This window comes from Solanum dulcamara, chromosome 7, assembly GCF_947179165.1.
Source record: "Solanum dulcamara chromosome 7, daSolDulc1.2, whole genome shotgun sequence".
NCBI classification, from domain to species: domain Eukaryota; kingdom Viridiplantae; phylum Streptophyta; class Magnoliopsida; order Solanales; family Solanaceae; genus Solanum; species Solanum dulcamara.
The window spans coordinates 54,491,020-54,563,108 of record NC_077243.1 but is presented as its reverse complement, the minus strand read 5'-3'; the positions used below and the strand labels follow the sequence as shown (position 1 = coordinate 54,563,108).

General features: G+C 33.9%; 2 protein-coding genes and 1 long non-coding RNA gene across 18 annotated transcripts; 2 read left to right on the top strand and 1 right to left on the bottom strand.

The window, feature by feature from the left end:
• Positions 1-23,485: 23,485 nt before the first annotated feature.
• LOC129895290 (uncharacterized) lies at positions 23,486-39,376 on the top strand. 16 transcript variants are annotated; one of them, XR_008767737.1, is made up of 5 exons: positions 23,486-23,861; positions 25,653-25,723; positions 28,106-28,182; positions 35,697-35,743; positions 37,267-39,376. XR_008767737.1 is itself a non-coding variant. In XM_055970984.1 (3 exons), exons 1-3 carry the CDS (start codon positions 23,683-23,685, stop codon positions 39,129-39,131), a joined length of 285 nt encoding a protein of 94 aa, XP_055826959.1. In that variant the 5' UTR covers positions 23,486-23,682; the 3' UTR covers positions 39,132-39,376. The 16 variants fall into 16 exon arrangements, 2 of the variants coding, with proteins under 2 accessions (XP_055826959.1, XP_055826958.1); XR_008767749.1 differs by lacking the exon at positions 35,697-35,743 and having other exon boundaries at positions 39,097-39,376; XR_008767747.1 differs by lacking the exon at positions 35,697-35,743 and having other exon boundaries at positions 39,076-39,376.
• Positions 39,377-41,603: 2,227 nt separating this feature from the next.
• On the top strand, positions 41,604-44,516 carry LOC129895687 (uncharacterized). Its single transcript, XR_008767822.1, has 3 exons — positions 41,604-42,003; positions 43,825-43,879; positions 44,302-44,516. It is a non-coding gene; the product is annotated as an uncharacterized LOC129895687 (long non-coding RNA).
• A 5,671-nt stretch (positions 44,517-50,187) lies between these two features.
• On the bottom strand, positions 50,188-56,340 carry LOC129895313 (probable glycosyltransferase At5g03795). Its single transcript, XM_055971010.1, has 3 exons — positions 55,894-56,340; positions 51,501-52,071; positions 50,188-50,782 (listed from the first exon to the last, which is right to left on the bottom strand). Exons 1-3 carry the CDS (start codon positions 56,255-56,257, stop codon positions 50,299-50,301), a joined length of 1,419 nt encoding a protein of 472 aa, XP_055826985.1. The 5' UTR covers positions 56,258-56,340; the 3' UTR covers positions 50,188-50,298.
• Between the last annotated feature and the right edge of the window lie 15,749 nt (positions 56,341-72,089).

Genomic DNA, 72,089 nt, shown 5'->3' with positions numbered 1-72,089 from the left:
CCTCTATCCAATATAATTGACAAAGGAACACCATAAAGTTTCACAAGTTCACAAATGTACAACTTAGCATAGTCTTCGGCACCATAAGAAGTTTTGACCGGTAGAAAATGCGCCGATTTGGTCATTCGGTCCACAATGACCCAAATAGAATCATGTTGTCTTCTAGTATGAGGAAAACCCGTGATAAAGTCCATATTCACATATTCCCACTTCCATGTAGGAATTTTGATTTCTTGAGCTAGACCTCCAGGCCTTTGATGTTCAACTTTCACTTGTTGGCAATTAGGACACTTAGCCACAAACTCCGCTATGTCCTTCTTCATGCCCTTCCATCAATACACCTCCCTCATGTCATGATACATCTTGGTAGATCCCGGATGAATTGAATACCGAGAACTATTGGCCTCATTTAATATCAACTCTCTTATTCTATCAACATTTGGAACACACAACCGACCTTGATAATATAGTACCCCATCTTCTCCTAGGGAGAAAGCCTCAAAGGACTTTTCGTCAACTGACTTCTTCAATTAGAACAAAGTTGGATCATTGTCTTGCTCGGCCTTGACTTCTGCCGCAAGAGACGATTCTAAAATATTATGTATAAGAACGCCTGCATCATAGAAATCAACCAAATGCACACTTAAAGTGATAATCTATGGACCTGTTTGACCAATTCCCTTTTACCTTCCTCAACATGTGCGACACAACACATAGACAACCGACTAAGAGCATCATCTACAATATTTGCCTTACCCGGAAGGTAGAATACGTTCATGTCATAGTCTTTTAGGAGTTCAATCCATCTTCTTTGCCTAAGGTTTAAGTCATTTTGACTAAACACATATTGAAAGCTTCTATGATCGGTAAACAAATCAATATACACCCAATAAAGATAATGGCGCCAAATTTTCAATGCAAACACAACCACCGCAAGTTCAAGATCATGGGTTGGATAGTTTCTTTCATTTACTTTAAGTTGCCTAGAGGCATAGGCTATAACCTTACTGTGTTACATAAAGACACAACCCAAACCAACACGTGAAGCATCACAATAAACAACAAAACCATCTGAACCTTCGGGCAATATCAAAATAGGAGCTGACGTAAGACGATATTTCAATATTTGAAAACTTTTCTCACATTCGTATGACCATTAAAATATTTCCTTCTTTTGTGTCAACTTAGTTAAAGGCGAAGCAATAGATAAGAACCCTTCAACAAACCTTCTGTAGTATCCCGCTATGCCCAAAAAGCTTCTAATATCGGAAGGAGATAATGGTCTAGGCCAATTTTTAACTGCCTCCATTTTGTTTAGATCCACTTTATTCCCATCATCGGACACCACATGGCCAAGAAATTCAACCTCTCTTAGCCAAAATTCGTATTTACTAAATTTAGCGAATAGTTTCTTTTCCCTCAATGTTTGCAACACAATCCTCAAGTGACCCATATAATATTCCTCATTCCAAGAGTAAATCAAGATATAATCAATAAACACCACTACAAACATATCCAAATATGGCTTGAAAATGCGATTCATCAAATCCGTGAATATATCTGGAGAATTTTTCAACCCAAACGACATTACTACAAATTCAAAATGACCATACCTTAACCAAAAGGTCATCTTCGGAATATCACACTCCCTTACCCTCAATTGATGATAACCGAAATAGAGGTCAATCTTAGAAAAAAAGCTTGGTCCTTGTAATTGATCAAACAATTCATCTATCCTTGGGATTGGATATTTGTTCTTTATGGTGACCTTTTTCAATTGCTGGTAGTCTATACATATTCGGAGTGACCCGTCTTTCTTCCTAACAAATAACACCGGAGCAGCCCAAGGTGAAATACTTGGTCTTATAAAACCCTTATCCAATAAATCCTTCAATTGTTCTTTCAATTCCTTAAGTTCTGATGGATCCATACAGTAAGAAGGAATAGAGATAGGTTGGGTATCAGGAAAAAGATCTATTCCAAAGTCAATCTCCCTTTTGGGAGGAATAGCGGGCAGATTATCGAGAAACACATCGGAGAACTCATTAACTATAGGGCCGACTCAAGAGTAGGAGTTTTAGAATTATTTTCCCTAACTAGCATAATATGATAAATGCACCCTTTGGAAATAATTTTCTGGGCCGTAATACATGAGATGAATCGACCCTTAACTACTGAATCATTTCCCTTCCATTCAAGAATAGGCTCATTAGGGAAGTGAAACTTAACCACACGAGTTCTACAACATATAGATGTATAAGAAGCATGTAACTAATCCATACCAAGAATGATGTCGAAATCAATCATATCAAGTTCAAAAAGGTCACATGGAATAACTTTGTGTAAGACCAATACGAGACAATTTCTATAAGCTCTCTTAGCTAATACCGAACCACCAATGGGAGTATAAACTGATAAAGGTTCTATTAATACTTTGGGGCACACATCAAACCTTATAGCAATGTAAGGAGTAACAAAAGACAAGTTGACACCTAGATCAAGCAATGCATATACATCAAAGTTAAAGACTAGTAACATACCCGTGACCACATCAGGAGACTCATCAACCACTTGCCTAGCATGAAGAGCATAGAATCAGTTGTTGCGTTGGCCATCCTTAGGTTGAGCTTGGGCGCCTTGTTGCACTTGGCCTCCGATAGGACGACCATCTCTACCCTTGTTGGCTACAACAGGGCACTTGGATCTTTTATGTCCCATTTTTCCACTTCCATAGCAAGCATCCATTTCTATTAAGCATCTATTTCTATTAAGCATCTTCCTCCAGACGTTTTCCAGACTTTGCACACCTTGGAATAGAAGGGTAACTAGCATTTGCACCTTCTTCTCCTTGAGCTTTAGAGTATGGCACCCTATCCTTAGCAAACTTCTTCCCTGAGCTTTGGCCTTCATGAGAGCGTCCATTGCTACCAACGGTCCTAGTATTAGAGAACCTACCTTCATATTGGGCCCTCTTAGAATACCTCATCCTTATTTCCTTGAGCTTTTCTCCTTTAATGTATTCGGCAAAATTCATGAGCCGAAATAAGTCCATCTCCTTAACAAGCATAGCGGTGTGACATTCCTTAGCAACCAAGTAGGACACCCCCGATATGAATTTACTCATTCAGGCATATGGATCGGCAACCATTAAAGGAGCATACTTGGATAGCTTAGTAAACTTGAGGGCATAGTCCCTCATCCCCATATTGCCTTGTTAAAGATTTATGAACTCCAACACTTTAGCCTCCCTTAACTCAAGAGGGAAAAAAGTGATCAAGGAAAGCAAGTTTGAAGCTTCCCATTTGACAGGACCTTCATCCATCCTCTCCAACTTACAGTGAGTGTACCATAGTTTAGCAATATATTTGAGTTGGTAAGATACCAACTCCTTTTTTTCTTTTGAAGTCACCCCCATAATACTCACTATCTTGTAGACCTCATCAATAAACTCTTGAGGATCCTCATCAATCTTTAAGCCATGAAATTCCATAGGATTTCTTCGTGAAAAGTCTCTTACTCTTGAGGCTAGAGTAGGAACATTAGGAGGATCCATGACACCTTGTTTGGTCACTACTCTGGCTAGCATAGTGATGGAGGTTCAGAACTCTGCATTAGTCACTTGGTCTGGTAGAGGACCATTATCTTGAGGATCTGAGGGAGCTTGGGCTTCATTAACATTCTGTCCCCTTGGAAATAGTGGTCTTCTTGGAGCTATTCTTCTGAAAATCGCAAAGAAAGACTATTAGGGAAAAAACGTCTTAACGTAAGCTCCATAGCACAACATGAATCATGAAAAAGGTGAGAATTCCTAAACGCCTCATAGCCTCCTACTCATAAGTGTGGCGCGCTTCACAGCCATGAATAAGACTCTACTTGACATGGCATCTTGGACACCCTAGGACACACAGAAAACCTTGTACTCTGATACCAAGTTTGTTACGACCCGACCTAGGGCCTAGTCATAACACAGTGATCAAAACCCCGAACGGCTCCAACCAAGACTCTTGTACATTCATAAGCATACATAAGGAAAAATATAAAAGCAAAAGCATCATAAGAGAGTCTAAAACCATGAATAGAAATCTAAAAATGTCTTATGACAATATAGACTCAAACATATGTCCAGCTAGATGCCTCTAAACATGAGTATGGGCGGGGGCTAAGACATGTTCGTAGCTCACCCTCAATATAAAATGTAAGCAAAGTCTTTGAAAAGAACAAAAAAAAATAACCAACTTGAAACTAGTCCTCGGTCAATGAGGACTCACTACAACACCTTCGGATAGGAATGCTTACTAGTTACGTAGACGATTAGGATCTTCAACCTCAACCCCTACATTATGAGACAATGTAGGCAAAAAGTATGGATTAGTATATTAGAATATACTAACTATGAGGGCGTGAAATGCAACATAAATCATGGAATACAAAGGTCAAGTAAATCACATGATAAGATGGAATATGTAAAGTCATGAGAAAATCATATTGACCAAAGCATTTTAAAACATAAATTCAAATTCATAATATACTTAAGACATCATACATATGTGGGATAGGAACCATAACCAACAATAAGACCATGCGAGCTATAACATGGAATCTGATTATCCCCACATCGAGAAAGGGGAGGCTACTTTGCCAAGGTAGACTCTTAATCATGAACATGTGCTATTTGTGAATCTACTAGCTAGGCGAAAAGGCAATCCTACGGTGGCACGTAATTATGAGATAAGAGACTTTATATAAGGACCCCTTGCTTTGAGCCCCCACTTCAAGTCCACATTTGGTGCTAAGTCAAATCTCACGGAATACATACATACCATGAAATCATAATATCATATATCATAGTAGTGATCTTAGGCTTGAAATCATAGAGTAGCTTATTTTCATAACATACTTGTAATTTGAGAATTATCCTTTCATCATTACAATCATAATTGCATTATTCATATCGTTAGGCCTTAGGTCACCACATAGGGCCCAAAGTCACCTTACTTCATAACTTGCATGAAATTTCATAATTTGAGCCATACTTATAATTTATGATCTAATGGAAATACATAGTCATAATTCATACTTTGAAAATTCATGACCATTGCTTGAACTTGAAATTAGGCTATGACATGAATGCATGATCAATTGATTTGAAAATCATGAAATTAACTTGAAGATATGCATGATCATAAACTTTATATCAGTCCATACATAATTCATATAGATAATATCCTTTAAAAGTATAAATCAAAATACTCATAATTTACATCATTAACCCTAAAAATCAAAATAGGAGAATTTATGAAAAAGCTCTTCAATTTAATTCAATAACCATCAATTTATATCAAAATAGACTCATGATCATACTTTAAATCAAAATCCATGCAATTGGAATAGAGATCCCAAAACTTATAAAATATCATACTTTAATTTAATAGAAAACTTTGAGAAATTGATTGGGATTCATGGATGAAAAGATCCATGAATCAATACCCACACACCTTAAGTGAGAACACCAATTAATTTGGAAGAACTTGAGAGTTTGGTTGGAGAAATTGAGTGAATTTGCTTGAAGTCTTCAATGGAAAATCTTGAGAGCCTTTTTGTAGAGAGAGAAATAATTGACAGATGAATTGTAGAAGAATGAATAGAATTAGAGGTTTAGGTTAATTTATAGAGTTTGAATTAGGTCCTAAAAACATCTAGGTTCATTAACTAATAATTTGGAAAAATTCTAAAATACCCTTAAAAAAAAACTTAATTTGGCCAGAATTGCTTCCTAGGTCTGCGATGCAGTTCTGTCGCGGATTACTCTATTTTGTGGATTATTTGAAAATCTTTCTTCCGATATACGGGTCCTAAAAATCTACCGAGACCATTCTCCCACAGGTTTTAACCCCCTGATCGATATTCCGAACTTAGATTATTCTAAAAAGATTAAGAATAATGTGTTACATAAGCAGCTTATTTCTAAGGCATTCTTAAGGTATTTTGTGGGTATTTTTGAGGGATGTTACAGAAATTCCATGTTATAGCTCACATGGTCTTAAATTTCAGCTAAGGTTAATATCCCACATATGTATATGTTATGTCTACAAGTTTTTAGTAATTTTTTATGATGCAATGGCCTTGTGAAATATTTTATGATGTTTTCAAGTTTTATCTCGTGATGTTCATATTGATTATGTATAATTTTTATTGATCATGCATATTTCTCACATAGTTAGTACATTTTATTTACTAACACATACTTTTGCCTATATTATATCATAATGTAGGGTCTGACGATCACTCACATTTTGTTCATGGATAGTTATTGAGTTACTTTCCCTTGTTAGTGAGTTCTCATGTTTCGAGGATGCGATATGTATGGTTTTCCTTCATGTTCCATTATGACTTTTACTTTTTATGTTGGTGAGCTAAGAACTTTTCCTATGCCCTCGTTTGGCGATTCAGGATCAGGTTAGGTTCAAGCTTGGAGTTTTGAATTAATTATATGAAAGTGGATGTCGATCCACAGTATTTTCACGATGATGAGATGACATGATATTATTCGGCAACTGTTATCATCATAGATTCGTCTTGTCATGCTGCCCATTTATCCTCTATGGAGAGGACTTATCCTATCATGGACTCTTTCCCCTTTGATACATATCTGCGGTTCGAGATACAGGAAATGAACTTCTTAGCTGGGTTATCCATATTGACTATTTGTAGATTACTACTGATTTGCCCCTACGAAACTCATTCGCAATTCAAGGATCGAGCGCTGGACTTCATAGATGGGTTGTTAATATTGGTTACTTATAGTCTATCCAGAGTTCGAGGCTCGATATATGCTTTTCTGGCTCAGGACTCACTATTTCAAATTCTTAGCATTTTTAACAATTCTATGTACCTGTCACACTTATGGGGGTCTTCTCGAGTTTTTATTTAAACTTACACACAAATGTACCTTCTGGGCTTATGAGAGTATATTTAGGTTTAGTTAGTTGTATTTAGTCCTTTTAGTTTCTTACACTGGTGTGCATCTCCTTTATTTTCTATCTCATTCTGTTACTTTGTCAGATTCTATCTTTTCTTAGTATTTTTACCTTTCAAGATCTATCGGCCTATGATGCCTACTGGGTACATGTTATTTTGGTTTTCATACAACACTCTGCATCTGTTTTTGTGATGCAAGTTTGAGCATGAATTTCTAGCGCTGACTCGTACCAGTTGTAATTTTCTTAGAGGAATGGGTGAGCATTTGGCATTTTTTGATCTTCTTGTCTCCATCTGTACATATTTGACTAATCTTTTGCTTTTGGGGACAGTCTTATTTTCGTGGTTCACTTTTGGGACTTGTATCAATATTTTGTAGTAGCTCTGTACTAGGAACTTTCAAGTTCTGGGAGGATCATATACTTTGATGTATATATTTATTCAATGTTCTTCCAATATTCATGATATTGTAACTATTGCTTTATTTCAGTTTAGTTTCTACCCTTATTCTCATTACGTGTTGTTACGAGATATGGGTTGTCTCCCCTATTGATGAGTTATGGTAGATACAATTATGACTCGAGAGGTTGGGTCATGATAAGTTGGTATTAGATCCATGTTCAACAATCTCACATGTACAGATCTAATGTCTAGTAGAGTCATGCGGATTAGTGTAAAGATGTCCGGAACATATCTTATGGACGCTACAGGATGTCGTTAAGAATATGTCCTTTTTTGTATCACTTTTATGCATTCTATCTTGTTGGTTTCGTAAATCTCACTTGTTCTACTCTTTTTACAGGATGACTCACATGCGCAATACTACGGCCAAGGGTGATTCACCTGGGAACACTGATAAAGATTCATCTAAGAGTAGAGGCCGACTCTGAGGTTGAGGACTATAGAACTAGCCTATTAGAGAGAGCAGACTCTGGAGCAGGAGGCGGAGCCTCATATGGATCCAATTCACCACCGGCCAATGGGACTGGGGACAACCCAGCCACCACCCATACCAGTTATAGCTCCCAAGCTATAGAAGGCTATTATATAATATTTTACAATTCTAGGCATATGAAGCAGTAGGCCCCATCTACTATCGCAGTCTTGCCAGTTCAATAGGGACAGAATGTAGCACCATCTTTAGAGATTCAGCGGCTACTAGCCACATCCACTGATCAACATATTATATCTAGTGAGAACATGTCTTTGTGCAAGCAGAAGATACTTGGGGAATTCTAGAGATTTTCCTCGCCTAGATTTTTTAGACCTATAGGGGAGGATTCCCAAGATTTCCTTATGACATGCTAGGAGAAACTTTAGTCCTTGGGTATTATGGATTCCATAGGAGCCAACTTTACCACTCACCAATTATGTGGGCCCGCTAAGGAGTGGTGGCACTCATATCTATAGACCTGGACAGCTGGTTCACCACAGGTATCATAGGATGAGTTTTTGGATCCCTTTTTAGCCAGGTACATACCATATAGTGTTAGTAATAGACTTCGTGATTAGTTCTCTAGGTTGGAGAAGGGATCCATGACCATCACAAAGTATGAGGTGATATTCCATGAGTTGTCTTGCCATTCCACTATGGTATTTCCCACTAAGGAGGAAAGAGTCCATTATTTTATGTGTGAGCTCAAATTTTAGTTGAGGATCTAGAGAGAGCCTATGTCGTCAATAGTGTAATCATTTCTGGATGTTGTAGATCACACCGGCACTATAGAGCATATTCATTGTGAGGCCCATGAGGGTAGTGACAAAAGGGTTCACCACTAGGGAAGCTGTAGTGGGTCCCGATCTAAGAATATAGACTCCTATTCAGGTGACATTACCCTCTTTAGAGGATATCTAAAAACATATAAGTGGTTCTAGCACAAGCCCAGAGTTGAGGGGATCAGAACCAGGGTCTACAATCTATGGTAGATAATTTAATCTGAGTCGTCGCTCCTACTGTTGCTATGATTCTGGTTACCTACACTACTGATCTCAAGATGGTCTACGTCATAGGATAGTAGCTCCTGGTCCTACTGCAGCTAGGCTTATTTCATTAGTACCCCCTATAGATAGAGGTGGTGGTCAAGATCAGGATTATCGGGGTGGACGACATGGTGCTAGAGGTGGAGCATAGGGAAGTAGTTCAGGGGGTAGGTTAGATGCACCAGGTTGGGGTGTGGAGGGCTATTTCTATGTAACCCCAGTAAGGGCATAAATTGAGGCATCTGAAGATGTTATTACAAGTACGTTTTTATTATACCATCAGCCTGCCACCATTTTATTTAGTCCAAGCTCCATATTTTTGTATGTATCTATTTATTATCCTCCCCAATTAGGCATGAGTTCTGGGTCTTTGACAGAGCTAGTTCATGTTTCAACCCCAGTGGGTGAGTCCTTAGTAATGGATTAGGTATTGCGATCTTGCTTAGTGACTATCTAAGGTTATGATAATAGAGTTGATCTTGAAATATGAGCGTCTTTATGACAAGTTCTCAAAATGTGAGTTTTGGCTTGATTTTGTAGCATTCTTAGGGAATGTGGTATCCAAGGATTGCATCAGAGTAGATCTAGCAAAGATTAAGGCTATTCGAGATTGGGCCAGACCTACCTATATTTCTGAGACTCGCAGCTTTGTTGGCAGGTTACTATCATCGATTTGTTGAGGGCTTATCTAACATTGCAGCTCCATTGACTTAGTTGATTCACCAAGATGTTCCATTTGAGTTGTCTGAGGAGTATGAGTTGACCTTTTAGAAGCACAAGGAGATACTTACCACCGCTCCTATATTGACTCTTCCAATTGAGGGCAAGGGATTCACTGTGTATTGTGATACATCTGATGGCATTTTGGGTTATGTGTTGATGCAGCATGGCTAGGTAATATAATATGCATTGAGGCAGCTTAAGTTATACAAGCGTAACTACCTTATTTATTACTTGGAGTTGGTGGCGGTAATCTTTGTGCTTAAGATTTGGAGGCACTACCTATATGGAGTTCATTGCAAAAAATCTACATTGATCACATGAGCCTTCAGTATATTATGAGCTAGAGGGACCTTCATTAGAGGTAGAATCATTGGATTGAGATCTTGAAGGACTACGACTTCTCTATTTTGTACCATCTGGGTAAGGGAAATGTAGTAGTGGACTAAATATAGTAGTGAACGCCTTCAGTCAGGCAATGAGTAAGTGTAACCTATCCTTCTTTTCTACCATAGAGCGACCTTTGGCTTTGGACATCCAATCCTTAGAAAATAGGATGATTCCACTTGATATTTCAGATTCCATGCGTGTGCTAGTTTATATGGGAGTTCATTCCTCTCTATTAGATAGGATTCATGGTCGATGGTTCAAAGATGATGAGTTGGTAGCCCTTTGAGATCGAGTTTTGGGAGGTGATGCCGGTCAGGCTACCTTACATGTAGAATGGGTTTTGAGATTTGATAGTTGCTTATGTTCTCCAAGAGTTGAAGATTTGATTTAGTTTATCCTTAGAAAGGCCCGTGATTTTAGATACTATAATCATTCGGGCACTGCTAAGATGTATCGTGACTTGCGGCAGCATTACTGGTAGAGCGGTATAAGGAGAAATATTATAGACTATGTGTCGCGTTGCTTGAGTTATCAGTAGGTGAAAGCCAAGATTTTGAGGCCTGCCAGTGAGTTTAAGAGATTACCCATTCTTGAGTAGAAATGGAAGCGTATCACCATGGACTTCATTGTGGGGTTGCCTCACACTTCAAGAGGTGTTGATAGTATTTGGGTCATCATTGATCGATTGACCAAGTCAACATACTTTCTCCCTGTTTATACTTCTTACATTGGTGAGAGGTTGGCCCATATCTATATTCAAGAGGTGGTTTGTCTTCATGGTGTACCTGTATCTATTATCTCAGATAGGCTCACAGTTCATATCTAGCTTTAGGAGGACTTTTCAGGAGGAGTTAGGCCTCTATGTCAATCTTAGCACAGCTTTTTACCTGCAGACTGATGATCGACTAGACTGCACTATTTAGGTCCTTGAGGATAGGTTGCGGGCCTGTGTTTTGGACTTTGGGGGTCAGTAGGACCAGTTTTTTCCTTTGGCAGAGTTTGCGTACAATAGCAGCTACCACTCTAATATTTATATGTCCCTGTTTAAGGCCTTATATGGTATGCATTGTTGCTCTCTGGTTGGTTAATTTGAATCTACAGAGCCTAGGTCACGTGGTACAGACTTGATGTAGGAGGTATTAGATCATGTGAGGGTGATTCTGGATAGGCTTAGGACATCTTAGAGTAGATACTAGAGTTATGTGGATTATAGGCGTCAGCCATTAAGATTTTTCATTGGTGACAGAGAATTCCTCCAAGTATTGCCCAGGAAGGGCGTGATAAGATTTGGGAAGGTGGGCAAGCTTAGCCAAAATATATTATCCCTTTTGATATTTTGAGGACAGTTAGTGATATTGCATATGACTTAGCCTTTCCTCTAGTATTCACTTCAATCCATCTAGTTTTCCATGTTTCATTATTGCACCAATATTTTCTAGATGAGTCCTATGTGCTCCAACATGATTTAGTTGAGTTAGATGATCATCTGACCTTTATTGAGGAGCCAGTTACCATATTAGCCATATATGTGAGGCAGTTGCGATCCAGATCCATTCTTGTGGTTAAGGTCCATTGGAGGCATCGTCCAGTCGAGGAGGCTACTTGGGAGACTGTGTGTAAGACCCCACAAGTAGAAAAGTCAAAATGAAAGAAAATTCCATGAAAAGGGACTGTCCCTAACTTTATGACTTGGCCTACGAGCCGTAAGGACTTCTACGGGTTGTATAAGCAGCTCGTTGGAATGATATTAGGGTTGGAAAATTAACAAAGTTTGGAACTGAGTTTATGAGTCAAGATGACGACTTGTAGGAATGGTGATGAATCATAGAGTAAGTCGAAAGTCTGATCTTTGATTTTGCAAAATTGACAAACCTCAGTACTTTTGAAATGACTCAACAGGATGAGTTACGAGTTGTAGAATGGACTCATAGAATTGGGTCCTGAGTTTTGAGTTTTGACTAAGTAAAGGGGAAATTGATGAGTTGTATGTATGACTAGTAGAAGAGTCGACGACTCATAAGGACAAGTTGTATGGACCAAGTTTCATTACAATAGCCTTATATTTCAGAGAACTACTTTGACGACTCGTGTTAACGACCCATAGGACAAATGATGAGTCGTACAAGCCATCTGTAGTGTCGTAAAGGGGTGATTTTTAATTTTGCATAGATTTAAGACCAATTATTAGAGTGGGAATGTATTTGGAGATGTTTTAAGGTCAAAAGATTCCTCTAGTATAAAGTCGAGTTAAAAGCTTCCTTACCGATTGAGTTTTGGTGAAAGATTTTACTTTTGTCAACTTCAAGTGATCATATCTCCTATAATATAAGCATTAGGTTCACATTACCTATCAACTTAAAGGTCTTTGAATCCTCTTTCCAACTTCACTAATTTTGTCTCATTTAGAGTTCGGATGAAAAAGTTATGACGATTTTACTAAAAACTATCAAGTTACGACTCGTAGGAAATATTACAACTTGAGTTACGACCCCGTGGAAACAAGTGACGAGCCATAGAAATAGTTATGACCCATAAACATTTGTCGTAAACAAATATCAGAGGCTCATTTTTTTAGACTTTTTTTCAAGGTTTGACAGAACGAAAGGGGTCTACGACTCGTAATGTTTTTGACGACTTGTATGGTTGCTTCATAGGGTCCTTCGAACAGATTTTTATGAGGGTTTTGTTTGGTATTTTTCCTATAAGTTCATCAATGTATTTGGACATTTTTGGGACTAGGTTATCAACTATTGATTACCTTAAGTATTCCTAAACTCTCATTCTTTTATTAACTCTCAAAAATCACAAGTCTTCTCTCCCAAGGGCTCCTCTCAAAGGTCTTCTGCCACACTTAAGCTAGGGTCTCAAGCTCAACATGGTTTCTGTTCAATTTGTTAGTGGATTCAATCAAGGTATGTGGGGATTGATTCATGGGTTCCTTTAACCCATGAAGTCCTAAGGTTTTTTCAAAGTTTCTTTCAATTTCAATTGATTATGAACCCTAGTTTTGATGAATTGCATTGGGCTGATTTAATTCCATTTTTAGATGTTATCAATGATCATTATATGCATGTTTTCATATGAATTGCATTATTTTAAGTCAAATTATGAATAACCATGCATGAAACTATTTCCAATTTTAGATTATGAAGCCAAAGATGATTTTCATGAATAGATTACGAGTTCAATGATCTTCAAGTAAAGTTTTCATGATTTAAAGTTGAGATTATGATTTTTATGATGAAAGTTATAATGATCATCAAAGTTAATATCAAAGAAGTTATTATGGTGTGATAAGTCTATCTATTATGTATGCATATTTTACCCTAAGTTTCAAGTATAAGATATGACCTTGAGTTCCAAGTTATATTCAATGAAATCTTTATGAATATTTGACAAGGTCTAAAAATGAGTTTAAAGGTGCTTTTTGCAAAGAAGTTTTGTGAATGATGATTCTATAATGTTCAAGCAAGGTAATGATAGGGTGACTTAAGGCACTAAAGATGTTTTACGAATAAAGATATGTGATGATGAAAGGTTTACACTCATATTACATGAGATAAAGTTAAGGAGATATTCTATGATTATGTTCTTACGAAGAGTGGATGGGTAGTAGATATGTCCCCTCCCACATGATGATTGAGTTTATGTTTTATGGTTTTTTTATTTCGTTGAGAGTTTAACTTGCACTTAGTGGACCTTGAAATAGGTATTCTCTCCCATATTAAAGGCAAGAGGCCCGTAGAAAGATCCTATTATCCAATAACTATGTGCGATCATAGGATAAAGGATCACAGTAGAAGAGGCTTGATTTCTTAGAGGATCACTCGTAGAAGAGGATTGATTCCTTAGAAGGTCGCTCGTAGTTGAGGATCGATCCTTCATGTAGCTTAGTGGATCCACTTAGGCATATAGGAGTCTACCTTGGCAAGTAGTCTCCCCCTTTCCTGTGATGTATAGGTAAACATTGAGACTCTATGTTATAGCTCACATGGTTTATATCAGTTAATGGTCTCTCTCACCAAGTTACAAGGTCCTTCTCTCGATGTTTAAGGTATTTCATACTATGACTACTAATATCTTTCATATGTTCATGATCTCTTATAAGGTTAAAGGTCCTATCTCACAAGTTATAGACATGAAGTAAGTTTTATGATATGCATTGACTAAGAATTTCTTATTTTTAAAGATTTCTTTTAAGATATACTCATGCTCATTATGATTGGTCATGCATATTATGGCATATTGATTATTTTCTCTTACTTGTTGATGCATATCTCACATACTTAGTACATTCAAAGTACTAATGCATACTCTTTTTCCTACATGATATCACCATGTAGGGACCGGTGTTCCTCCTCCTCCACGTGGTTAGTTGGATCATTTGAAGGACACTTTTGGTAAGTTCCCATTGATTCGAGGTCAATACTCCTCCCCTTTCTAGCTTATGTTATGTTGAGGCATTAAGACACCTATTTTGGTACTTCATGATTTGTTTATTTGAGGGTGAACTAGAGACATATCTTAGCCCCTGCCAAGTCTATTAGTAGAGGTATGTTTGGACATAAATGTATGGTGATCTAAAGTTGTTGATGACTCCTATTTTATGATTTTCTCCCTTAGTCCCACTTTCTCCCTTTTTTCCGCTTGATATTTATTGTCATTACTGATGAAAGGCTAAATGAATAAAAGAGGCTTGGGTGAGGTACCTCCGGGTTCCTCATTCGCTATAACACGTCTAGGCCCTAGGCTTGGGTCATGACAAACTTGGTATCAGAGTTTGAGGTTTTGAAATAGTCCTTAGAGTCCAACATACCGCATTAAGCAGAGTCTTGTTCATTGGTGTGAAGTGCGCCACATCCATGAATAAGAGTCTATGAAATATCTTAGGAAAGGTTTCACTTCTTTCATGATCGATGTCGTGCGATAGATTTGTGCCTTAAGGTTCTTTTCTTAATGATTGGTCTTTACGATTTTCAAAAAATGCCTCCAAGAAGACAAGTCCTTCAAGCTAAGAATCCTTTTGTTGATCAAGTTACCCATGCTGATTTTTAGACCGCCTTCACCATGCTAGCCCAAGTTGTGGATAACAAAAGGGTTATTTCTCCTCCTAATGCACCCACTCCGGCTTCGAGGGTAAGAGATTTTATAAGAATGAACCCTCCTAAATTCCATGGTTCAAAAGTTGATGAGGATCCCCAAGAGTTCATCGATGAAGTCTATAATATAGTAGTATGGGGGTCACTTCAGAAGAGAAAGTAGGGTTGGCGCCCTACCAACTCATGGGTGTTGCTCAAGTTTGGTATACTCAATGGAAGTATGAGAAGGAGGGTGGGGATCCTATTGGTTGGGAAGCATTTATAGTTGTTTCCCTTGATCTCTTTTCCCATTGGAGTTGAGAGAGGCCAAGATACAAGAGTTTATCAATCTCAAGTGATTTGATAGGGTCCTTCGAACAGATTTTGACGACTCGTATGGCTGCTTCATAGGGTCCTTCGAACAGATTTTTATGAGGGGTTTGTTGGTCTTTTCCCTATAAGTTCATCAATGTATTTGGACATTTTTGGGACTAGGTTCTCAACTATTGATTACCTTAAGTATTCCTAAACTCTCATTCTTTTATTAACTCTCAAAAATATCAAGTCTTCTCTCCCAAGGGCTCCTCTCAAAGGTCTTCTTCCACACTTAAGCTAGGGTCTCAAGATCAATATGGTTTCTCTTCAATTTGTTAGTGGATTCAATCAAGGTATGTGGGGATTGATTCATGGGTTCCTTTCACCCGTGAAGTCCCAAGGTTTTCTCATAGTTTCTTTCAATTTCAATTGATTATGAACCCTAGTTTTGATTAATTGCATTGGGCTAATTTAATTCCATTTTTAGATGTTATCAATGATCATTATATGCATATATTTATATGAATTGCATGATTTTAAGTTAAATTATGAATGAGCAAGCGTGAATCTATTTCTAAGTTTAGATTATGAAGTCAAAGATGATTTTCAGGAATATATTACGAGTTCAATGATCTTCAAGTAAAGTTTTCATAATTTAAAGTTGAGATTATAATTTTTATGATGAAAAATGATAATCAAAGTTAAGATCAAAGAAGTTATTATGGTGTGATAAGTCCATCTATCAGGTATGCATATTTTACCCTAAGCTCAAGTATAAGCTATGATCTCTCACCAAGTTACAAGGTCCTTCTCTCGATGTTTAAGGTATTTCATACTATGACTACTAATATCTTTCATATGTTCATGATCTCTTATAAGGTTAAAGGTCCTATCTCACAAGTTATAGACATAAAGTAAGTTTTATGATATGCATTGACCAAGAATTTCTTATTTTTAAAGATTTCTTTTAAGCTATACTCATGCTCATTATAACTTTTCATGCATCTTATGGCATATTGTCACGACCCAACCCCGTGGGCAATGACGGGTACCGGAACTGGACACTCACGTATACCTCTGCTAACTATAAGTAAACCTGCCTCCTATTTGAATTATAACGTACCATTGCTAAATCAGCCCTTGGTCACTAAGTCGACCCTCGCTAAAGTGACCAGGGTGTTGCTAAATTAAGGGGTCACCTTGGACGGGTGTCGCTAAAGCGACAAAGGACTCACTAAAGCTACCCATCACTTTTGTGACATAAGTCTCGCTTTAGCGAGGCCCGACTCTTGGTAGTGGTCGCTTTTGTGATGCCTGGGGATTTATTTGATACCCGAATTTTAGTTATTTTCTCCAACTTCAAACATAGTTATCTCTCTCATTTTAGCTCAGAATTAGGTGATGCAAAGGACAATTTATAGGTATTTATTGGGAGAAATATAGGAGTATTCGGGAGTTAGCGGAAAGGCTTCATTTGAGGAAAATTCAGAAAAATACATGCTCCATTATGTATTTTAAGCTTGAATTGGGATATTATTGCATGATCTTTTTCTTGCTAATACAATCCTTGAATTATGTTCCATTTTGGAACACAAGTTTAGGGAGGTAAATAGGACCTTTTCACGAAGTAAATTTCATAATTACCATAGTGATATTAGTAATTTTAATGTCAAAATGACTGTATTGTTGTTGTGATTCTATTTTTGATAGCATGGCAGCATTTGGAGGCCATTCAAAAAGGAAATGCTATGGTACCTTGATTTGAAGCGCGCGTGATCAACCTACAGGTAGGCTACGGCTTTCCTCTTCTTAGACTGAGTTTGATTACATGATTGGATAGAGATTACTTAGAATTTGGGTTTGTTGGGTGATTGAGCATACCTGTTAGGGAAGAAATCCTATTTCAGGCCTTTTTTCACGTAGTACCAAGTACTTATTAGCAGACTGTTGTTATAGATGCAATCATCCATACCTTGTGGCCTTGATAATTACTATTTTCTGATTATATTGAGCATGTTTTCCTTAGGTGAGGCTTAGACTAGTTTTTTCCATGGACTTGCGATAGTTGGAGCCTTTAGGCCTTATTTTTACCCGGATGTTTATTCAGACGGCATGGCTCCCTATAGACTGGAAAAGCAAACTTGATTGCGGTAGTTTGAGCCTTAGATTAGTCATTGCCTCAGTTTGATGACTTCTACCCTCCCTCCCTCATTATATGGCTCGTTCGTAGATGATTTGAGCTTTGGGCTTTATTTGGTGATTAGGATTGGGTTAGGGTCAAGCTTGGAGTGTTGAATTGATTTCTGAGAGTGGATGTCGATCCTTGGTGGTTTCATGATGAAGAGATGACATGATATTTTTTGGAAGCCACTATCGTTGCATATTCAAGGTCTGGTTATACTGCCCTGTTATCCTCTACAGAGATTACTTATCTGATCACGGACTCTTGCCCCTTTGAGACATATCCGCAGTTTGAGGTCAGGGCATTGGACTTCTTAGATGGGCTGTCATATTGACTATTTAGATACTACTAGTAATTTTCCCTTTCGAAACTCATCTGCAGTTCGAGGTCCGGGTGCTGGACTTCTTAGCTGGGTTGTTAATAGTGGTTACTTTGAGGCTATCCACAATTCGAGATTTGAGCTACACTTTTTTGGCTAAGGACTCACCATTTCAAATTATTAATAGTTTTAGCAATTTTAGGTACCTGTCAAACCTATGGGGGGTCTGCTCGGGTTTTTCTTTAAACTTGCGCACAAGTGTACCTTCTGGGCTAAAAGGGGTCCAGTTAGGTTTAGTCAGTTGTATTTAGTTCTTTTAGTTCCTTACACTCGTGTGCATCTCCTTTATTTTCTATCTCATTCAGTTACTTTCTAAAATTATATCTTTTCTTATTGCTTTTATCTTTGAAACTCTGTCGGCCTATGATGCTTACTGGGTACCTATTGTTTTTGGTAGTCATACTACACTCTGTATTTTTTTATGATGCAGGTCCAAGAACAAGTTACAAGCGCTGACTCCAGCCAGTTGCAGTTTACTTCAGAGGATTGGGTGAGTATTTTGCGCTTTTTGATTCCTATCTCTATCTATACATATTTGACTAGTCTTTTGCTTTTTGAGACAGTCTTATTTTCATTGTCCACTTTTGGGACTGGTATCAGTATTTCTTAGTAGCTCTGTACTTGTGACTTCCAGGGTCAGGGAGGGATCTTATATTTTGATGTATATATTTATTATTTATGCTTTTTCTATTCATAATATTTCAGTTATTATTTTATTTTATTTAGTTTCTACCCTTATTCCCATTACGTATTGTTCAGGGATACGAGTTGGCGACTTACCTATAGGTGGATTATGGTAGGTGCCATCATGACTCGAGAGATCGAGTCGTGACAAGAGGAGATGGCTTGAGTTTCTCAAAGACTATGATATGAGCATTCTCTACCACCCAGGTAAAGCTAATTGTTTTGTTGATTCTCTTAGCAGGTTTTCCATGTGGCGTACTCATGTAGAGGAAGAAAAGAGGGAGTTGTCTAAGGAAGTGTATAGACTTGCACGCTTGGGAGTTCGTCTAGTGGACTCAAATGAGAGTGGTGTCATTATTCAGAATGGGATTGAATCATTACTAGTGGTAGAAGTGAAGGATAATCAAGACCAAGATCCCATTCTACTTCAGTTAAACAAAGATGTTCACAAGTAAAAAGTAATCGCTTTTGCTCAAGGGAGGAGATAGTGTGTTGAGATATCAAAGTAGATTGTGTGTGCCAAATGTCGATGGTCTAAGAGACAGAATCATGGCAGAGGCACATAGCTCTAGATATTCAATTCATCCAGATTGCACCAAGATGTATCATGACTTGAGAGAAGTCTACTGGTGGAATGGTATGAAGAGATATATTGCACTTTTTTTCTAAGTACCCAAATTGTCAAAAAGTCCAAGTTGAACATCGAAGGCCCTGTGGTTTGACTTAGAATATAGAACCTCTAGAGTGGAAATCGAAGATGATAAACGTGAATTTCATTATAGGCTTACCGCGATCTCACCGACATCATGATTTGATTTAGGCGATTGTAGACTACATAACTAAATCAGCCCACTTCTTGCCGGTTAAGACTACGAATTTAGTAGAGGAGTATGCTAGATTGTACATTCGTGAGATAGTCCAACTTTATGGATTTCCTTTATCTATCATCTCAGACAGAGGTGCTTAATTCACTGGTTAGGTTTGGAAGTCATTTCAGGAAGGTCTAGGCTCGAAGGTAAACCTTAGTAGCATTTTCCATCCTCAATCAGATGGTCAAGCAGAGCGTACAATTCAAATTCTTGATGATATGTTGAGAGCTTGCGCTATTGACATCAAAGGTAACTGGGATGATCACTTGCCTCTTATAGAGTTTGCTTACAATAATAGTTATCACTTAAATATTTAGATGTCTCCTTATGAGGCTCTTTATGAGAGGAGATATAAATCACCAATTGGTTGGTTCGAAGTTGGTGAAGCTGAGTTGATAAGGCTAGACTTAGTTTATCGAGTTATGGAGAAGGTGATGATTATCCAAGAGAGGTTGAAAATTGCGCAAAGTCATCAAAAGTCCTACACTAATGTTAGGATAAAAGTCTTAGAATTTGAGGTGAATGATTGGGTATATTTGAAAGTTTCACCCATGAAGGGTGTTATGAGGTTTGGGAAGAAAGAAAAGCTTAGTTTCTGTTACATTGGTCCTTACCAGATTATTAAGAGAGTTGGTAATGTAGCTTATGAGTTAGAGCTACCATTAGAGTTAAGAGTCATATATCCTGTGTTCTGCATATCTATGCTTAAGAAGTGTTTGAGAGACCCTTTGCTTACTGTTCCTACAGAAAACATTAGTGTGAAAGATAGTTTATCTTATGAGGAGGTTCTGGTTCAAATTCTTGATCGTCAAGTTCACAAGTTGAGGACTAAAGATATCACTTCAGTCAAAATTTTGTAGAGGAATCAGTTTGTACAAGAGACTACATGGGAAGCCGAAGAAGATATGAAAGTTTGATACCCTCACCTATTCACTCTTTTTAGTGTTGATAATGAAGGTAAAACTCATTTTCCTATCTCAACATTTGTGTGTTTTCGAGTGTTTAAGTATTTCAATTCTTCCATTAGCTTCGTTCCTAATGAAAACTCTTAGATTGGACATCATTAGAGGATGAATGATCTCAAGAGGAAGATATCGTAACACCATAAAATATCCTAACTTCGATCAGTCCTAAGAACCTAGAAGAAGAAGTTGAGTGTTGGCAAAGCAGTGACTTTCATGAACACCACCTACGGTCTATGCAAATTACCATGAATTATAGGTGGATCCATGGAGGGGAGTCCTAAAGAATGTTCATTGGCCTGAATTTCATGGACCATTCCATGGTCCGTATAAATCCTCATGGATCATGGAAGGGAGTCCTGAAGACCCATCCTTGTTCATCTTCTATGATTATCTTTTACGACTCGCCCAAGGGTCTACAGACTGTAGAGGATTCTGTATACCTAGCCCCCTGGAGCCCTTCCCAGTTCACCTTCCATGACCGTTTCATGACCCGTCGAAGGGTCTATGGAGCGTACAAGGTTTTGTAGACCCACCCTGAAGGGACCCTTTCCATGTACCTCCACAAAGAGGGTCTACGACCCATCATAGGGTTTATGACCCATAGAAGGGCCCATATACCCAACTTGACAATTTCCAATGAGCTCAAAATTGAGCACCCAATTTTAACGAAGGGTCTTTTACGGCCCATAGAAAGTTCTATGGTCCGTAGGACAATCCGTTAACGGCCTAGATCAGTTTTTAATGAGGGGTAGTTTGGTCTTTTCCCACTCTTTCCAAATCAAAACTTTGATGTTTTGGGACAAAGTTAAGTCATTATAAATACTGTATGTTCCTTTTTTCCTCATTAACAATTCAAACTCTTGAAGCGCGATTGGAGAGGAGAAAAGGCTAAGGTTGAACCATGGTCAGTGAGTTCTTCGATTTTCGCCAAGAACATCATTCTTCCAGGTATATAAGACTATTTATAGCGTTGGAATTAGTTTGTCCTCAAACCCTATATCTTGATTCAATTATTATTAGTTAGAGCTTGAGATTTAATCATATTATATGGAGTATTCGAGTGAGTTGATGTTGTTTGTTGAGTTCTCTGCATATTTATTTCTATTGCGATTATTCCCATAATTCGAATCCTTGAAATTGTTGTTCATTCCTACATTTGCTTGAACCCTAGTTGATCTGAGTATTTGCAACTATTTCTTACTATGCATTATTTTGAGTTAAAGAATGATGCACTTTTATATCTTGATTTGAGAAGAGAGTTTTGAGTAAATTATATTACTAGATATTATGAAGCATTTCACTAGTGATTTTATGCATGATTTACCAACTTTAAATGACTTAGATTATTATGCATTACTTTGATAATGAGTTTTAAGAAAACATAAGTAGTTCCAAAATGCATACTTGTTTTGAAAAGGAGTATTTAAAGAGATTGAGCAACGAGTTTGAGCTTATCAAAGTAAAGTCCAATGAGACTAAATGAGATATATTTTGAATTATTTTACTCATCTGAGTATTTGAGCATTATTGCATATTTTGGGAGTAGTATTGAACACTGATTCGGATAAGAGTTTAGATAACTCAAACTCCATAAACTACGTAGCCAGCGTATGATAGGACTATGTCAATGGTTTGGGTGACTTCTCACTTCAGTCCCTAATATAGACTTTTATATGGATCCATGAGTTGAGCTTACGTCCCTTATTCTGGCAAGGTAGTCGATAGTTATGTCAATATGAGCAGTACGTTGTATCATCACAAGTCTCATAGTGATGGTTGAAGGTGACACTCAATTTTGATCGACCTATAATTCATTTTGGATTGTTATTTAATTGAATGTGTATTTTAAACTTTTTATTTATTTATTGTATGCTTAAGCTTACATTTAGTATAATATTCAAAAATTTATTATTGTTATTATTATTATATATAATATTATTTATTAATTTCATTGGTTACTAATTTAGAATATTTATTTTTTCATAATTTATAATTTAATGTTATTTATTTATTTCATTAGTTACTAATTTAGAATATTGATTTTTTATAATTTATAATTTTTACTATTTATTTAGTATATTATTATTATTATTTTAATTATTATTATTACTATGATTATGATTATATAAATGATATTTAACTATTTTAATTCATTCTTAATTTGAAATAATTATTTTTCATACTTTTTGGAAAGATAATATATCTATAATATACAACATAAATATATGCCTTAAAGAAGAAATCGAGTTGTTTTGGAGACATACCTACTTAATCTTTTTTTCTTCTAAATCCATTAATCCTTTTGTTATAGACTTCAAGTAAATTTGCTACTTATTTTGTTGGACTTATGGGGACCCCCAATAAATATTTTATTTTTAACTTTTAGATTTTAACATGTTGCATTCCAATAATTTGAGTAGGACAACCGGACTTTTGGACTAGTGCTCAGTAAAATAAAGTAATAAAACAAAATTCTCCATGTAGAAGAGAATCTCTTTTCAGTAAGAGTAATCTCAAATCTTACTACCTAGCTACCTACCTTTTGTTGACACTAAATTTTGGCTTAATATTTTTAAAATTAATTATTTTGAGTTTTATTCGTTAATAGTTCAAAGGTGCACTTTGTTACAATTTTAATTCTATTTTATCAATAATTGTCCTTATTTCTCAAAAAAGGTTTATGATTTTTATCAATTTATTTTATTTAGTTTCAATTATAGTTATTTTTTATCACATTTCATTAATTTGTATTTTTACATTTCGTTTGTTATATTTTTTTTATATTCATTTTAGTATTTTTAGCATAGTCTAGGAATATATTGAAATATAGATAAATATTAAATTACTCATATATTTAATTAGCTCATTATTTATGGTCCATAATTTGTAAAGTGAATAGTTTTTGAATTTTTTTTATAATCCTTTTAAATGGGTAGTGTAAGAGAGGAAACCCTAATTTTTTGTTATTCTTTTTCTTTCTCCTTACAACACAAAGCTGCCACCCACAACTTTTTCCTCTCCATCTTACCCAAACACAACTCATACCCATTTTCACCCTTTCTTCTCAATTTTCCTTCACCCATCAGCACTCCAAACAACCAAATCCACTGTCACTTCCTTTCCTTGCCAAGTTCCTCCATTAATGGAGAACTCCGAGCTCCCTCTTCTCTGGAAAAATCCCAGATCTGCAGTGAGTTTCAACTTGAAGCAACCAATAGAAGCAGCTCAAACTCGGCAAAGTCAAGCTAAACAACAAGGCTTCTATGGCGAAACTCCAAGCTCCAACCACGAGATAACACCATCGATCTCCCTTCAGCTTTGGTAAATAAATAATCCCTCTTTTTCTTCGTTTTTCTTTTCATATCTCGCCGAAGGAGTTCAAACCCCAGCTACTGTTATTTCTATTTTCATGATCTCCAGTTACTATTCATTAAACTTGGCTCATTATCTTGTTTAGAGCATGTTTGTTTGATATTTTATTGAGTGTGTTGTGTTATTTTGCTTTCTTATTTTAGTTGTTTTCTTTTACAAACTATTACAGACCTTTACCGGTAATATTTTGCTTCCCCATAACTGTTTCGTCATTTATATTTTTGTTTATAGTGAATTTAATCATTTTTCCATTATTTAAATTATTATATTATTACAATAGGAGATAAGACATTGTCAGTACATTGTTGTTATTATTATAATTATTTGCTTCACTTGTCCATTTTATTCTTACTCATATATGACGGCTTGTTGCTTGTCGTTTTCATATAATTTCTAAGAATTTCAATTTCCATTAGTTAAGTTGTCATTATTTAGTATTTATTATTCTTCTGTTATGTTATTATCACTTTGGGTGTTGCCCTTAGTTTACATTACACTTATTAGTTTCACACGATTTTTAATTTAAATTGGCCAATAAAATAATCTCCTCGTCGATTTTTGAGGCCTCCACATTTTAAAACACAGAAAATTTAATTTAAGTTTACATTATATATTATATTTTATCAGTTAAAAATAGTTGATGAAGAAATTATCATCGATTCCAAGGCCTCCCATTTTCATAAGATGAGTTTTATTTTTGAGTTCATTATTATTAATAGTAGTAGTATTGTTATCCATTCTTTTTTTTTATACATCTGTAGTTATTTTAATATTATTATCCATGTTTGTTAGCTTTTAACATGTTGGTACTATTTTTTATTTATTTATTGTTATCCCATGCTTCTAAGATAAAATTTTATTATTATTGTTGTTGTTGTTGTTGTTGTTGTTATTATTATCCCTTACTAACACTTTTATTAAGTGTCTTTACAGGTACCCAGAGTTTCTCCCCTAGAAAGCTATTCGAATTATGTTCGAATAATATTTTTAATTTACTATTGTGTATATTATTGACGTTATGCAAAATTTAGGCCGTAAATACTTACATAAATAAATTTATTTGATTTAACAACTTAATCAGTTAATTTACATTTTTAGACAATATTAAAAAATCTTTTTCCTTTAAATAATAATTTATTCTCTCATTGACATTGTAAGTTTAAAATGTTATTTGAAAATACTTTTTTTCTATAAAAAGAAGTATTTTACTTTTTACCCATTACAAAAGGTGTTTTTTTTCATATGGTAAAAGAGTTCTTTTTTTAATAAAGAACAATTCTCTTAATATTGCATAAAAGCTACTTTTTTATACATTTATATCGTCTTTCTCATATTTTCATACACATAGTTGACAATAATATACATTATTTGCTTGATACATACTCTTTTGTACATTTATTTTTATACAATTTTAGTAGATATGTCTTTACATATATATGTGTTATACTTGCAAAGAATAATTTTATCCTTTTCCTCTTTAATAAATTAAGTCTAGTTGGGTATCATATTTTGTGGATTTTGAAGGACGCCTAACACCTTACCTTCGGAATAATGTTAATCCTTATTTAGAATCTAAATTGGTTTTTCGCAGATTCAAATGTGAGTCATACATGTCATACATAAAATAGGTTTCCTTATTTTCCTTAATAAATTAGGTAGCGACTCTATACAATAATTAATCTTTTTAGAGTCTATAAGTTGTGCTTTATTTAACCTCGGTTAAATTTTGGGGCATAACAGTTTGGCGACTCTGCTGGAGAATACAATCCAGGTTTTAACCATGATAGACTCAATTTTTTCAATTGAGGGAGGTATTTCTATTCATATTTTTCACACTTCAATTTTTAAAATTTTTTTTTTATTCTTTTCATACACTGTGAATTATGTATTTAGTACTTAAATTTTTGTTCATTATTTATGCATAAATTCTTTACATTATTACAAATCTTTTTAATTCTTTGTTTATTTGTAGACTGTAATTGTATATTTGTTGACACTCTATTTATTTGTCATTTTATTTCTGTCGATTCTTGATTGTATATTATCACATACTGAACATGCGATGAGTGTCTTGCACTTTACTAAACTTTTTCAAAACTCCTCAATTTTAGAGTCGGCGTGTTTAGATTACTATTCATCTTTTCACAGTTGTTTGAATATTCTTAATCGATACTTGAGCCGGATGAATTTCTATTTTTTATTTGTTATATTTTTGTTGATGCATGTTTTTCCATATTCTATATTTTATCTTATATTTACTGCACATTCTTTAGTTGCACATATATACTTTACATATTATTTTCAGTCTCATTCACTTTGTTCAATGATTTTGATTAACCTATGTTGTGCTTGAATTTTTTTTTTCAATACGACCATCTTGTAGAGTCATATCATTTTTAATTTTTTTACATCTATTGTGGTCTTTATGATCATTCTTTTTGAACTTTATCATCTAGTTAAAGAACTATTAACATTGCCCTGTATATTCTTTATATTTTAGAAATACATTGGTTCAGAGCTAAACTCTAACTCATAGACTCACCTCTTTTAAACATAATCACTAATCCATAGTAATCATACAAAACATGCATAGGTATGTTTATGTTTGAACTGCGTTTTGACCTGATTCTTTTCTTGACAAGATACATAGGCAACCCTACATAAGGGTTCAGCCTTTAATTATTTCAAAATAATTTCTTCAGAAATTTAAAAACTTGGGGCAATTTATTTTTTTGGAAACAGTTCAAACACTGTAATGTTCCTCTAGGTAATTTTTGAATCTAAGCTTTTATTCCATCGTTTAGAGTGTTTTTATAGCGACCCCAAATCATTTATGACTTGTTGGCACTGACTGTTTCGTCACTTGGCCGTTCATTTGGTTTTAGGCCCATTTTCCTACTTTGGAGTTTTTATAACTTAAAAAGTTGACTTTGGCCATCTTCAGAAAATGACCTCAGAACAAAATTCTAACAGTTCCATCAGCTTCAAAATGACCAAATTAGGCTAGTAGCATGGTCGACATGAGTACCAAGGCAATCTGTGCGAGTTTAGGACCTTTGGCCTATAGTTGACTTTGGTCAACATTCCTGCAAAATGTGCTCGGATGAAAATTCTGACAGCATTGGTCTAGAATGACTCTTTGTTCGCTTTTCGAGGCTTCCGGTCTAATTTCGAAACCCATTGTGGAATTTGGCTCAAAATGGCCCTGGGTGTGGGACCCCATTTCAGTCGTAATGACCTCGTATAGAAATTTTAACTATGCCATTGAATTTAAAATGTCAAATTTGTTAGGGTAGCATATCTCCTTTGAACTTGGTAAAAAACTCAGCTTTTAGCTAATATCTGGTGAAGAAAAATTGCTCTCTGTGATCGCAGGCCTTTGGCCACATTTGTGGAGGTCCTGGAAGTTGTTCTCTGCGATCACGAAGCCTTGGCTGCGTTCGCGGAGGCTTGAGTCTTTGGTCTCCTGATCCTGGGCCTCTGGCCGTATTCGCGAAGGTCAAGTTTCTTGGCCTCCATGTTCGCGGATCATTATAGCCCCATTCGCTAAGGCCAATGTCCTGGTCTTTTAATAAAGACCAAGGACGAATTTCAGATTGTATTCCAAAGTTCAAACATAGATATCTCCTCCATCTTAAGCTCAAGTTAAGTGATTCCAAGGTCCAATTTCAAGAGAATATCATGGGAAATCTAGTGGTGAGCTCATAAATGCGAGGGGAAGCTTAGTGTGAGGTAAGAACTCATTTTTAGCCACTACTCTAGTGATTTTTGGAGTGAATAATTGTTGAACTTTGGGGAATTGTAACTTGGCCAATTTAACTCTGCTTTTAGTGATTTTTGAGGCTAGATTATGGATTTTTTTGTAAGGAACACCTTAGTATAATTTGTTTATTTTGGGAGAGTTTCGTTCTTGAGTTATAGATGATTAAAGAAGCTACCATTGTCTTTTTTAGGTCAAATTTTGTAAATTTTAGTTGCATGTTTGTCTTGCGTAGTTTTCCATCCTGAATTGTGTTATAATTTTGATTTTTGAGCTTGAGGTGTTGTTTAGAACCTATTTTGGGGGTCAATTCCAAAATTTTGAATGCGGGTTTCACATTTCCCATTTTAGACCCCGATATTGGTCTATCTCCGAATTTGATAATTTTAAAGTCATAATGATTGTATTAACATTGTGATTCTATTGTTGATAGTGTGGCAGCATTTGGAGGCCACTCATAAGGGAAAAACTCTGGTTTCATGAGTTGGAGCATGCCTGGTCAGTTTTTTGGTAGGCTACGATTTTATCCTCATAAGACTAAGCATGTTTAGAAAATTGTACTTTGATTTGTATGAGTTTGGAGGGGTTTGGGTGTCGAGCTTGTAAATTCCTAGAATCCATGTCCTAGGCCTTATTTTGGGTAATTATTAGACTGTGTAAACATAACTGCTGTGGTTGTTGGTTGTTTCTATCCTGGATGATGGTTGTCCCTGTGGTTGTGTCTTTTGAAGCATGTTTGTCCTTAGTCTAGGCATAGATAGTGTTGCCTTAAACTTGCGTGGTTTTAGTGCTGTAGGGCCTTAGATCTTCTCCGATGTCATTTCGAATGGTTAGCTCCCTGTAGACTGATATAACAGACTTGAGTCTAATAGTCTGAGCCTTAGCTAGGTAGTAACTCAGCTTGTGACCTTACCTCCATAATGTCATGTTCTCCTATCAGCCTTGTATCATTCGATTCTTGATTTTTTGGAAGTTTCTTGGGGATTCTCATTATATTAGGTGTGGGCTAGAGCGATGCAATGATGACACTCAATTTGGAGTACTCCCTGTGACGCACAGTTGGTCGCTGATTCTAATTCAGTCTGATCCCTTAGCTACAAATACCTGGTTGAAGTCCTTCTAGCTTACTTGTGTTCGACTCCTAGCTACAAATACCCTGTCAAAGTTCGTGGTTCATCTTACCTGTATCCAGGCTTCCTAGCTACAGATACCCAATTAAATTCCACGGTCTAGCTTACCCGTGCTCGACCTTTGGCTACAGTTAACTGGTTAAAGTCCGTGGTCTAGCTTGCACATGGTTAAATTTCTGGTTCCCTGACAAATCTTTGGTTAAGTCTTCGTCTACTCTTAGTTGTGGGTTGAGGTGTTAGAGTTTGGAAATGGTTTTGTTCAAGTCTGGAAAATGGTTATACTATTGAAACCTGTTTGGTTTTATTCATTTTTTTGAGCTATTCTTGTATCTGTTGGGCTTATGGGAGTCTGTACAGGTGGTTACTCTTTATTTATGCACAAGCGTACCCGTCAAGTTTATAGGAGCCCGGTGGAGTTAGTTAGATTCCTTCTCTTCATTTGCTAGTACGCTCGTGTACATACCCACTTATACTTCTTGTCCTATCTTTGGTTGTGATTACTTACTCGCATTTCAGTTTACTTTTGCTTATCTTGCTCAGTCGGTCTATGATGCTTACTGGGTACCTGTTGTTTTGGTACTCATACTACACTCTGTATTTATTTTCGTGATGCAAGTTCGAGCACTAGCTACTGATTTTGATTCGAACCAGTTGCGATTGTGATCGGAGGCAAGGGTGAGCATATAGAGTCCTAGATTTACCTGTCTCCTTTTGTATATACATTTTGTCTGTCTTTTTCTTTTTGAGATAACTTTATTTCCATTGTCCACTTTTTGGACTTGTACTCTTTTACTAGAAGCTCTATATAGGTGACTTCCAGGTTCTGGGAGGGATTCTTTTTGATTTGTATATATTTAGTTGCTTCCGCCCATTAATGTATGCTCCTGTTATTTTCCTTACTGTTTTAGATTAGATTGCTGGTTTTCTACCCTGATATCCTATTATTTGCTTACTAGTAGGTCATAGTAGGTGTCATCATGAACTGAGAAATCGGATCATGACAAATACGCTCTCCAAAGTTCTACTAAGAGCACAAATCAACTATTCTCTCAAATTCAAATCACTCTGACATCAGTGTCAATATTGGTCTTACATTCAAATCATCTCTTCGAGTTTGTCAATATTTAGTAAATATCTTAATTTTTTGTCTTACATTTATTCTAAAGATGAATTTTTTTCTACACATATATTTTCTATTGTATTTTCACTAACTATACGTAAGCAGTCCTTTTTGGGTTTAGTATTCCTCATTAGAAAAGAGAAAAAAAAGTTTGTACATATATTTAGTTTGTATCTTTACGAACCAAGCGAATCTAATTCTCATCTCGATGAGATACGTAGGAAATCCTTCTTGGGTTCGGTACTCTTTACCCAAAAAAAATATTGTTTGCTTGCTTAGAATCTTATACTATAGTCACCTGAACTATGCAGACCTGATTTTTGTTTTCTACAAGATACGTAGGCAACCGTCATTTGGGTTCGGTCCCATTTTTTTCAAAAAAAGAAACAAATGAATCAAATTCTGAACTTGGTTGGTACCAACATAGCTAGGAATGTGCATGACGAAGAAATATTTGGTATAATAGAGAGGATCAACTTCATGGTAAACCATATATTCTTTTGGTACCTCTTAATTGCGCCTTAGTGACACTTAAGAGAATTCTCTTGTATACATCTAATTCCAGAACGAAATCTACCTCATTGTTTCATGTGTATTTGTGTGGCGAGCCTTAGATTAATTAATTATATTACAACGTTGATCTAGAACTTGGCCTAAATGTCTATTGAGGCAGAATTATGAGTAATGTTTGATTTGAAAAATGATTGTAGGCCTTCTTTGACCCGTTTGTTCCTTTCAAAGCCTACCAAATGACATTAATCCTTAGCATGTCCCACTTTGAGCCTAAGCCTTTTCTTTGGACAACCACATTTTAGCCTATATGCTTTCTGAGTGCTTATATGCACTATCTATCTCTTGATCTAACCTTTTTGAGCGAACTGAAGATGTGTGTGTTACAAAAAAAGATTCAAGGTTCAAAGTTGACAAAGACAAAATTTAAAAAGTCCTACAAAGTTTAGGATGCAAATGACTTCAAAAAAAACAAAGTTAAAAATTTTCCACAAGTTCAAGCAGGCAAAATTGCAACAAAAGAAGAAAAATACTCCAAACAAACAAGAGAAACTTCAAAAAATAATGAGAAGGAAAAAGCTCAAACAAGTTAAGCTTTAACAAAAGTCCAAAAGTATACAGGAAATGGACAACAATGAGGATCAAGCGTTGAATGCATAAAAACTTTGAAAGCACAAATTCAGTGCAATGCTCAAGAAGGAATTAAGTCACTTTTATCCCAAATGACTATCCTACCATTTCCTAAGCCTACATTAAAAGCCAATAACAAGCCCTACAAGATTTTATTTCAAATGTTCTCACATTAGTGGAGATTTACATGAAGGCCAAGCTTATAGTATCACAATTGCATGCATGAATATCTTTCTGAGCATGAGCGTACTTTCCAAAATGTCCTAAAATTAAAATATTCAAATATGTGAAAATTATGACTTTCTTTGTGGTGAGGGCATTTGAAACATGAGGGACAGATATTGTTCGAAAGTTTGTTTTGAAACAAGACGAACAAATCGTGCCGACACTCAAGTATATTTGAGGTACCACTTGAAAATATAGGAATTACTTTGATGTTGATCTCAGTTAGCTGAGAAAAGATGGTGGAATTCTTATGCACAATACTAATTATTGGTACCAATTGAAGTCAATGTGTGATTTTGTATTTTTTGACTTTTCAACATTTCTTACAAAAACAAACACAAAAAAATGGAAATAAAAAAAATAATTCATATTTTTTGCCTTCAGATACGGCTATTTTAAATTCAAATACATGCGTTCACCTTCTAATACGGGTATTTCAATACATTTTACAGATACCCACCTTCTAATACGGGTATATCAATACATTCCACAGGCACTCACCTTCTAATACGGGTATTTCAATACACTCCACAGGCACCCACCTTCTAATACGGGTATTTAAGTACATTTTATAGGCACTCACCTTCTAATATGGGTATTTCAATACATCTCATAAGTGTCCACCTTCTAATACGGGTATTTCAGTATATTTTACAGGCACCCACCTTCTAATACGGATATTTCAATACATTCCACAGGGTCCACCTTCTAATATGGGTATTTCAGTATATTTTACAGGCACCCACCTTGTAATACGAGTATTTCAATATACTCCACAGGCACCCACCTTCTAATATCGGTATTTCAATACATTCCACAGACGCCCACCTTTTAATACGATATTTCAATACATTTTACAGGCACCACCTTCTAATACGGTTATTTTAATACATTCCACAGATGTCTACCTTCTAATACGGGTATTTTAGTATATTTTATTGGCACTCACCTTCTAATGTGAGTATTTCCGTATATATTTACATGCACTTACCTTCTAATGCGGGTATTTTAGTACATTTTTACATGCACCTACCTTTTAACGCATGTATCCACACTCTAGTGAGTGTTTTTCAATAAATTTTATAAGCACCCATCGTTTAATATGGGTACTTTACCTTTTAAGTACATTTTACAGCCTTTTACATTAAATGCTTGCCTCGCTAATCGGAGGCCATTTACTGTGACGACCCCCTCTCTAGGCCCATATATTCAGGTATTGTATCTTCCTGGGTCAAGTAGTTCATCCCTTCCTTCACCCTATAGGGCTTCGTGGGAATTGAATCCAAAACCTCAGGCTCATTTACATCCACTCTCAGGGGATCACCTTTCACTAGTTGAGCTGCATGTCACGCCTCGGAAGGGTACCTTAGGCGTGGTCGGCACTCGAAGACCATTGCTTGTCCGCAAGTGAACCACCTGGTTCAATCACACATCCATTCATTCATTCACTCAGCGGAAGACTCAATACAATTTAAAAGGTATTCAAGTGGTCTAACCAAATCAACATTTCAAGGAGAATAATGTATTTAAAACAAACCTCAAATCAACTCTATATCATAAGGATAGTTTTGAAAACCAAAACATTACTCGACACTATCATCTATCTGTCTATGAAGCCTCTAATACTATCCAGAAGGTGCCAATGACAAGTCCATAGTTACCCAAAAAGGAATACTCAAAGAAAATATAACTAATCCAGAGTGACTCCGGATGCAAGGAGGACACACCAAATCTGAGAATGGGAGTGATCATTAATGATGCACCTTTTGAGGATATTTAACACTTGTATCTGCATCATCAAATGATGCAGGCCAAATGGCGTCAGTAAGTGGAATGTATGAGTATGTAAAATGGCAGGAAAGAGAAACATTCAACAAATACTTATCTCAAGCTCATCAATCAATTCAAAGGATATGCAAAAATTTAGATTTTAGCAAATGTTTCTCAAATCGACTCAATCATCTACAATCTCTATCTAATAATCTTATCATGCAAGATCATATTCTAATTGAGAGTTTTTCTAACCGACAACCATCACTTATGAGTCGGTGATGTACAACAAAGCGGTGTCGTTGCCACACCCATCCAATATCTTGCCAGAGTAAATCCCGAATCACTATCATTGGATCCATAATCAATGAAAGTCAATCATTTTAGGACTTAAGAGGTTTAACCCTCCATCTTATGCTAGAGACATAGTTTATGGGAATTGAGTTATAATTACACTCTTATCCATATCAGTGCTCAATACTCCTTCCAAGACTCAATATGCTCATAAGACTCAAATTAATCAGTTTATACAAATCAATCCATCTAGTCACATTGGAATCTAATCAACTCAATCATCACTTCTTTCACTTATACATTCTTTTCAAGACTCATTCATGACTCATCAGAACTCCAATCAACAATCATTATTACTTCTACTATCCAATTCAAGTTCGACTCATGCTCATTCAACATTCACCAATCAAACTTTTAGACTCAATCATTATGTAATACATTAAAAGTTAATACTCAAATAGGTTTTAAGTGTTTAATTCATGAACACTATCAATCATGTGAATTTATGCAAAAATATTCTAGGATTTAAAGAGATCTTTAAAAGATTCGTTCGTAGAAGACCTATGTCACTTACTACTCAACTAATCATATACTTAGGGGCATATGGAAGAACTTAAACCATGTTTTAGTTAGCCTTACATACATGTACACGAAGATCAATTAAGAACTCAAAGACCCTTCTTAAAGAACTTGAACCTTGGCATTTCTCCTCTTCTCAAATCCTTGCTCTCAGATAATCTATGTGTTAATGAGAGGGTTATGCATTTACGGTACTATTAAAGGACTTAATTTAGTCCTAAATGTTATACCCCATACTTTTGTATCTTGAAACGTATTCTTAAGCTTTTTAAGATTCTTAAGCTTCTTAAGCTTTTTAAGTTTCGTGAAAGGTTCGTAAGCTTCTTAGAAGTTATCATGTGAGCTGGATAATCTATAACGCTATCAAACAACTCTAAGGAAGGGAGAATGTGACAACCCATAGTAGGGAAGATTGGAAATATGGTTATAAGAATTCGAAAGGAGTTGGAGGCCAAGTAATGAGTCATAGGACTCAACTTACTTACGTAAGATACCAACTTAAAAATCTTACATTTTGAAGCTACTTGAGTCATACCAAGCTTATGTAGCAAGAATTACGTAGGTTCGTAAAATAAGACTAGATTACAAATCCATGAGGAGGAAAAGAAAGTGACACATGGCAGAAGCTGAAAGTGCCATGTGGTAGAAGTTGAAGTAAGGGGTGGACCCCCACCTACCAGGTGGCAGCACATGGTTGGAGGAGGGGGTGCATTAGCCAATAAGGGGTTGACATGTTTCACCCCTAAGGTGGCATATATATATATATATATATATATATATATATATATATATATATATATATATATATATATATATATATATATATATATATATATATATATATATATATATTATGACTTTTAGCTTCATCCTTATCCTTTAGTTTCATCCTTATCAAAAAAACAAGTTCAAGGAAAGAGGAGAAGAAAAACATTAAGCTAGAGAGGGAGAGAGCCACGGATTTGGGAGGAAAAAAAGGTAAGTTCTCCAATTTTATTTCGTAAATTAATTATTTAGGGTATATCATGAGGGTATGAAGGTGTTATTAATGTAAATTTATGGTTTGTAGCAGCACCAAAAGGACAACAAACAGCCACTAAGTTCAGCCACGCTAAAAGAGCTTTCGAGGCGAGTTTTGGCGAGTTTTAGGCAAGGTAAGGCTTTCCATTTCAAGTTGGAGTTTATGATGTTGTTATAAGGTATATTACATGTCTTAAATGATGTTGGAAGTGGAAAAATTATATAAGGATGCTTGACGTTAGAAATAAACTAAATGAAAGTCGTTACAGTTAAATCGAAGTCGAGTAGTGTATTGTGATTGTGGTGTTGTGGTTGCATCTGGGTTGGTTGTGTGTTTCAGGGATGGAAAGTGTGCTAAAAATGGTGTGGGTGCTTCTAGTTTCAGCCACACGACCCTCTGTTTCGTATGGTTAAAGGTTTTACGAAATAAAGATTAAAAACTCTATTTTGGTATCGTAGTTTTGAGCGAGTTGGTTGGAGTTTGTATTGTGTAATGTTGAACTGATTTACTTGTATATATTCTTTTGGTTGTTTTTGGTTGGATTTAGTAATTAAGGATGTAATTGGAAGTTTGGATAGGGCAAGTTATAGAGGAGATGTTGTCCGATTTTCGGTAACTTCGAAACTAGTAATAAACTAGTCGAGGGAAATGGATAAGGAAATGATTCTTATGGATACTTGGCTGTAGATTTTGAAGTTGGAAAGTGGAAGGTTATTAATCTTAGTATTTCTTTCATGTTAAATAGGCTCAAAAGACGACGAGGCGAATGTGGTGAAGGGTAATCCATAAGAGGTATGTGAAGCTACCTTCTTTCTCTTGGCATGTTTTTGGCATAAGTATGTAAAGCTACCCTTATTATCTCTTGATATGTCTTTGACATAAGTTATGATGTTATAATAAAATGTTTATGGTACCGAGTCCCTTGATGGGCCAGTTATGGTATATGTGTATAAGGATCGGGCCGAATGTTCCTCGGCATATATTACTATTTAAGGATCGGGCCGTATGTTCCTCGGCACATATGTATATGATGACTACATGAGGGAAAGTAGAGAGTATGTAAAGCTGTCCCTTCTTTCTTTTGGCATTTCTTACAATTAAGTAAGGATTAATATGAGCTTTGGAGGTAATTCTATTCATAAGTCTCGAGGGTGATTCATGATTCCTGTTCTTAGAGATTCTCCGATAGTTAATGTCCTTGAATTTTATAAGTTATTTTGTATCATCCTGATTTATGCCTATGATTTTTAAGGCTCTTTTGATATGATCAATAGTGATATTTGAGGGATGATTGATATGACTATCGCCCTGATTTTCAAATGACAATTCGTCTTTACTACTTCATTGAGTCTTTGACAATGTTTTAAATTGTAAGAACTCAAAGACCCTTCTTAAAGAACTTGAACCCTGGCATTTCTCCTCTTCTCAAATCCTTGCTCTCAGATAATCTATGTGTTAATGAGAGGGTTATGCATTTACGGTACTATTAAAGGACTTAATTTAGTCCTAAATGTTATACCCCATACTTTTGTATCTTGAAACGTGTTCTTAAGCTTTTTAAGATTCTTAAGCTTCTTAAGCTTTTTAAGTTTCGTGAAAGGTTCGTAAGCTTCTTAGAAGTTATCATGTGAGCTGGATAATCTATAACGCTATCAAACAACTCTAAGGAAGGGAGAATGTGACAACCCATAGTAGGGAAGATTGGAAATATGGTTATAAGAATTCGAAAGGAGTTGGAGGCCAAGTAATGAGTCATAGGACTCAACTTACTTACGTAAGATACCAACTTAAAAATCTTACATTTTGAAGCTACTTGAGTCATACCAAGCTTATGTAGCAAGAATTACGTAGGTTCGTAAAATAAGACTAGATTACAAATCCATGAGGAGGAAAAGAAAGTGACACATGGCAGAAGCTGAAAGTGCCATGTGGTAGAAGTTGAAGTAAGGGGTGGACCCCCACCTACCAGGTGGCAGCACATGGTTGGAGGAGGGGGGTGCATTAGCCAATAAGGGGTTGACATGTTTCACCCCTAAGGTGGCATATATATATATATATATATATATATATATATATATATATATATATATATATTATGACTTTTAGATTCATCCTTATCCTTTAGTTTCATCCTTATCAAAAAAAACAAGTTCAAGGAAAGAGGAGAAGAAAAACATTAAGCTAGAGAGGGAGAGAGCCACGGATTTGGGAGGAAAAAAAGGTAAGTTCTCCAATTTTATTTCGTAAATTAATTATTTAGGGTATATCATGAGGGTATGAAGGTGTTATTAATGTAAATTTATGGTTTGTAGCAGCACCAAAAGGACAACAAACAGCCACTAAGTTCAGCCACGCTAAAAGAGCTTTCGAGGCGAGTTTTGGCGAGTTTTAGGCAAGGTAAGGCTTTCCATTTCAAGTTGGAGTTTATGATGTTGTTATAAGGTATATTACATGTCTTAAATGATGTTGGAAGTGGAAAAATTATATAAGGATGCTTGACGTTAGAAATAAACTAAATGAAAGTCGTTACAGTTAAATCGAAGTCGAGTAGTGTATTGTGATTGTGGTGTTGTGGTTGCATCTGGGTTGGTTGTGTGTTTCAGGGATGGAAAGTGTGCTAAAAATGGTGTGGGTGCTTCTAGTTTCAGCCACACGACCCTCTGTTTCGTATGGTTAAAGGTTTTACGAAATAAAGATTAAAAACTCTATTTTGGTATCGTAGTTTTGAGCGAGTTGGTTGGAGTTTGTATTGTGTAATGTTGAACTGATTTACTTGTATATATTCTTTTGGTTGTTTTTGGTTGGATTTAGTAATTAAGGATGTAATTGGAAGTTTGGATAGGGCAAGTTATAGAGGAGATGTTGTCCGATTTTCGGTAACTTCGAAACTAGTAATAAACTAGTCGAGGGAAATGGATAAGGAAATGATTCTTATGGATACTTGGCTGTAGATTTTGAAGTTGGAAAGTGGAAGGTTATTAATCTTAGTATTTCTTTCATGTTAAATAGGCTCAAAAGACGACGAGGCGAATGTGGTGAAGGGTAATCCATAAGAGGTATGTGAAGCTACCTTCTTTCTCTTGGCATGTTTTTGGCATAAGTATGTAAAGCTACCCTTATTATCTCTTGATATGTCTTTGACATAAGTTATGATGTTATAATAAAATGTTTATGGTACCGAGTCCCTTGATGGGCCAGTTATGGTATATGTGTATAAGGATCGGGCCGAATGTTCCTCGACATATATTACTATTTAAGGATCGGGTCGTATGTTCCTCGGCACATATGTATATGATGACTACATAAGGGAAAGTAGAGAGTATGTAAAGCTGTCCCTTCTTTCTTTTGGCATGTCTTACAATTAAGTAAGGATTAATATGAGCTTTGGAGGTAATTCTATTCATAAGTCTCGAGGGTGATTCATGATTCCTGTTCTTAGAGATTCTCCGATAGTTAATGTCCTTGAATTTTATAAGTTATTTTGTATCATCCTGATTTATGCCTATGATTTCTAAGGCTCTTTTGATATGATCAATAGTGATATTTGAGGGATGATTGATATGACTATCGCCCTGATTTTCAAATGACAATTCGTCTTTACTACTTCATTGAGTCTTTGACAATGTTTTAAATTGTATTTAGTTTCTCACTACTCCACTCGTGGATGCCTCAATGCTTCTTCCACTGAGCCCAGGCCAGGATATATTATCAAGCGTACTTCTCTGCATTGTTCATCGTGCCCCGACGTAAGGGGGAAGGTATGACATGTACATGGGTTGTGATGTATGTTGTGCCATATACACATATGTTGATGTCTAATGATATGATATGATATGGCCATCTGATATAATATGATCTATTACAGAGATGTTCCCTACTCTGGAGTATGTTGTATTGTGGCACCAGTGACAGGAGGACGGCCACATTTTATTCACCGAGTCCCCTAATGGGGCCGGATATGACTTATGTTTTTCTGCATGCATTATTTGTGTTTGTGATAAGCATTTTGACATTTTGGATATTTTGCTCATTGTCTGCACATTCTATTATAGTTATGACTTTATTTATTACAGTCCATGCTTTACATATTCAGTATATTTTCTGTACTGACCCTTTTTCCTTAGGGATGAGTTACATGCCTGCAGGTACAGACGCTCGATTTGCCGATCCGTTTGCCTAGGACATCCACTCTGTTGTTTGACAGTGCTTCTTTATTCGGAGCCTCTATTTTGATACTAACTTTTCTATTGCATATTTGTACATGTTGTTCAGGGGTACGATGGGGCCCTGTCTCGTCATATGATTAGGCTACCATTCTGTAGAGGTCTGTAGATGTGTGTTATAGGTTTTGTATATGTTCTAGGCTTTTGTATTCCATGACGGCCTTATCAGCTTTTGTGTGCTATATAGTACTTGATTTCTATATCTATTTATTCTGCTAATATGCTAATTTGGGCTAAGGGTACATATGGGTGTCTGAATCGGGCATGAGTCGCGGCCTACGAGGTTAGATCGTGACACTAAAACGTCAGGATTTTAGTCTAAGAAAGGTGGGGAAAAGACCAACATAACCTTGTTAAAAATCCTAAAACAGTCGCCTACGAGTCATCATTACGACTTGTAAAAACTTCTACGGGTCATCATGTTCAGTCGTGGAAGTGGGCTAAAAACTATTGAGGTCTACGACTTGTGTCTACGAGTCATTAAGGATTCTATGAGTTGTAGACTCAACTCATCCTGCAGATTTCTGAATTTCCTGAGACACTGAGTATCTGAACTTTTCATACGAGTCTTTATTACGACTCGTAGACTCTTTGATGGTTCGTCAACTTGACCCGTAGGAGTGATATTTAGGGTCTAGAATTTGGCTAAGTGTTAGGTGTTTCTACGACTCATGATCCTATCTATGGTTCATCTTGTCAACTCGTAACCAAAGTACTGAGACTTGTATTTTCAAAACTTAAGCAAAGACTCTCTACGACTCGTTCCTACGCGTTGTCAACATCCTTACGAGTCATAAGGTAGCTCGTAATTCTTCTTCACACTTGATCAAATTCCTCCTCTTCATTCCCAACACCACGAGTCCATCCTACGATCCGTAGAATCTTCTACGAGTCGTAGGTTGACTCATAGCAACTGGTACAGTCCATTTTCCTCGACTTTTCTCATTGTCATCAAGCCTAGTTTAGGTTAGGACAACACGGGGTGTTACATTTACGTTACATGCTTACCCCGCCAGTCGAAGGCCCTTTACATTACATTTATTTATACTAAATGCTTTCTACCATTATCACAAAAGAAAACAGTGTCATCACAATTCAACACTAGGGCAAATTTTGAGAGTAAATCAAAATTTACTGCAACTTTGCATTTAGAACTACACATGGCCTGATTCTCGTAAAACCAGAGATATGTAGGCGACTTAAAACCAAAGTTCTGGCCATAACAATTTTCACAATCCCATATCATTCTACCTACTCACACCACGACCTTCTCGCAAGTCGGACAAAATAGGCTACTTAGTCAATGTCTTTGCCCGACAATTCAACCTTCATCATCGAACAAAGAAGGGCAATTGTTGACATCCAATTTTGACCGATCTGTAACCCATTTTGAATTATTTTTTAATTAAATGTGTATTTTAAACTTTTTATTTATTTATTGTATGTTTAAGCTTACATTTAGTATAATATTCAAAATTTTATTATTGTTATTATTATTATAAATATTATTATTTATTTATTTCATTGGTTACTAATTTAGAATATTGATTTTTTCATAATTTATAATTTTTAGTATTTATTTAGTATATTATTATTATTATTATTATTATAAATGATATTTATCTATTTTATTTCATTCATAATTTGGAATAATGATTTTTCATACTTTTTGGAGAGATAATATACAGCATATATATATGCCTTAAAGAATAAATCGAGTTGTTTTGGAGACATACCTACTTAATATTTTTTTCCTTCTAAATCAATTTGCTTTCTATGATGTATTTCACAATTCACATTAGTTTAATCCTTTTATTGTAGACTTCAAGTCAATTTGCTACTTATTTTGTTGGACTTATGGGGACCCCTACCAATATTTTATTTTTAATTTTTAGATTTTAATATGTTGCATTCTAATAATTTGAGTAGAACAATAGGACTTTTGGACTAGTGCTCAATAAAATAAAGTAGTAAAACAAAAACCTCCATGTAGAAGAGAATCTCTTTTCAGCAAGAGTAATCTCAAATCTTACTACCGAGCTACCTACCTTTTGTTGACACCAAATATTGGCCTAATATTTTTAAAATTAATTATTTTGAGTTTTTATTCGTTAATAGCTCAAAAGTGCACTTTCTTATAATTTTAATTCAATTTTATCGATAATTATCCTTATTTCTCAAAAATGGTTTAGGATTTTATCAGTTTATTTTATTTAGTTTCAATCATAGTTATTTTTCTCACATTTCATCAATTTGCATTTTTATCTGGCGTTTGTTATATTTGTTCATATTCATTTTACTATTTTTAGCATAGTCCAGAAATACATTGAAACACAAATAAATATTAAATTACTCATATATTTAATTAGCTTATGATTTAGGGTCCATAATTTTGTAAAGTGAGTAATTTTTTAAATTTTTTTATATTCCTTTTAAATGGGTGGTGTAAGAGAGCAAACCCTAATTTTTTGCTATTCTTTTTCTTTCTCCTTACAACACAAAGCTACCACCTTCAACGTTTTCCTCTCCATCTTCCCCAAACACATCCCATTCCCATTTTCACCCTTTCTTGTCCATTTTCCTTCACCCATCAGCACTCCAAACAACCAAATCCACTTTCACTCCCTTTCCTTGCCGAGTTCCTCCATTAATGGAGAACTCCGAGCTCCCTCTTTTCCAGCGAAACCCAAGATCTGCAGTGAGTTTCAACTTGAAGCAACCAACGACAATAGCTCGAACTCGGCAAAGTAAGGAGAAACAACAAGGCTTCTATGGCGAAACTCCAATCTCCAACCACGAGAAAACACCATCGATCTCCCTTCAACTTTGGTAAATAAATAATCCCTCTTTTGCTTAGTTTTTCTTTTCATATCTCGCCGAAGGATTTCAAACTCTGGCCACTGTTATTTCTAATTTCATAATCTCCAGTTACTATTCATTAAACTTGGCTCATTATCTTGTTTAGAGCATGTTTGTTTGATATTTTATTGAGTGTGTTGTGTTATTTTGCTTCCTTATTTTAGCTGTTTTCATTTACAAACTATTAAAGACCTTCACTGGTAATATTTTTCTTCCCCCGTAACTGTTTCGTCATTTATATTTTTGTTTATAGTGAATTGGATCATTTTACCATTATTTATATTATTATATTCTTACCATAGGAGATAAGACATTGGCAGTACATGTTATTATTATAATTATTTGCTTCACTTATCCATATTATTTTTACTCATATATGACGGCTTGTTCCTTGTCGTTTTCATATAATTTCTAAGAATTTCAATTTTCATTAGTTAAGTTGTCATTATTTAGTATTTATTATCCTTATGTTATGTTATTATTATCACTTTGGGTGTTGCCATTAGTTTACATTACCCTTGTTAGTTTCACACGATTTTTAATTTAAATTGGCTAATGAAAAAAATCTCCCCGTCGAATTTTGAGGTCTCCCTATTTTAAAAGACGAAAAATTTAGTTTAAGTTTACATTATATATTATATTTTACAAGTTAAAAATGGTTGATGAAGAAATTATTGTCTATTTACAAGGCCTCCCATTTTCATAAGACGGTTTCATTTTTGAGTTCATTATTATTAGTAGTAGTAGTATTGTTAGCCATTCTTTTTATTTATATACATCTGTAGTTATTTTAATATTATTATCCGTGTTTGTTAACTTTTAACATGTTGGTACTATTTTTATTTATTTATTGTTATCCCATGTTTTTAAGATTGGATTTTATTTTAGTTATTATTATTATTATTATTATCATTATTATTATTATTATTATTCATATTTATCCTTTACTAATACTTCTATTAAGTGTCTTCACAGGAACCCAGAGTTTCTCCCCGAGAAAGCTATTCGAATTAGGTTTGAATAATATTTTTAATTGACTATTGTGTATATTATTGACGTTAGAAAACACTTAGGCTGTAAATACTTACATAAAGAAATTTAATTGATTTAACTATTTAATCAGTTAATTTATATTTTTAGACAATATTTTCATACACATAGTTGACAATAATATATATTATTTACTTGATACATACTCTTATGTACATATATTTTTATACAATTTTAGTACATATTTATTTACATATATATATGTGTTATATTTGCAAATAATAATTTTATCCTCTTCCTTTTTGATAAATTAAGTCTATTCGGGTGCCACATTTTGTGGATTTTGAAGGATGTCTAACACCTTCCCTTCGGAATAATGTAAACACTTATTTAGAATCTAAACTGGTTTTTCGCAAATTGAAATGTGAGTCATACATATCATACAACAAATAGGTTTTTTATTTTCCTTAATAAATTAGGTGGCGACTATATAAAATAATTAATCCTTTTAGAGTTGATAAATTGTGCTAAATTTAACCTATATTAAATTTTGAGGCATAACAAGAGAAAATCCCCGCTAAAAGAAAATTGTATATTATTTTGAGTTGCATTATTCATCTTATTTTATTGTAAAGTTGTGAAGTTCTCATTACACTTGCATGCTACTTACTAGTCATATATTTTCAATATTCATTTCAGTTGAGTATTCAGTGAGTATATTTCCTTTTAGCTATTTTATATACAATACATATCATGTATTGACTTCTTTTGACATTGCATAATTTTATGATGCAAATAAAGGTGTTAGAGATCATCAAGAGGAGCATCATTGATGAACACATTCATCCAGGTTTTGGTGAGACCTCCTTGATTTCGGAGAAACTCCTTTTAGTTTTATTCAGTCATTATTTATTAGTCCTTTTTGAGATAGAAGTGGGACTATCCCAGTACTTATCTTAGTACTTACAGACTTCATAGATAGAGTATAGATTTGCTTCTGTGTCTCAAAGATTATGTTTAAATAATCCTTTATATTCATAGTATTTGAGACTTATTTATGAAAAGTAATATTTATATTCTTTTGCATGCCGCATCAGAGTTAAACTATTGTAATTGAGTTGAGTCTTCTGCTGAGTAGCTACCCATGACAAGGGTTCTCTTGGGACTACAAAAAATTTTCAAGTGCCGGCCACGCCTAGGATATAGACTCAAGGCATGACAGTTGTATCAAAAATTATATTTTTTTTTGCCTTACGTTGTTCTTTGATGATTTTTCAGGATAATAAGCTTCCAAATGAGTGATCATATCATGAAATGGATATATAGAGGTGATTAAGAATTAAAGTAAGAGTTTTAGGCCAAAGGGAGCTTGTTAAAATATATTTAATTTGAAAGTTTTATTTTGAGAAAGTATTTGAAGTGTTCTAGTATGTGTTATGACTTGGGATGACCATATCTCTCAATATATGATGATTTAAAGAGACGATTACTTATCAAATTAAAGGTCTATGAGTTTCATTCCACCCAATTAAATCGTTCGCCAATACAACTTCATAATAGAGAGATATTCATATTTTCGTAAATACTGCACAACATGCATGTCAAGGTGGGCCCAAGTCAGTGGAATGGATATATATTGATATTTTCATATTAAAAACCATTTTATCTCAAAAATAAACTTCATCCCAAGACTAAAAAAGAGATTCTAAGTTCTCCTTAAATCAAATACTCCTTAGGATTTGATAATTAGAGCTTAAGTGCTTCACAAAATTATTCTACACATTGAGTTCATCGCTTTGACATAGTTTCCTCCGTGTTTCATTTGGTGCTTCTCTGTCTTGGTTTCCATAATAGATTTTCAAGTGAATTGGTGGTATATGATAGTAGCTATAAGTTACTTTGAAAAGGTAAGCGATATAAAAAATACAATCAAGTAAACACATATACAAATCATATTTCCCTAATGGTGAACTGTATAATAATCCATTCATAATGATAACCTTGCCTAGTCGAGATGGACATCTCGATGGTGTAGTAACTGAATAAACATCTACCCACTATACATGTTTGTGATGGTGTACTAAACTATAGCTGCAACTATTATTGTATCTACCCACCGATATTATCCAATTGATAGTGTAACATAAAGTTATAATCATTATCACTTACCGAGTCAACCGATCTCATATTGAATATCTAAAAAATATAGCACATATGCAAGTTGACTCTAAGATTGCCGTCTTAGTGTATAGCTTAAACAAGAGCATGTATAATTTTATTTCTAAATAATCTACTAACATTTTAAGGATTCTCATATATACGTTTATATCATGCCCATAAGGTGGTTCCTTTGCACGTTCGGATAATTATACAATTGTACTTATATTATTAACTTATCGTGTCGATGATCACAAATAGTTCTTAATTCTTTGGCCTTACTCACATAAAAACATAAAAAATATATTCAAAAATACTTCATAATGAAAACATTCATAGGACCAGCTCACAGTGCCCAAGAGAAGGGGTCTCCAAACTCTATTTTACAACTACGACAATAATTATATATATATATATATATACACTCATTTGCATTGCATTCATATATCTTAAACATATTCATAACTATAGACTTTCACCATGTATTTTCAGCCTTTTAATAGATTCATAGCTCAATATGAGTTTAAAACGTAGGAATACTATTCCTATCAATGACATAGATTCATTCTTGAAAATGAAGCTTTAATCTAAATTGATGGTTGCAAACATTAATTGAACTCTCTAATTTTACTTTTGCTTGTGAAAGAAAAGTGAAGTTGGGTAAGGTTTCAATAGGGAGGACTTGCGATTTAATAAAAGGATTAGAACTAGAGATAGTCTAAATCCTATTAAATTCTCCTCTATGGACTTGATCTAAAAATAGTTTATGCTCACTCAAGCTGTCATGACCCGAATCCGAGTGTGATGGCACTCATCTCAACCCACTGAGATAAGTCAGCCTAATACCCAACGAAAAGTAGATGCGGAAGAAAACGAGATAAATCAAAATTTAACTTAATCGAAAATACGTAAAATAAACTCAAATCCCCAAGATTGGTTGTCACGTATACAAGCCACTAATGTATTGCCGAAGTACGAAAAAAAATACAGTCACAATGTCTTCGTCTCTAGAATAGGACTAAAACATAATAAAATAGTAAGAGGTGTCCGCTAGATGGATGTAACAGCTACTTCAACACTCGGACCGATAGCCTCGGATGTAGAAGAAAATAGTAGGAGATCAAATAGGCCCGAGCTCACAACCTACACAAGTGTAGAAGCAAGGGGTGAGTACCAAATAATACGGTATTCAGCAAGTGGATAACTAAAACTAAGCAAAGTTTAATAGATACAAGTAATCCTATCCTCCCAACCGAACCTCCTTAATTACAACCTACATAAAATCATCCCAACTCTACACTTGTACAATAACAGTAGTAATATAGTCCACAAATACTCATCAATAGTCTCGTCAATGAATCATACCAAGTCAAGTTCAGCACACACAGAGCAATATGGGGGTAAACACAAATTCACAATATCAGAAAGGTGCAATGCAATGAAATAATGCATGTCTGTCCTATCGGTGCACATCCACTGAATCACAGTCCAAAACCCATGGGGGACATTTCTGTCTATGTATCCTGCCACGGAACATGTGGTCCGTCCCCTCAATATATATATATATCTTGCCACTGAGCGTGTGGTCCGACCCCTTTATTTTATTATACCTGTCATGGAGCGTGTGGCCCGACTTCTTTGTCTCATAATACCTGCCACGAAGCGTGTGGCCCAACCTCTTTTTGTTTCATATCATTTTCAATCTCAACACAATATGTCAGAAACAATGAAATTAATTCATGTTGATATAATTCACGATAATAAAATGACCACACCAATAATTATTTTCTATCTCACATCAACATAGTAATTTCACCTGTTCAAAATAAATCCATAATCACAACATATCAATTCTACCAATTCATGTCATTAGATCACCATTTTATACCCCTCATCTCTATTTTTAAGGCCAATCATACAGTCAATAACCCAGTCCAATTCTCATTACTCTCCAGTACCATAACACGGAAATACAAACATCCACAAGCTTAAACTGAGGTTTAGAAATTTACTTGCCTTAATTAATCAAGCAATCACTTTGGGGCTTGAGCCTTCCCTTTTCGTTAGGCCTCCAAATCAACGTAATCTAGTCAAATAAATAATCACAATAAGATTTCGAAACTAACAACACCCTTATTACCATATGTCTAGCCTAAACCCAAAAATTTAAGCAAATCTATAATCAAGTTCCAAATCTTGATGCCAAATAATATGTCAACTCTCATATTTTTCGAATTTCAAGCCTAGGGATAAATTTTAATTTCTCCAATATCATAATTTTAATGGTGTTCATATAATACAATACACCTAATATTTAATTAGCTATACAAATATATCAAAACTTGAATTATAAGTTGATGAAATAACTTGAATCAAAACTAAATTAACCATAAGAATGTGCACAAATAAGACCACGGAAAGAAAAATGTGTAAAGATTTGTCAATTTATAATTTGTCCATCATTGCACCATCATTATCCCTCAAAATTTCTTAAAGATAAATTCCCTATACTACATCCACTAAACTTAAAAAAAGAAAATTAATAGAAAGTACATAGCACAAACAAAAACATTTTCAAGGGGTCACCGCCTCCAAATCCCTCCATTCTCATCTTAGTTCTAACATAATTAATATAATACTAATGATATAACCTCCACCTATAAACAAAATACAAGAAGGTGTGGTTTACCTGATGCAAATTGGTCAGTAATTTTTGGTCATCGCCGAAGTCATTGTTGTCGTTCTCTCGTTATCACAGTCATCTTCGAGGGCTATTAGTTTTTTTTCTTTTAAATATACATTAGGGCAAATATTAGGAACCACTAATTAAATAAATGTTAACTCCCACTAGTTTATTCATATACATGGTTCAAGTGAAAAGGATATTTAATAAATTATTAATTCATTCCACAAATTACATTAATTATCTAAAATTACCCTTCAACTAAATAACCGAAGTTACCGAAAGGTCCAAAAATTTATAATTAATTTTTTTTTTTGGAAAAAGTATTTTATGAAAGAGAAATGACTCATTCTCAAAATGACCAAACAGGTCATTACACAAGCTAATATTTTTGGTGGTTTGTCTGGCAAGGTTTTGGGATTCAGAAGAATCCAAGACAAACATATTCATTGCCGAGAGAACTTTGAATACAATTAAGTCAAATGCTACCCATGTTGTGATTGATTCTAATTTAGTTAGTCAACACTTTCAAGTTAATATCCCCATCGAATGCACACCCTAGTCCTTTTCAATCTTAAGAAATCAACTCTTTTGTTACATTGTTATCTTAAAGAAATCAACTCCCCCCATTTTATATTTGTTATTTTTGCAATGTGCTTGTTGGTATGAATTGAACAAATAGTAGATAATCTCCTTTTTCGCTCTCTTTTTGAGAACGTCAGTCAAAATTAAAATGACCATAACTTTTAACTTTGATCTCGGATTGATGAGTGGTTGTGGCATTGGAAAGAAGATTCAAAGAAATTTAATTTGGTGGGTAATGAGACATCTAACTCTTCATATCATAATATATCTTCCCATTTAAATTTGATCCACATAGAAACTTATATTGAAACTCAATCGGTAAAGAAGTTTTCAACTTAACTTTGTGCTAGAAAATTTGTATGGTCTTAATTCATCTCCAAACCTCTTTTCACACTAATGAATTAACTTTAGCACCTATATATAATTAAAAATTATTAGGTTTGGATCTATACGCATATGAGAAATCGTTCATATGTTAGATTAGAATTTGTGGGATGTTACAAAACAATAAGCTCTTCTTCTCTTCTTTAAAAAGACGCTGAACAGACTTTCTTCTATTGATCAGTGAATTCCTTTTCTCAAAAGCTTTAATAATATCATTAATAGAAAATAGTTTGTCATCTAATTCCTGAGAAATTTGACTTTGTTTTCAAGTGAAACTTAATTCGATTTGAAGCAATTCTTCAATACAAATTATGTTAAACTTCCTTTGTTGTTATCAAATACACTATTCTTGTTCCTGATACGGTTATTATATTAGTAAAAATTAAATTTAGCCATGAACTTTGTTGTTGATCCGTCGCTTTTTCACTCATAGCAAACAATAGCGACGTTTTTTATGTTTAGGTACAATATTTGTCACGTTGCTAAATTTAATTTTTTTTAGTAGTGATTACAGATATGCGTTTCACATAACTAACACTAATTGTGCGTAGGGTTTTTTTTGGGGGGAAATTTTCGCATATAGTCACTCAAAAATACCTTAATTATGCTCTATAGCTATAGTTTGCTAATTATAATTCGTAGTTATAGTTATAGCAGTGTTTGTGTAATTCGCTCAACATTTGTATACGCTTGTATAATTCGCTATACAATTCGCATTTTTGGTATAACGTTTGTATACTTCACTATACAATTCATGCACAACATTTGTATAATTCGCTATACAATTTGTAGTGTTTGTATATTTCGTTATACAATTCGATTCGCGCACAATATTTGTGTAAATCGCGCGAATTATACAAAGCTCAAACTATAATTGCAGCTAGATGTTTGCCGTGAACCATAATTGATTCAAATTATAGTTATGTTAACTAATTAACTAGTATATGTTTGCTTATCTGCATAATTTTTCCTTTTTTTTATCTCCTAAAAAGTGGATCGGACCCAAAATTAGTGTGTGGACGCTCGTTATTTGAGGCACATAAAAAAGTTTTTCACATTAGCTAAATGTTCTTTTTCAACTGGCCTCAAATGTACTTGTTTTTTTTTTTTTTTTTTTTTTTTTTTAGTATGATGATGAGATATAAAGTATGGGGAAGTATACAGAGAGGCTTCCTAACCATTTATAGCTCCAAATTTATGTGAGGCTAGCAGCTAATATAGAGCATGGATGACTTTATTATATGAATTTACTCAAGGCAGTTGGGAAGTGACATAGATATATGAATGTACTTGTTATTATAGCTAAAAATGGAACATATATAAATAGCACTAGAACAATTCTCAAGATATTTTATTGACAAAGATATAAAATATTAAACAATATCGATGTATCACGTGGTATGTGTCGAAAAGATGAAAAATTATTGATTTTGTCCTCCTAGAATTACAAGTGCTTTAGGATATAGTCAGTAGATTTGTCGCAAATGGCTTCGTCGAATCCACAACTCATACATAACCATACGAAAAACATCAAAATCTTTGGAAAAAGAGTTCCACTGAAAATGCTTTTGCACCTGCATTACATTGTTTTGAAGCTTCACATAGTGATGGTACTCTATTTCTTGAAGAATTTTCTTCAGTTTTAGAATATCAAGGGATGAAACAAGGACAGAGAAACTTTCCCAATTGAGAATGTCAGCGTATGGGAGATCATAATGGTCGGCCAATATCACTGGAACGCAACCGTAGTATAGGGCGTCTCCAATTCGGGCAGTGTTAATCTCAAAACCTTTAGCGTGAATGCAGTATTTGCTGTCCAATAATGCCTCTGAGTAGGGCGTTTTCATGCGGCCGCGGTGGACGATGATCTCTGAATCGTTTTTCCATGTTTCAACTAGGTTTTCACGTACTCTGGAATTCATTGCTCCCGCGAAAAAAGCTAACTTTTTCCTGAACTTTCATGTTTCCAAACAAATTAAAATAAAATAAAAAAGAATCACAATGACATTCTGAGAATCATTAAGATGAAAAAATAAGGTAATTCTGAGTTTAAAGAATATACACCATTAGTATCATATATCTTTTACACCAAGAAGTTATCTTATTTACAAGAATTTAAATCTCATATTTTAAGAAGACTAATCAATTACCTTTCGGTATTATTTAGATGATCTAATGGTGTAAAAAAATACATTGATTAATGTATAAAATCTGAACTTTTTAATTTTATATGACTGTGTTTCCCTAACTATGTTATTAAGAGCCTGTTTGGATGAATTTATTTTAAGTAAACTGCTTAAGATATAGTCATCCAAACAAATTCAATTATTTATTGAAATTTATTTTAAGCACAAAATGACTTTAAGTTGACAGTCAAACACTCAAAAAAAAAGACTTCTAACACATTTCATATGAAGTTAAGAAAGAAAAACTTCACATATAAAAAATATCCTTTAAACATATGGTTTAAATATTACTATTATCTATAAGAACATATCATTAAGAGTAATTAAGTTGAAAACGTAAAATTTATTTTTAAATATAGAAGGACATGATTCTGTTTAGAACATACTAAAAAGGCGTCAGAGTATAATAAAACTAAAATATATTTAAGAAAAGAAAAAATGGGGGGGAGGGGGGGGGGGGGTTGAGAAAGAAATTCACGCACCTCTGCGAAGGAGCATTTGTAGGGGATAGTCCTTTTCTAGGCCAAATTTGAGGAATGGAAGCATCTTTATGAGGAAGATAACCAGATAGGAAGTAACTTGAAGAGCAAACGACTTGAATAACATTTAACTTGACATGAATAGCTTTCTCCATTGCGGACCTTCCAACAGAATGACAAGCAACATAGAAATGATCAGCCCCTCCTGACCTATTCCAATACGGGTATTTGTCACTAATCTCAACTATATATCCTTTCACAAAATCTTGTATCCCACCAACCCCAACTCTCTTGTCATTTCTTAGACTTGCTATAGAAAATGGAAGATAAAAAAGATCAGCTTCTTTGGGGTCGCTTGTGATGAAATGACTTTTATAAAGGGCTTTCTTGAAATAACTCTCACTTGCATAGTTCCCTGATGGTTCATGGTCAACTGCCAATAACACATTTGCAAAAGGGTCATTCTTCTTGTGGGGATACACATATATCTTTAAGCTTCTATTCATTTCCTTGTATTCTTCCTCGAACAGATCCTTGTCATGAAAAATCTCTTTGTTGATCTGAACCAAATTTTCTGAAAGGAAAAAACAATATGTATGTTTTATAGTATATGTATTATAATGATGAACACCTGCTAACTAAATATATATAATAGTATAGACCAATTCTACAAGTTAGAGGGCCTAAAGTTAAAATTTACAAAGGGGCCCGAAATGTTTTTTGAAACATGAAATTTATATCTCTTTTAGATGCCAATTCATCTTTATCTGTTTGACATATTTAAATTGAATAAATTTAATAATAACTAAAATAAGAGTATATATACACATGAAGTAAGCATATTAAATTTTTAATACAAAAATATAATATAATATAATATTAAAATAATAAAATTCGACTCAAAAATTTATTGTCAATATAATAATATCAAAATAATATTACACTGCAATAGTTTGACATATTTAAATTGAATAAATTTAATAATAACTAAAATAAGAGTATATATACTCATGAAGTAAGCATATTAAATTTTTAATACAAAAATATAATAAAATATAATATTAAAATAGACTCAAAAATTTGTTGTCAGTATAATAATATCAAAATAATATTACACTGCAATAATTTAACTGAATAGAGAATGTTTGGTTAGATTTCAGAATATTTAATAAAAATAAGAGGAAAAAGTAGAAGGGGGAATAAAAAAGATAAAGAAAAATGTGGGTCCATGCCAGTTGTTATTACTTATTAGGATACGAGTGAGCAAACAAAATAGTTAACCAAATAAAAAAAGGATATTACAATTTTTTTAAAATTATTTCATTTCTCAATCATTATAACATTTCCACATTAAATTATAAATAGTTATTTACTTTTCCTCAAAAGTTTCTCTTCAAATTTAATAGTGCATAAGTTTTTTATTTTAAAAAAAGTACTATATACAAAACACATCTTTGGAAAATCGCAGGACCCCAAATCATTATTTTAGTAAATTTATAGTCGGCCCTGACTAGTATACCATTACACATCAGCATAGTTGTTCTAGTTGAAAAATTGGAGAAAATGTCATAAATAGTGCTTCAACTATAAGAGTAATACTAAAAATTATGAGAAAAGAAAATATAAATTATAATTTTATTGAACGGAGAATAAAATGAAGTATATTAATAATTTGAATATTCTAAAATTTATCATAAAAAAAATTATTATTCGTTAGATATGCAGAGAAATTTATTTATATTTAATAGAAATAATTTTTTTATAATAAAAATAAAATTAAAAATTTTAATCTCACGTATTTTGATTTCAAATTTTATACTCCAACAACATTATTAAAGAAAATTTAGAGTCGGCCCTGACTAGTATACCATTACACATCAGCATAGTTGCTCAAGGTGAAAACTTGTCTATAATTTCCTTCTGATCGAGACATGCTATTTCTGAGTTTTGGGGTGATCATTAGGACCACTTTTCTAACCAAATGGGCATAAAGAATATATAATTTTTCCATTTTACTACTACTTCACAATTGAGTAATATTTTTAAGATTTTGTAAGAAAAAAGTATGAAATAAACTCATTAAATATTCTAAAATAGCGATAACACAAATTCTCATCTGATACTCATTTTCCCTGACTCTGAGTAAATACTCGAAATTCCTACAAATTTAGCTTAAATTGACGGACGAAATTCGTTCTTGTTAATACTTTTTGAACGCCAAATTTTACTTTTAATGAATTGAAACGCCCTTTTTCTACATTCAAATTTTAAAAAAGATATTAATAAATGTCAAATCGATGTATACAACTCATGAAAGGATATACTCCATTCCATTTGATGTGAATTTATCTGGACATGAAAAATATAAAAATAATTGTTTTAATACTTATAGTTTTAAATAAATGTGGCTCTAAAACTTGTTATGTTAACAATTTATGACATTTATATGGCTATATAATCATGTTAGCACGAATAACATAAATATTAAAAACTTTCGAAAATACAAAAACATCAGAAATTAACAATAACCAAAAAAAAAAAAAGATTGGACGTAAAATGAAATAAAGGGAATCTCATATTCTTAAAAGAATAATTTTCTAAAAGGTGAACTAATATATTAATGAAGGATATGAAGGATGGAGAATATTCTAGGTAGCCGTCCCCCGGTCATACTCACTGCTGAAGCTGAAGTAGAAAAAAAAGTTGAAGTATGAAAATGATATAATTAACTATTGATGACTTTCTTCGTCATATTTTATTTGGCAACTTTTTTTTAATTAGTATTAAAAAGAATTTAATTTTATTATAATTAAAAATAATTTAATTTTAATTTTTTTTGATTCTTAATTAAATAATTTATAATCACATAAATATTTAAAAATTATATTAAATTATAATTTTTTTTAAACATTATATCAAATCATACGATATTACATAAAATTGGATGGAGAGTAATATTAAATTAAAGGAGACGAATAACAGATAAGATGAAGTACGGCCTGCTAGCTGCTTCCCCCAACTTCAAATTTATGTCTTTTACGTCTTCATTCTTCTCTAAGCAATTAAAGAAATTAACAGATATACTTTTTTCAAATCATAGAAATTTATAGCAACTAAATAATAAACCTATGAATATATATCACTTTAACTGACGTTTCCAATTTAGATTTTACTTGAGATGGTTTATAAGTACCACTACATAGATATTTATGATATAGTTTAGAACATAATTTTTTTTAAGAAAAATTATTTATTAAATTTTATATTTAATTGAATGGTGTCACATTAATTAAGATAAACAGAGTAATAATTATAGTAAGTGATAAAATATTAGTATAAAGTACAAACACATATTATTTATTTATTTGGTGTAAATATTTAAGGTATATACTATTTATACTCGGGCCTTTCTCTATGTGCCCCTCCCACAATCCAAGGGAAAAACAATCCTTTATCCGTCCTATTTTATTCGACACATTTTAATTTGATATGGCGTTTAAGAAAAAAATAAAAAATTTTGAATCTATGGTGTATAATAATTCTTAGAAATTGTGTGGCTATAAATAATCTCATTAAAAATTTAAAGGTGAGTTTTAAAATTAAATTATTTATAATTATAATATGATATTCTTTCGAGAAGACTAAAAATTTAAAGGTTGTCAATTGTCACATAATATGAAACGCAAGGAGCACTTGAATTTTGGCTTAAAGCTAGTAAAATTACAGTTAGATCCATCTCATTTGAGATATTCTCAAAGTTGTGCATATATGGAAGATATATTTCGTGCTCTCTCCATATCTACAAGTCGGTATATATTTATTTTCCAGAGAAGCTGCCACATCTATCATGCATGTGAGATCCAAATACTAATGATGGGTAGAAAACTGAATGGATATGAAGAGACATAATATATAAGATTATAGAAAACGTGCTATTTGCTTGTACCTTTCATCAGTTAGAATTGGCAACTCACTCAGGTGTCAAAATTTAGAGACTAACTACAAATCTTAATTCCAATATCGTTCACTTCTTTCTACAAATCTTAATTCCAATATCGTTCACTTCTTTAGACCAGTCCAACATGAATATATATAGGCATTTTCTCCCCCAGTTTATAATAAGAAAAGAAAATAGGTACATAAGAAAGAGAAACAACAAATTGATCCCTCAGTCCAAATTTAATACATAAATCTTGAGTTTAGTAATCCAAAATTTATATTGTAGAGTTCAATTATGAAACTTGTCTTGATGTATCTAAAATATTTATGAAATGATGAAAAAATTGTCATAAGTTAACAAGCGCGCGCCTAGGCCAAGCCGACTGCTAGTATATTTAACTAAGAATATCATTAAGGCGAGATATATAATATAGATAGTGGTAAAAGTACTACTCACCTCTTGAAGAACCAAGTTGAAGCTTTGATTTAGTTAAATGGTCGTGATCATGGGCGTTAGCAATTGGAAATGGCTCTGGCAAAGGCAAACTGCTAGTGTTTGCTAATAAAAGATGATCAGTAATAGTATCTTCATCTTGTTTTGGCTTATTATGATGATCAACAACAAAAACTCTTAGTTTGGGTGATGAAGAAGAAGAATCTAAATTGTGAATCCAGGTTTGATGAGGATGTAGGAGAATTAATCTTGAAGTAGAAAATATGTAGAATATTACCAAAGTTGAAGTTATCAAAGCTACAATTGTTGGTTTTATTAATGAACCTTTTGATAACCTGCGATTCAATGGAGACGACGAAGCAGCCATCCCCTCCGGTTACGTTGATGAAGAAGAGGGAGGAGTCGAAGAAGGTTTATAGTGTAGAGAACTAAGAAAAAGATGATAGATTAGAATGGAAGACGTATATATTTTAATTTTTCTTAAACCAAGACATATTCATACTTTGATTTTCTTTATTCGGTTGATTTTTCTATTCTTGTCTGTAAATTGTAATATGAGCCCACAAATTTGAGCAAATTACATTTCTCCCCTCAACACCCTTTCTTTCTTGGATTTTTGTATCTTCTAGTGGGAGTGATGCAAAATCAAATGACATGTTCACTTAATTGGAAATGTCAACTTGATCGCTTCCTACCTTAATTAATTATGATTAAAATTTGCATCTATTGTATTCTCATCAAATACAATGAATTCTATTTTTATTTTAAAATGAAGTACTAATATATATAAGAACTGCTTGAATTTTTTAAAAGAGGATACTTATAAATTCTTAGAATATGTACAACTATATAAAAATAATAGAGTTGACTGCCGAGATGCCAAATATGAGTTTAAATTTAAAAAATAGAAAATAAATAGTAGATAAGTTCAACTTTGGATGACAGAATTATTTCCGATGTTTCTTTTTTTCCATCTTCAATATTTAATAGAACAAAATTTTATTTCTACTAGTGATGTAACCAAAGACTGGTACTACACAAGATGCTTGTATAAATTTAAAGGATTATTTGATTGTTCACATCAAATATACATATATATCCTAAAAGTCCAACTTACTATTCTAAAGCAAGTGGTGATGAAAAAAGATTAAAGAAATTAGGGATTCATTTGTTTGTACTTAATGTGTAAATTTTAGTTATTCAAATTTCAATTATTAATTATATATCTTTTAGACACTAGTCTTAATTATTACATTTGTTTATTTTTTTATTTTACAATCATCACTTAATATAGGTCTTCATGAGATTAGTAACAAAGTCCTAATATTATTTAGATACTATATATTATATATCTTTTCGAGGATTTGAGTGGAGAAAGTGCATTTAACTTAAACCTGTCAATTGGGTCGGTCCATTCGGTGGCCGGCCCACTAAGGGACTAGTACCGATAAGGCCGGACTAGTAGCCGGCCCACTCTTAATAGAATGAGTCGGTCCGGTTATTTTTTGGAGAAAAATCAGTAAGATCGATCCGGTAAGGGACCAATAAGCCCGGTCCGGTAAGGGACTGATACGCAGCCCACCTATTGACCGGCCCGATAAGGGAAAAAGAAAAAATTATTTAAATTGATTTGACTGTCGGGTCACTTTTTGAAAAGTGGCCCAAAATATAATTTTTTAAAAAAAAATTATTAACCAATATTTTTTTCTATAAGTACCTACAACATTTACTTATTATTTTTCCACCAACAATCATCTAATTCTCTCTCAATTTCTCAATTCTCTCTTAAGTGATAACAATCTTTTATTATTTTTTTGCAATTAACAACATCAAGTGGAAGTTTTCAACTTTCACGTGTTCAATATTTCATCAATTTTACGATTCTTTGTTTGATTTCAGTAATTTGATTTAATTGTTCCTTCTCTTGCTTTTATTTAGTAAATTAATTCTAGTATATTTAAATATTTAATTTTTGTGTTTATAATTTTTATTATTTTAATTTGTATAACGGATAAATTAAAATAAAGTAGGTCAAAATATTAAAAAATTGTGTTCCAGAGGTAGTACTGGTAGTAAGGGAAAAAATGATTTTGGTAGAGGTAGTACAAATATAAGTTATTCTCGTATGCCTGAAGCACGACCTAGTAAATTTGGAGAAATAGGTGTAGGTGCACATGATATGAATGAATATAAATATCAAGAAACTTACGGTATAGAAGAACCAAATGAAGTTGAAATAGAAACAGAACAAGATAATAATGATAATGATAATAATGATGAGGAGGATACACCAACTAATCCTTATATTGATATAGATAGTGCTCAATTTAGAATTGGTAATCTTCCTCTATGATCTGTAAAAAAAAACTAGTTTAGTATAACATTATTTTGAATGCATAGTCGGAACAACTAAAGTTCAATGTAAAGTTTGCCAAACAGTTTTTGAGCATAAGACCGGAGGTAGTAAAGATGGGACAGGTCAACTGATTAGATATCTAGATAATCAGCATACTGGTTGGAGAGAGCAAATACAACAAGTTGGGGGTCCTACTGGACCAATTCAAGGTAGATTAAACCCACAAGTCAGAAAATTAATTGGGATGTATAATAAAATGAGGTATCGTGAAGATCTAGCTAGCAAAAATTATAACTTTGGGCCGTCTACCTTTTTCATTTACTTCTTCTAATGCTTTTATTCATTATATACAATCAGTTTATAATCCCATGTTTAAAGGTATTCCTAGAAGTACTTGTAGGTTAGATATTTTTAGACTTCATGGACAATATGCATATTATTTACGTTGGTTATTGACAAATATTCCATGTAGAATTTCACTTACTTCTGATTTTGATTGTGCTATAAATAAAAATGATTATTTAACTATTACTTATCATTGGATAGATAGAGATTTTGTCATGCAAAAACGTACTTTAGCATTTTAATATAATGAAGACCGAAAATATACTGTACAATTTATTTTTAATTTTATATCAACGGTTGCAAAACATCATGGTCTTCAATACAAAGTTTTATGTATTTCTTTTTATAATACATCTAACAATACCGCTGCTATTAATTCTTTAAAAATTGAGCTCTCCCCTATAACACTCCCTAAAAATATTGTATATGATGTTCCAATTCTCAATGAAAATAATATCACTTCTGTATTGTGGACATAACTTTTAATAGGATGGTCTAAATTAGGTGATTCAAATTTCTTAATAACTCAAACATCATTACCTACAACTTTTGTGAGACCATATTTTAAGTTTCAGAGGTTAAGTAGGTCAAATAAATTAATTGTTGCAAGACATGGTGCTGTGACGAAATGGAGTGTTTGTAGAAGAAACATCATATCTCACTATAGGATGTTCCAAATTGATTGATTCTTGAACGACATGAAAGTATACTTTTATAGAAACAATTCATATGAAGACACCATATTTTCGGAGCTGCGTTTGAACAAGATATTTTCCTCATTAGGATTTGGTATCTTCATAGGAATTGTTTCTCTAGAAGTATACTTTCATATCGTTCAAGAATCAACTAATTTGGAGCATCCTACAGTGAGATATGATTTTGCTTCTACAAATAGTCCATTTCATCACAGTACCATGTCTTGTAAAAATTAATTTATTTGACCTACTTAACCTCAGAAACATAAAATATGGTCTTACAAAAGTTGTAGGTAATAATATTGGGTTTATACAGAAATTTGAATTACCTAATTTGAACAATCTTATGAAAAGTTATGCCCAAAATACTAAAATTGTATTATTTTTATCGAGAATTAGAACATCATATACAACGTTTTTAGGGGGTGTTACATTATCTCCCCCTTGGGAACATTAGTCCTCGAATGAGGAAAGACTTAGCTTGAGTAGAGTAGAGTGTAAACCAACAACCCATCATTAATGCAATAGTGCAATTTAAAACATCGTTCGAAACATATTTCATAATTTTGCATCCATATGACAAAAAAAGTTGAAATGCAAGGATTTCAAGTAATTGAGCAAGGACAACTTAATACCTTAGGTTTGGGTAGAGGGAAAAAGATGAGGGTATCACTTAATCATATCCTCTTCCGCTTCCCATGTATATTTTTCGATTTGTTGAATTACCTAATTTGAACAATCTTATGAAAAGTTATGCCCAAAATACTAAAATTGTATTATTTTTATCGAGAATTAGAACATCATATACAACGTTTTTAGGGGGTGTTACATTATCTCCCCCTTGGGAACATTAGTCCTCGAATGAGGAAAGACTTAGCTTGAGTAGAGTAGAGTGTAAACCAACAACCCATCATTAATGCAATAGTGCAATTTAAAACATCGTTCGAAACATATTTCATAATTTTGCATCCATATGACAAAAAAAGTTGAAATGCAAGGATTTCAAGTAATTGAGCAAGGACAACTTAATACCTTAGGTTTGGATAGAGGGAAAAAGATGAGGGTATCACTTAATCATATCCTCTTCCGCTTCCCATGTAGATTTTTCGATTTGTTGATTCCTCCAAAGGACTTTAACAGAAGAAACTTCTTTGTTCCTCAATCTCTTAACTTATCGGTCCGAAATTTCAACAGGAACTTCTTCGTAGGTCAAATTTTCTTCAACATTCACTACTCTCAAAGAAAACATGGAACTAGGATCACCCATATATTTTCTCAACATAGACACATGGAACACCGAATGAACCATGGCCATTTCCAATGGCAACTCCAACTCATATACAACCTTGCCAACACATCTCATGATTCTATAAGGCCCTACATACCTAGGTCTCAATTTCCTTTTCTTACCAAACCGAACCACACCCTTCATGGGTGAAACCTTCAGATACACCCAATCGTCTACATTAAACTCAAGATCCCTTCTTCTAGTGTCGGAATAGGACTTTCAATGATTTTGAGTCGTGTTCAACCTTTTTGTAATGATCTTCACCTTCTTTAAAGCATCAAGTACCAAATCGGGGCCCAACAAGTTCATCTCACCTACTTTGAACCAACCAACCAGGGATCTACATCGTCTCCAATACAAAGCCTCAAACGGCGCCATCTCAATACTTGAGTGGTAACTATTATTATAGGCAAATTCGATGAGCGGTAGATGATTATCCCAATTTCCTTTAAACTCCAACACACAAGCCCTTAACATATCCTCTAGTGTTTGAATCGTCCTTTTGTCTTTCCCATCCATTTGAGGATGGAATGTGGTGCTCAATTTTACCTTATACCGAGGCCCTTTTGAAATGATCTCCAAAAGTGAGAAGTGAATTGGGTACCACAATCCGAAATAATGGATAACGACTCACCATGCAACCTCAAAAACTCCCAAATATACAACTTGGCATAGTCTTCGACACTATAGGAAGTCTTAACCGATAAGAAGTGAGCCGACTTAGTCATTCTATCAACAATTACCCAAATCGAGTCATAACGCTTCTGGGTATGAGGCAAACCCACTACAAAATCCATATTCACATCTTACCACTTCCAAGTAGGGATTTTAATGTCTTGGGCTAGGCCACCCAGCCTTTGATGTTCGGCCTTCCCTTGTTGGCAATTTGAACATTTGGACACGAACCTTGCTATGTCTTTCTTTATGCCATCCCACCAATAGAACTCTTTTAAGTCTCGGTACATTTTTGTCGAACTGGGATGAATGGAGTATGTAGAATTATGAGCCTCCATCAAGATCAAACTCCTTAGTACATCAACATCTGGAACATATAGACGACCTTGGTAGTATAGCACCCCATCTCCCCCTTAGGAAAATACCTCTTTTTTCTTTTCCTTCACCAACTTCTTTAACTCGATAAACGTCTGGTCAATATCTTGCTTTGATTTAACATCCACCACCTAAGAGGATTCAGACCTATTTTGAACAACCATACCACCATCATCAGTACCACACAACTTCACCCCTAATCTAGCAAACTGGTGAACATCTTTCACCAACTCCCTCTTTCCTTCATCCACATGAGCCATACTCCTCATAGATACTCTACTAAGTGCATCGACAACCACATTGGCTTTACTCGGATGATAGTGCACACTCATGTCAAGTCCTTAATGAGTTCTAGCCACCTCCTTTGTCTTAGATTAAGGTCCTTTTGGGTAAACATATATTGAAAACTTTTATCATCGGTATACACATCCACATGCACCCCATAGAGGTAATGCCTCCAAATCTTCAGAGCAAAAACAATGGCCGCCAATTCAAGGTCATGGATAGGGTAGTTACGCTCATGCACCTTTAATTGTCTAGAAGCATAGGCTATGACCTTGCCGTTTTGCATTAAGACACAACCTAAACCAATATTTGAAGCATCACAATAAATTACAAAGCCTTCTAATCCTTCTGGTAGAGTCAAAATAGGAGCGGAGGTAAGTCAATCTTTCAAGGTCTAAAAACTCTTCTCACACTCATCCGCCCATATAAATTTGGCTTTTTTTGGGTCAATTTTATCATAGGAGATGAGATGGAAGAAAATCCTTCAATGAACCTTCTATAGTACCCGTCTAGACCCAAGAAACTCCTAATGTCTGAAGGAGACAACGGTCTAGGCCAATTCTTGACTGCCTCCATTTTCATAGGATCAACCTTGATCCCATCACTAGACACTACGTGAGCAAGATATGCCACCTCCTTCAATGAAAATTCATACTTACTAAATTTTGCAAATAATTATCTATCCCTAAATATTTGCAACATAACTCTCAAGTGATTTTTATATTCTTCCTCACCCTAAGAGTAAATAAAAATATCATCAATGAAGACCACCACAAAAGTATCAAGTTAAGGTTTGAACACCCTATTCATCAAGTCCATGAACGCCGCCGGCGCATTTGTCAACCCAAAACTCATCACCATAAACTCGAAGTGACCATACCTTGTTTGGAAAGCCATTTTGGGAATGTCACACTCCCTCACCTGTAGTTGGTAATAGTCGAACCAAAGGTCGATCTTGGAGAAGTAACTTTCCCCTTGTAATTGATCAAACAAGTCATCTATTTTAGGGAGTAGGTACTTGTTCTTAATGGTCATCTTATTTAATTATCGGTAGTCTATGCACATTCGAAGTGACCCATCCTTCTTTCTCACAAATAACACGGGAGCACCCCATGGCAAAATACTTGGTGTTATAAACCCCTTTTCTAACAAGTCTTTTAATTGTTTCTTCAACTCTTTCAATTCTATCGGAGCCATCCGATAAGGAAGAATAGAGATAGATTGGGTATCGGGAAGGAGATTGATACCAAAATCAACTTCCTTTTCAGGAAGGACACTGGGAAGGTCATCAGAAAAGACATCATAGAACTCATTGACTATGGGAATCGACTAAAGAGGAGGAATTTCGGAGTCAACATCACTAACCCTCACAATGTGGTAAACAAAACCCTTAGAAATCATTTTTCTGGCCTTAAAATAAGAAATGCATTTATCCTTCACCACCGAATCACGACCCTTCCATTTAATAACAGACTCATTTGGAAATTAGAACTTGATTCGATGAGTCCTACAATCTATGGAAGCATAAGATGCATGTAACCAATCCATCCCAAGAATGACATCAAAATCTACCATGTCAAGCTCAATGAGATCATAAGGAATAACTTTATGCAAGATAGACACGGGATAACCCCTATAGACCTTTTTAGAAATGACTGACTCACTAACGGGGGTAGACACCAAATAGGGCTCTAATAACATTTCGAGTGACACATCAAACCTATTAGCAAGGAATGGAGTAACAAATGATAAATTTGCACCCGGATCTAATAGTGAATACACATCAAAAGCAAAGACCTTTAACATACCGGTAATGACATTGGGTGCGTCCTTAACCTCTCGTCTCCCATGCAAGGCGTAAAAAAGCTTGGTGCGTTGGACACTGTCACGCCCCGAGAGGGTACCCTAGGCGTGGCCGGCACTCAGAAACCATTTCTGGCTTCCGAGAGAACCACTTGGTCTCATTTCTTATTTATTCATCAGCGGAAGACTTAAGAATACTAATGTGGGCTTGTCATAATCAAAGGAAAAATAGATAATTCTTATAAGAAGTAGTTTCTAAGGAGAACTACTCCGATTACATCATCAGACTCTGTCTATGAAGCCTCTAATACTCTTAGATGGTGCCAATGACATATCCATGGCTACCTCAAAAGAAACATCACACTCAACAATAATAAAAGGATAAGGAGTTCCTTCGAATACAAGAAGGACTCACCAAATAGCTGAAAAGAAATGATCTTCAACGATGCGCCTGTTGAGGATCTCTAACACCTGTATCTGCATCATAAAACGATGCAGGTCGAATGACGTCAGTACGTGGAATGTACGAGTATGTAAAATGGCAGGAAGGTAAGGACAGATATCAAGAAGCTCCTCTCAAGAAAACTCAGCTCAGAACTCAACATCATCTCAACATGAATATGTAATGCAAGTTTAAAATATAATAATAAAAATAATAGTAATAAGCAATGCTTACTCAGTTGGGAGTTTTTCTAACCGACAACCATCACTTATGAGCTAGCAATGATACAACGAAGCGATGTCGTTGCCACATCCATCCAATACCTTGCCAGGGTAAAGGACATCACCATCTTGGATCCACTCATCAAAGTCCTCTTTTTGGGACTTAAGAGGCATAGCCTCCATCCTACGCTGGCTACGTAGTTCTGGGGTTTGAGTCAATTAAACTCTTACCCAACTCGGTGCTCAATACTACTCCCAAAATATGTGCTCATATTAAACTCATCATCTAGTCTCATTGGACTTTAATTTAAATCATCAAACTCATCTCATTACCTCTTCATCAATTATTATACTTCGAAAACATCATTTACATCTCATCAAAACATCTTGCTCAAAACATCATTTACTCAAAAATCATTTAAACTCAATTCTTTTGCTCTTTCAAAACTCAATAAAATACATATATAGTATTAATTCATATCACTCTTTTTATCAATGAAAATATTAAAAAGCCAACATCTTTACTCAAAATATGTGTAAAAATATTCATGAACATCAAATCAATTAGGATTCATGGGAAAGTAGCCATGAACAATAATTCCAATAATATGAGAGATAACAATAATAATAATATTAATGCATAAATATATCAAACTCAATAGAAGAAGAATTATTTCATTTAGAATTCAAGATTTGGATAAAACTCAACTATAACTCAATTATAATAAATTTAAATATTGGGCGCATGGACGAACTCAATCCAATGCTATGAAAGCCTTACATACCTTAAATCCGAAGCTTTACTCCGAATTGGAACACTCTTGGATCCCTAGCCTTTTCTTCTCGCCGGAGCGTTTTGTGTACTACCCAGAGTATAAGAATCACTGGAGTAGTATTTTTATACTACTAAAACTAAAACTATATTTGAGAAGAAGTATATAGAGAGAAGAAATGCTTAAGAAAGCTTGATGAATAAAATGAGGAAATAAGGTGGGTATTTATAGGTGGAAAGAGGGACCTAACAATAAATAAAATAATTATAAAGAAAAATCTGAAAATTTAATGGAATATATTTATGTCATGGATGATGTTAAATGGAGGACAATTTATGTCATGCATGATGTCAAATGCATCTAGATGTTTCCATGGTAGGTAAGATGAGTTCTTTTTAACAGAATACTTGTTTTTGAAGCTGCGTTTGAATAAGATAAATTCCTTATTAGGATTTGGTGTCTTATAAGAATTGTAGATATGGAAGTCTAGTTTCATATCGTTCAAGAATCAACTAATTTGGAGCAACCTATAGTGAGATATGAATTTTCTTCTATCAACACTCAATTCCGTCACAGCACTATATCTTGCAAAGATTAATTTATTTGACCTACTTATACTCCGAATTTAAAGTTATGTTCTTCATGAAAGTTGTAGGTAAGGATGTTGTGATTACCCAGAAATTTGAATCACCTAATTTGGACCATCCTATGAAAAGTTATGCCCAAAATACAGAGGCTGTATTATTTTCGTCGAGAATTAAAATACCGACATACAACATTTTAGGGGTTGTTACAGACACCTCCTTAGGCTTATAGACCATGAGCAATTTGTCCTTGAGTCCTACCACCACCATCTATACAATCCTTAGCATGGTGGACTAGCTTGCCATACTTAAAGCATGCATTGGAGCCGGCTAAGCATTCCCCTTTGTGAGTCCTTCCACACTTCTTGTAAACGGGGAAAGTTTGAGCAACAACATTCTCTCTTGGAACCATTGGTTTAGCACCCTTGTCCTTGTTGAACCTTGGAGGAGGAGTATTAGTGGAACATTGTCCCACAAACCTTTGCCCACCTTGGCCTTTGCCATTGTTACCATAACCGGACCTTTGAGGGTTAAACCCTCCACCATCCGCTCTAGCCTTTTTGAACCTCTTTTGATCTCTCTCTCAACTTCTCTTCTTCAATTTGTTTTGCGTAAGTCATTAACAGAGAGATGTCCATCTCCTTGACCAACATGGTCATTTTCCCTCCTTGGACACCAAACTTGAGACACCAGAAATAAACTTGCTCATCCTAGATCTTGGGTTGGAGACCATGAAGGGTGTATACTTTGATAACTTAGTGAATTTGAGAGCATGCTCCTTCATGCTCATACTTCCTTGAAGGAGGTTGATGAACTCTTGGATTTTGTCCTCACTTAGCTCCAATGGGAAGAAGCGGTCTAGGAAGGCACCTTTGAACTCTTCCCATCCTATCAGCCCCATTTCTTTATCTCTCTCAACAACCCATTGTTCGCACCATACTCGAGCCATACCTTTGAGTTAATAGGCCACTAGCTCGGCCTTCTCATTAGGTGGCACACCCATGATAGCTACAATCCGGTACACCTCATCAATGAACTCCATAGGGTCCTCATCTAGTTTAGACCCATCGAACTCACGCAGATTCATCCTTTGGAAATACCGAATCCTAGAGGCCAGATTTTGCATTTGGGGAGGAGGAACACCTTGATTCCCTTGGTTGTCTACGACTTAAGTCAACAATATAATGATATTGCAATACTCGGCGGAGCTTGGTACTCATCGTCAACCCTTGCTTTTGGAGGTGTTCTTCCATGAGTCATTATCTAGAGAACATGAAATGGGTCGTTAGTTAAAGGAAAGCTTAGGACACTCTAAGGCACGACATAAATTTGAAAGAAGTGAAAACATTCCTAAATGTATCATTGTCTCCTATTCATAGTTATGGCGCACTTCACAACCATGAAAAAGATCCCATTTGACGCGGTATGTTGGACTTCGAGGACCATTCAAAACCTCAGGCTCTGATACTAAGTTTGTCATGACCCAAGCTTAGGTCCTAGACATGACATTGCGAATGAGAAAACCCAAAAGTACCTCAAACAATCCTCTTAGCATTTTTTAGTATTTCATAGGTAATGACAATAAATAAACAAGCAGAAATCATAATAGTAAATCTTCAACTTACATATGTCCAACAATACCTCTAACTTTTAGATTTAACGGGGATAAGACAAGTCCCTATCTCACCCTTAATCATAATAGAAAGAAATGCCATAGTAAGTGTCTAAAGATCTCAATATATCATAAGTTAGAAAGATAAAGGAGTATTATTCTCGGAATAGGGGAATTCACCAAAAGTAGTCTTCAAACAAAATCTCAACTAGCCACGTAGAGGAGAACGAGGAGGAGCACTGGTCCCTACATGGTGATATCATGTAGGCAAAAGAGTATGCATTAGTACTTTCAATGTACTAAGTATGTAAGCATGCATGAACATTGAGGAAACATTAAAACATTTATGTAATATGAAACGTAATGCAATGCATGTATAATCAATCATATAGATATCCTTTAAAATATTCATTTTATTTGAAAATGACTATAACCGACATTTAAGACCATGTGAGATGTTACATGAAATTCAACATAACCCCCTACGTTAGCCGGGGAGACTACTTACCGGGTAAAATTCCATCAACTTCATTCATTTCTTTAACGTTAACTTTAAGGGATTTCATGGATCCATTAGCATAAGCCTACAAGGGCTCTTATGTTGGCACATAGTTAATGAGACAAGGGATTGCTACTAGGATTCCCGTACCAAATCCCACCTCAATGCCCCATTCGATGCTAAGTCAATCCCACGAAATAGTTTAATACTTCAAAATATTTATAGCATATAGCTTGAGAATTTAAAATGTCATATTCGATGGAATAACTGATTAAAATATTTGGTTATTCAAATATGCAAGAATTATCCTTATTGCATAAAGAATCCATCATTCATATCATTTAATTATTCTTTTATTTCATACATAGACATTACTTTCATAAATATTTATTTGGAGTCAAAGCTTTCAAGTCAAACTTCATTGAAAATATAGTAAAACTAGGTGGGTTCAAATCACTTCAACTTTCAAACATGTATGTAACTGAAATTATGCATAAATACTTTGGAATCCATTAATTAAAAATCATGCTTTGAACAACCCACAATGAATTTCAAGAACCTTTAAAGAGATAAATAGAAAAATTACTTGCAAACCTTCAATTCATACATATGAAATTATTTTGCATCAAAATAGACCAATAATCATTACTTTAACTATGATTCATGTTATTAAGTAAATAAGAATTACCCATAAGAAAATCTTATTTGAAATCAAGAGATTTAGTTGAAAGTTTTTTGGACTACATGGGTGGAAGAACTCATGGATAAACACCCACATAACTTAGAGTAAAGTTTAAAGAAAATAAACATAATTTATCATATACTCAAAATACTTTAGGCATTAGAGTGGAATGAATACTCTCATTGAAGCCTTACATACGCTAATATAAGATAGGTAATTAAACTTCAAATACTTAAGAATCTATGCATTTGGAATCGTGGTATGAAAACCCATAAAGTTTTATACTTGAATTAAATAGAAGACTTTGATAATTCATTTGGGCTTGATGGATAAAATGATCCATGAATCAGTACTCACATACCTTAGAGTAAAGCTTGAAAAACATTGGATAAATAAACATAATTTATCATATAATCAAAATACTTTAGGCATGAGAGTGGAAGGAATACTCTCATTGAAACTATACATACCTGGAATTCGAAGTGTTACTCAAAATCGATGGACTTAATAAACACTCTTGAATCCTAGCATTTTCTTCTTGTCAGAGCATTTTGTGTACTATCCGGAGTATATGAATCACTGGAATAGTATTTCTACACTATTAAGAACTAAAAATATATTTTGAAAATGAGTAAAGTGTATATAGAGAGAGTTGCTTGAGAAAGCATGATGAACAAAATGGTGAAATAATGTGGGTATTTATAGGTGTGAAGGAGGGACCTAACAATAATTAAAATAATTATAAAGAAAAATCTAAAAATTTAATGAAAAATTGTGATGTCATGGGTGATATCAAATGGAGGAGTATTGATATCATGGGTGATGTCAAATGAATTTAGATCTTTTCATGGTTGGTGAGATGAACCTTCTTTTAATGGAATACCCTAGTTTGGAGCTACGTTTGAACAAGATAAATTCCTCATTAAAATTTGGTATCTTCATATGAATTGTTGCTCTAGAATTCTACTTCATGTCGTTCAAGAATTAACCAATTTGGAGCATCCTATAGTGAGATATGATTTTTCTTCTATAAATACTCCATTTCGCCATAGCACCATGTCTTGCAATAATTAATTTATTTGACCTACTTAACCCCCAAAACTTAAAATATGGTCTCATAAAATTTGTAGGTAAGGATGTTGGGGTTATTTAGAAATTTTAATCACATAATGTGGATCATCCTATGAAACATTATGTCAAAAATACAGAAGTTGTATCATTTTTATCGAAAATTGGAAGATCATATACATCGTTTTTAGGGGGTGTTACACATCTTCTAAAAGATATGCACAAGTTATGCATGCCCATTGTGTTACTAATTTACCTGATTGGAATAGAATACATCCTACATCATAATTGAGCGTAAATCAAGACGAATTTAATTATTATTTGAGACATGCCCTAGAGACCTATGATCAAAATAGTGTCAGCACACCATAATAGTGGAAGGACAATCAAAAACAATATCCAGTACTATCAACTATGGCTAGGGATGTGCTAAATATTTCAATGTCAATTATTACATCGGAGAGCGTATTTAGTCAAGAAAGGGAGAAGATTGAAGATAATCGACACTCATTGGGGAACATTGCCATGAATATTTTAGTTTTTCTCAGAGATTGATTAGATCACTGAGAAGAAATAAAGGAAGACCACAAGATACGAAAGAAGAAGAACTTGAAGATATAATGTCAATTGGAGATCCTTCGGCACAAGCTAGTCCAAATTACAGATTAGTTGATTTTAAAAATTATGAGTCAATTTCTGTTAATGTTACTACAGATGAATTGGAGAAAATGATTCGAAATACGTAGAAATTACAATTTATTATATATAACTAATTGTAAGTTTGTTTTTTTGTAACTTTGTATGTTTTAAATTTTATCAATATATTAATAAAGTCAAAGACTCATTAAGGCTTTGTATTTCTTATATTTTTTTCCCATAAATTTTGTATAATTCATTTAATTAATTCTATTTACTTTACATAATTATATATTGAAAATTAAATTAGTAGTCACTATAAGATTTCAATACTTGAAAAAATATAATTATAATAGATAGTATATTGTAAGGATATTTGGTATACATTGTAAGTATATATATATACTATAATGTAACAATATCACTATAATAGATAGTATCACGATCCAATTTCTCAAGTCATGATGGTACCTACTGTCATCCCACCAGTAGGTAAGCCTAGCCCCACAGTCCGAAACCATAGGCAACGGACCATCACAAGCGAAAGAAAAGAACCGAATAATAGTAATAATAATAATAGTAATAATAAAAGTAATAATAGTAATAGTAATAATAGTAATAATAGTAATAATAATAATAGTAATAGTAATAGTAATAATAATAGTAATAGTAATAGTAATAATAATAATAATAATAATAATAATAATAATAATAATAATAGTAATAGTAATAGTAATAATAATAGTAATAATAATAATAGTAATAGTAATAATAGTAATAGTAACAATAATAATAATAATATTAATATTAATAGTAGTAATAATAATAATAGTAAAAGTAATAATAATAATAAAAATAATAATAATAACAATAATAATAATAATAGTAATAATAGTAGTAATAATAATAATAGTAAAAATAATAATAGTAATAGTAATAGTAATAATAATAGTAATAATAGTAATAATAGTAATAATAGTAATAGTAATAGTAACAGTAATAATAATAATAGTAATAGTAATAATAATAATAGCAATAGTAATAGTAATAATAATAATAATAGTAATAATAGTAATAGTAATAATAGTAATAGTAATAATAATAATAGTAACAATAATAATAATAATAGTAATAGTAATAATAATAATCGTAATAGTAATAATAGTAATACTAGTAATAGTAATAATAGTAATAGTAATAATAATAATAGTAATTGTAATAATAATAATAGTAATAATAATACTAGTAATAATAGTAATAGTAATAACAGTAATACTAATTATAATAGTAATACTAATAATAGTAATAGTAATAATAGTAATAGTAATAATAATAATAGTTATAGTAATACTAAAAGTATTGATTTATCTTCTCGGGTTACTAATTTGGATTTACAATCCCAACCTATTTTATCTGCAAAAGAAGAAGATTTTATTAGCAAACAAGCAAAGCATGATTTTTCTATTAGTAGAATTAATACTAAATGGGCTGATAAACCTATTCAACGTATGTATTACTATAATAGGCCCACTCCTGTTGATGTTTTGAATGAAGAACGGAAACATGTTTTTAACAACAGTTATAACAGTCGTGAAATTTATGAATGGAATATTGACAGTTTTAATGATAAACAGATTTTCACTACTGTGCATAGAATGTTAATGTATAGCACTATTTGCAAGGTTAATAAAAATTCTGATAAAGATATTGCTAATATAATTATTGCTGGTTTTACTGGTTGATCAAAAGTCTGGGGTGCATTTTCTCTAATCTGAGAAGTAGATGCCCTAGAAGGTATATCTACTAGATAACTAGCAGGTGAAATATATGAAGAAACCGATCTGGTTAATCTAGAAGAAT

Bases quoted from the DNA above. Each gene is read 5' to 3' on its own strand.
- LOC129895290 (XM_055970983.1), top strand. From the start codon at position 23,683: ATGGAGAACTCCGAGCTCCCTCTTCTCTGGAAAAATCCCAGATCTGCA. The intron at 23,862-25,652 runs GTAAATAAATAA...GGGGCATAACAG, and splicing joins TCGATCTCCCTTCAGCTTTG to TTTGGCGACTCTGCTGGAGA. The intron at 25,724-39,075 runs GTATTTCTATTC...CTTTTTCCTTAG, and splicing joins AATTTTTTCAATTGAGGGAG to GGATGAGTTACATGCCTGCA.
- LOC129895313 (XM_055971010.1), bottom strand. From the start codon at position 56,257: ATGGCTGCTTCGTCGTCTCCATTGAATCGCAGGTTATCAAAAGGTTCA. The intron at 52,072-55,893 runs GTGAGTAGTACT...TTTTCCTTTCAG, and splicing joins TCAACTTGGTTCTTCAAGAG to AAAATTTGGTTCAGATCAAC. The intron at 50,783-51,500 runs GTGCGTGAATTT...ATGAAAGTTCAG, and splicing joins ACAAATGCTCCTTCGCAGAG to GAAAAAGTTAGCTTTTTTCG.